The sequence below is a fragment of the Camelus dromedarius genome, chromosome 24, assembly GCF_036321535.1.
Source record: "Camelus dromedarius isolate mCamDro1 chromosome 24, mCamDro1.pat, whole genome shotgun sequence".
Taxonomy (NCBI): domain Eukaryota; kingdom Metazoa; phylum Chordata; class Mammalia; order Artiodactyla; family Camelidae; genus Camelus; species Camelus dromedarius.
The window spans coordinates 7,788,079-7,849,026 of NC_087459.1; the positions used below are offsets into that span (position 1 = coordinate 7,788,079).

Sequence of the window (60,948 nt, forward strand, 5' to 3'; positions counted from 1 at the left end):
CTCCTGTGCCACCTGCTGAGCCCTGCTGCAGCCAGCTCAGCCTGCGTGGTATCGGGGCCCTGGGGCTGTGGTTCTGCCTCAGCTGTGTCCTCAGTGCATGGGACACAGCCCGTGCCCCCTGTTCAGTGGTTCGGGTTGTTCTTCCAAAGAATGAGCTGGGCTCCCTCCCCCATGAATAAACATGCACTTTTCTCCTCCAGCAAATTGGAGGAGCAAGGTTGAGTGCTCCTGGAGATGAAGCCTGGGGATGAGGCAGCGTGGGCGTGCAGGCTGGAGGTGCACAGGCTGCTCCAACCCCCACCCCCAGCACAGAGCAGCGGGGAAGGGGCAACCCCTGGGCAGGGAGGGATTTTCCCACTCGCCCCCCCACCCCCACCCCGGGAGAGGGGAGGGCCAGGGTCTCAGCAGCCCTTAGGCTGTGTGTCTGGGGGCAAGTTCAGCACAGTGCGTGTGTAGCCCCTGGACCAAACCAGCATCCCCTCTTCAAGCTCATACTCACTCCTTCCTGCCTGTCGGGGTGGCTCGTCCACACCACACAAGAGGGCCTGATGCTGCGTGTCAAGTTGGGGTTGGAGACCCAGCCATCCCCGGCTCCGTACCCCTGCAAGGCAGCCCCTAAGGGCCTCCCGTGGGGGTCCAGCTTATCCCTGCCTGTCTACAAGGGATTGAAATCACTTAGGGCTACCTCTTTTGTCTGTGTGTTTCAGGCTAGGAGGCCCTGGCAGTGGGGAGGAGGACAGGGTTTGGAGGTCTGCTGTGGGTACAGAACAGACAGCAGGGAGATGGAGGAGGCTGCTGTGGTGGTCCCAGCGCAGGGACGCTACGCCTTGTTTCGGATTCGGCCTAAGGGAGCGAAGCTGGCTGAGCAGATTGCGCTGGGCCGTCAGTGGTAGCAAGGGCTGAGGGGGACCGACCAGCTGGGGCCCTCTCATCCTCCTGAGAGCTTTGCGTATCTGTTCCTGAGATCTCCTGAAGGCCGCTTGGGGAGCACTGCCTGTGGGATCAGGGGTTTATCCCCACACAGCCCTGCACAGGGCCACTGCGACCACAGGGTCCTGATTGCAGCCACACCTGGGGACCTCTCCCTGCAGCCCTTGAGCCACTGTGTTCTCTGTTGTTTTTTGGCTCTGGAACTGGGAGCCGTGTCTCATGGTGAGGGAAGCCCAGCTCCGTGTCTGTCCCCTGGTGAAAGCATCTCTCCCATCCTGACCTTGTCCCACAGATTCCCCCCAGTATCCCCAGCATCCTCAGCGTGGAGACAACATGACATCCCCTCCCTCCGTGTGTCAGGGCCAGTGGGTGAGATGATATTTGTCAGGATGAGGGGCGAGATGGGGGATTTGGAGCCTGCTGGACACTTTATGGAAGGGAGTCTGGTTGAATTTCAGCACCTTAAAAGTGGCTGTTGTCACCTCCCTCGTACTGGCAGAGAAACAGGCTCAGAAAGGGTGAGGGGTGGATGGCAGTAGAACTGGGGGTCAAGTTCTCGTCTTTTGACTCATGGGATGAGAGATGGCTCATCTGTGGGCCCCAGGGCCTCTGAGCCAGCAGATTGGGGCAGGGTGCAGGCAGCTGTGTGATAATGAGGATTTAGTTCCCAAGTACCTCCACCCCGTTCTAGGACCCTAGAAGCCACTGTCTTTGGTGAGAGGCTGTACCCACCGGACAAGGGGCCTCCCTGTGCCTATGCCCAGGGACAGCGTGTTCTCAGGCCAGCATCATCTTCCGAGCAGCCCTTGGCATGCTTTTCTTAACCAGCTGAGAGTCTGGGAATGAGGAAGGATGTGGGATGAGAAACCCTGGAATGATTTCCAACAAAGCCTAGGTCCTGGGTGAGTAGGACCCCCAGGCTGCCCAGTGAGTGCCCCTCCCCAGCCCTGAGCACACCAGGATGGGGCTGTTTCAGCACCACGGACAGCGATCGCATCCCGTGGCCTCTGGCCCTCAGGGCCTGGCATTGGGCTTTTTTGGGGTGCGTTGGAGTCTTGGTCTGAGAGGCTGTGGAGCCAGCACCAAGAGCTTTCATGACAGGACTGGTCTCTGGTCTGTACAGGCTGGGGGAGGGAAGGTGGTCCAGCACCTGCAGAGCCCCCTGTGGAGGCTGGCATCTGGCCAGGTCGACTGAATGCTGGGAGGGCTTTGAGTTGGAATGTAGGACCCACAGAGGAATATGCCACTTGAGGGGACCTCTACCCCTACTGCTGATGGGGATCTCCAGCTCTGGGACCCTCTCCAAGCTTTTCTAGGGCCCCATTTCTCATTACAAGCCCCTGGCCTGGGTGTGAGACAGGCCACCCTGTGGAGAATCACTCCAGGCCCCACTCTGCCCAGGCTGGACACCAGGGGCCTGTTAGGCTGGGGGAGGTCCCTGGGGCCTGATGGGTCAAGGCCCAGAGTGGTCAAGGAATGTGGATCAGGGGGCTCTCTGCCCTTCTTTCAGCCTCCAGATCTGGGCAGAGCCTTCCTGGCTACAGGGTCCCATGGGAGAGACCATCTCAGGGAGCTGTGGACCCAGGCCCTCTGCCCCTCTGTGGCTAGGCCTCGGGCAGCACTGCGGCACCCCACCACATCAGTGTGGCTGCCTCTTCCTGGCCACACGGCAGCCTTGCTTCCTTAGATCCACGGTGGAAATTGACTCTAATTTGTAGACTTTGGTTCAAAACCTAAAGGATTTTTAATTAAAACCGAGAAAATCCATCTGTGTAATTAAGCCTCCGGAAGTCACTGGGCTCTGTGATGAAAGTCCGGCTGGCACCACCTGTCCTCACATGCCTACCAAGACATGACCAGGGGATGGCTGTGACATGTGGGGATGATGGAGCCCTTTCCCTCCTTGCAGGTCCTCTCTCGGGGCAGGGCCAGTGGGCACCCATGCGTTGGCAGCCTCTCCCCAGGGCAGGTTGGCTCCGAGTGCTTTTCTTGTGTGTGCACCTTTGCACAGTTGAGGCGTGCTGGACTTCAGGACCTGGTCCCTCCTAGGGTGTTTGGGGTGGTGGAGGGAGGGGGCAGGGTGTGTCATGAGGGTAATAACCCAAAAGGGAGGACACTCAAGAGGATGGGTGGAGAACTTTCTGGGCTGTGCTAACTGGGTTGGTCACCCCAGCTGCATGGGCAGTGTCCCCACCTCTTGGGTGAGCCTGTGCTCCCACCCCATAGGATGTGGCTGTGGCCGGTTGTCCTGAACCCCTAGGGTGTGCCTCGAGGTCAGGGGAGGCAGGTAGAGCCATGGAACTGGTGGGGTCAGGAGGAAGCTGAGGTTGGTGGCTGGTCTTTGCTAATCAGTGGTTTGGGAAGATGTCCTACCCCAGCCCAGGACCTCAAGCTGAGCTGTCTTTGCAAGTTGGGGACCTGGTCTGTGGCTCTTGCTGGGGAGTTTGCCTCCCTAGCCCCTTATCAAGTAGCCTCTCACGGGTCCTGACCCAGACCTGCCCAGGGCTCGGGACATGCCCACTGCATGGTTGAAAGCCAGGGTCCTTAGCTCTGCCCCACACCAGCTCCAGGGTCTGGGGTAATCTCAGAGTGAACATGGGTACAGACCTGGGAGAAATCCGTCAACAGGCTGGGGATGTCAGTCCCAGATGGGGGGGCATGATGCTGGTGGAGGATGGGAAGGGCTGGGGCGGGGTAGGGGGGTGGAAACCCTGCTACTGTGGGAGCAGCGTGTTTGCCATGTAGGAGGTAGGGGCTGGCCTGGTGGAAGCACTTGGGGTCAGGAAGAGCTCAGAGAAGTGGGACAAGGAAGGAGGGTCCCAGGACTCTGGTAGACAGTTCCCACACTCCCATTGCCTGGGTGGGCAAACCAAGGGCCCAGGCTGCTTTGTCCTGCGTCCCTGCAGGGGTCAGGGGCCGTACATCTGCAAGACTCAGGGTCCAGCCAGATCTGGGGAGCATCTGACCATCACCTTCCAAGGCCCAGAGCTGCCTGCTCCCTGCTTGTGGTGACACCCTTGCCAGCGGGACTGGGGGTACTTGTTAGCTTCAGGCAGGTCATCCACAGCCTTTGTGTTGAAAACCCATCCTTGGGAGACACACAGTGATGCCCACGCAGCCCCTCCTCTGGGGGTGCTGTTTACAGCAGTGGAGACAAAGGGACTGTGGGCAGTTCCCAGGGGCTGCAGCCGGCCATCAGGAGGCCAGGAGAGCTTCGATGCCTGAGGACTGGCTTCTGGCCTCTGTGTGTGGCCTCAGCATCCTGTGACACAGCCCGGGACCCCTGATCCCCTCAGTCGAGTTACCCGAGCCCCGAGTCTGTGCAGAGGGGCCTGGACTGCACCTGTCTCACAGGCCGGCACACAGTAGGTGCACTGTGGGTGTTTGGTGCATCTTTCAGCTGCAGCTTTTTCCTTCCCAAACCCCACCCATGGGGACCCTTTAGTGCACCCAAGAGGCCCTGACTCTGTGCTGAGTCACCCCACCAGCTCCTGGGGAGCACGTGTGCCTGGCCCACCCATCTCAGGCCCAAGGGAGTCAGGCCCTCCTGGCTATCTTAGCAGGTCGCTGATTTCTGTTTTTTGCTGCCAAATCATAGCAAAGACACTTGTTACTGCTGAACCCATTAAGTGTAATTATGGCGCTCTCGGCGGGAACGTGTAATTACATCGGTGGCCCAGTGCCACACTGCATGGCATGCTGTGGGCCAGGGGCTGCAGGGCGGCAACTGTTGGCCCTGCCCCTACAGGGGGGAAGAGGGAGGGGGTCTGGGCGGGGCGGGCTGCCAGGGCCCCGTGAAGGAGGGATACACACAGCATGGCCTTCCTCCTGCCCTCTTCTCTGAGCCCATCAACCTGTATAAACATGGAGGCCCCAAACCTCCCCCAGCCTTGTCCCTCCCTGACCCTGGTTTTGGCACAGCCTCTGCTGTGTCAGGTGCCCGTGGGATCAAAGCCCTTTGCAGGTGGGGCTGCATGGACCCCCCAGCCCAGTGCCCACATGCGGCTGAGCACAGACCTGGCACTCAGGGTCCTGGGGACCGATCTCCACTGTATGGGGCACAGCCTTATGCCAGTTGGGGCCCTGCTGCTTTTGTCATCTCATAAATCCATGAAACACCTCCTCCCCAGCAGGGTGCAGGGAAGAGGGCACTGGGGCACCAAGGCCCCAGGTCACAAAGCCAGGACGTGCTGCAGCTGAAATTCCCACCAGGAGTCTGTGAGGGTGAACACCCCATCCCTGTCACTCTGCCTCAGCCCCCTCGGTGCCAGGCTGGGTAGGGGTTGCGGGGTTGCAGCACCAGATTTCCCACCGCTATCTGTGACGGAAGGTGTTTCCTGAGTGCTGAGTTCTCTCACTTTAAGAAAGTTCCCCTGCCCACCCCACATCGCCTCGAACGTGGACTTGGGGCACGACTCTGGGGGCCTCCTGCCCTCCCACCCTTGCTGTCTCCAGCCGAGCCCAGCGTAGCCCAGCCCAGCCCAGGGCAGGCAGGCAGCCTGCAGAAAATCTGCCTCAGGGATTGATGTGGGTCCTGATGAGGGAGGTTCTTGATGTGGGGTACAAGAAATGCCCCTCAGGCTTGAGGGGTACCTGCCTCTACCCATGGGTTTGGGTGAAGCCCCAGCCTTCCAAACAGGGAACCCCCACACACAACCTAGCCCCCATTTGGGCAGCTCTGGGCCCCCTGCCTGGTCTGGATTCTGGGCCCCTTCTTTATACCTAACATGGCCGGGACACCATAGGGGACCCCAATTTCTTGATGAGCCACTGAGGGCAGGCGCAGGGGTGCACCCCTTCATGGAGACAGCCACAGGGGGCAAAAGCTGCGGCCGCACCGTGGCCTCTGTGGAACCATGGTGCCACCTGGTGGCCACTCCCAGAATGACTGGGCGTGCTCACTGAGGTGATGGGTGGCCTTTCACCCCGAGGGCCAGTGACATCCGAGTGTGGCTGGGACACCCATGCTGGGTTCACACAGCATTCGCTGCTGGCCCAGTGCCTTGAGGTTCTGGCTGGACCTCTGGTCCTCCTACTAACAGGAAGTCTCTTGGACAGGGCTCTTCACGGGCAAGTGGCTTCCACTCCCAGGACTGACTTGGGTTGGGGCGGTGATGGGGGGTGGTCCTCACTCACCAGTCCTCTGTCCGTGTCCCGTCCCCCTTCATCCAGGCCCAGAGTAGGGCTGCTGGTCCTCCAGGCCCAGACACTGAGTTGAGCTAAAGTTCACATTATTGCCTGTCACCACGGTCAGAGGTCACAGGAGGGTTCATGCAGGGCTGCAGGGAGGGGGCTCTGGGGCCACCCTTATGATGTCTTCACAGTTGGTGGACATCTGTGGTAATTGGGGTCCAGGTTGGGCAGCATCCCTGAGGCTGCTCATTCAAGAGTCTGACTAGTTTGGTACACTGGAGTTGGGGGGCAGTGGCCGCCTCCATCCAGGGTCCTGCTGTACACGAGAGGTTGGCAGTGGAGTCCAGAGACTGGTGTCAGGGGTCTGTCCCTCACTGCCCAGCTGATGGGGCAGGCATGGGGATGTCAAGGGCCTGGCCCTGGGGCAGCTTTGCCAGGTGCTGGGGGCAGGTCCCAGGGCTCCTCTGCCTGCGTGTGGACCCTTAACTCTGGCCCCACGTGGTTTGAGCACGTCAGCATGCTGGTCATCATGCTCAACTGCGTGACCCTCGGCATGTTCCGGCCCTGTGAGGATGTTGAGTGCCGCTCGGAGCGCTGCAGCATCCTGGAGGTGGGTGTCCAGCGGGGCTGGCAGGGCAGGGCTGATCATGGGTGATGAGGGCTGGGGAGTGGAGGGGTGCAGACCTGCCTCTCAGGCCCGCCTCCTGCAGGCCTTTGACGACTTCATCTTCGCGTTCTTCGCGGTGGAGATGGTCATCAAGATGATCGCCCTGGGGCTATTCGGACAGAAGTGCTACCTGGGTGACACATGGAACAGGCTGGACTTCTTCATTGTCATGGCGGGGTATGGCCTGCCCTGCTGTGGACAAGCCCTAGACCTGGGAGTGACCCCTTGGTGCCCCAGGAAGAGGGCTGGGGAGGTGCCTTCAGGCAGAGCTGGATCTGAGAGATGGCTAGGGGTGGGGTGCTAGGGGCGGACACTTGTCCCAGGGCTCCCTGTGCCAGCACCAGGGGCGGCGGGACAGACTCTGAGTGCATGGGGTGGCCTATGAGTGGTGAGGAGCCCCCAGTGATGTCCCAAGATTGTGTTCCCTCTGCCTCAGGGCCCAGCATGGCTGAGTACACGGTATGGGGGTCAGGCCTCTGGCATGTGCTCATCTGCCCCGGGCCTCCTGGCCTCAGCTGGCAGAGTGTTTTGGAGAGAACCATGTGCCTGCTGACCTGGCTCTGACCTCAGAGCACATGCCCATAGCCTGAGCCTCCCTTTCCTCTGCTCCTACCCCAGCATGATGGAGTACTCTCTGGACGGACACAACGTGAGCCTCTCAGCCATCCGGACAGTGCGCGTGCTGCGGCCCCTCCGCGCCATCAACCGTGTGCCCAGTAAGTAATCCCTCACCCTGGGCACAGGACCTGGAGGCCACACTGCCTGTATGGCATCATACGGTGTTGGGGCAGGAGAGGCTGGCCTCCTGCCACTTGCCACGGGCACCTGAGGATTTGCTGCTGCTTTTGGGGGGAGGATGGAGCAACCCTGGACAACGTTAGGGTATGATGGAAAGTCAGGCTGTGTGGGGTCCTGGCTCCCCATGGGGCTGCTGAGTGACAGGGGCCACTCTGAACCTTAGTCTTCTCATCTGCACAGCATTTGGAGTCATTCCTGGGAGCTGTGCAGACTCTCGTGGCTTTCTTGTCTGGCCCATCACAGTGATTCTCAAGTCCAAGCGCAGCCAAAGTGTATATCTAGTACTACAGGGAAGCATGGAGAAGCTTCCAGGAAGTCATGTGGCTGCTTGTTGGAAAGTAGCCCATCCTGACCCTGGTCATCTGTCCACACAGAGGGTGTTTGGGATTTCCTGTGTCTTCATGGTGTTCAATGCTATGATTGAATTCAGCTGTTAATTTTCCTGGAGGGGTGGGGGTGGGGGAAGTGCCCACACAACTGTGAGGCATGTATATATACACACCTGTGTGCGGGTCTGCACGTACAGTGTAGGTGTGCACTGCCTTTCTGATGGCCTGGCCTGGGTCCTAGTGGCCCCCGAAGCCAGACCCAGGTGGTCAGAGTTGGTCCTGCAGCCCTCCTGAAAAGTTACATACTCCTGGGGTGGGGCACTCCCTCCTTCTGGGGCTGCCTTGGGACCCCTTGGCCTTCCTTCCACCCACTACCTGGCTCTATCCTCAGGGTTCAGATGTGTGACCCTGGGCAAGTTACTGTACCTCTCTGAGCCTCAGCTTCCCCAACTGTGACAGCAGGACACTAGTGGTACCCCTTAAGGATGGCTGTGAGGTGAGGTGTCACACGTGGTTCTCAGCTCTGTGCCTGGCACCACCGTGCACTCAGTCTGCTCACCTGGGCCCCCTTTCAGAGCATCATGTGACAGTACCACCTCTGTCACAGCACAGATCTTCCTTTTCAGGCCAAATGCCTCCAGTGGCCAGAATTGCTGCCCACAGTCTCCTCTGGGGACATGCCCCTGTCCCGTACAGGGTACGTCCCCCAGATAGGACCACATGTACCTCATGATGAGCCTCAAATGGTCATATTCATGGCTGTATCTCACTCTGACTGCCTGGGGTCCACTCTGAACCTTGGGCCATCTGTGGCTTCTAAGCCTGTTGCTGTCTGGCCAGGGCAGTGCTCACTGACTTTTGTCCCTGATCAATCTTCCTCCTGGTATTTCTGAAACTTCAGTGCCCCTCCCAGCTGTGATTCTCCTCTGAGACCCCAGGGGCCCATTTTGCCATCCGCCAGCCCCAGGTGGTCTCCATGAAGCCTTGGCACCTGCCCTGCAGTTTAGGGCTCTGTCTGCACCCTTAGCCTGGCCCTTGCTTGTTTCCAGAAATGAGTCTTATCCTTGCCGAGGTCTGGGAGGGGGCAGGCCCATGACCAAGCAAGGGGGAAGTGAGGCTCAGCTGGTCCACTCGGATTAATTTGCATCCACACAGCCCACTGCACCCAAGAATGAGAGCTTCAAAAGTGTCTCCTGCCCTAGGGGTGCACACCTCCCTCCAGTGCAGGGCTCTGCTCCACATGATTCTCACAGAGAATAGAATGAAATGCAGGTCCCTGAACCCTGTACCTGTTGCGGGACCCCCGGGCTCCTGAGTGTGGGAGGCAGCTGGAGCCTTAGCTGCTGGTGGTCCCTGAGGCTGCTGCTCCCATGATGGAGCCTGGGGCCCCGGAGCGTCTGGGCCAGTCACCCTAGGGGCCTGCCTGGATGCAGTATGGTCCTGGCCAGCATCTGCGAGGAGCAGGGACTGCCCTCCCTGACATCCTCCAGGCTGAGGCTTTGCTCCCCTCTGTGGGGTCTGACCCACAGGTGTCTGTTCCTTGGGGCCTGTTGGACATGGAGGGGCCAGGTGCAGATCTCCTGCAGAGGCACCGATACCCCTCTGTGAACGGCAGGGGGTGGGGAGGGGTGTGGCTTAGGGTTCCCAGGGGGAACTGGGAGTTTCAGGGATTCCCCAGGAGTGTTCTGCCATGCTGACCAGCTGCTCTGCCACCTGCAGGCATGCGGATCCTGGTCACGCTGCTGCTGGACACACTCCCCATGCTCGGGAACGTTCTCCTGCTCTGCTTCTTTGTCTTCTTCATCTTCGGCATCGTGGGAGTCCAGCTTTGGGCTGGCCTGCTGCGCAACCGCTGCTTTCTGGACAGCACCTTTGCCAGGTGCACAGGCCCCGCCCACCCAGCAGGCCACTCCCCTAACACATTCTCCCTGGCCTCCTGCCCCCAGCAATCTCATCCCCTCCAGCCCCACCCCAACAGGCTCCTCCTCTCCAGGCTCCTCCAGGCTGGGCTCCAGGGGCATGCTCTTCCTGGAGCTCCGCTAGCACTACTGAGCTTGGATCTTTTTTACCTTTTGTTTTTACGTCTGTTTCTGTGTTTGCTTTTCTGTGTTTTTCTATTTGTCTCTATATCTCCGTTTCCATCTCTATGTGTCTCTCTGTCTCTCCATCTTGGTGCCCCCAGGAACAGTAATCTCAGCTTCCTGCGGCCATACTACCAGCCGGAGGAGGGCGAGGAGAACCCTTTCATCTGCTCCTCCCGCCGGGACAACGGCATGCAGAAGTGCTCACACATCCCCAGCCGCCGTGAGCTGCGCGTGGAGTGCACGCTGGGCTGGGAGGCCTATGGGCAGCTGCAGGCCGAGGGCACAGGTGGCGCCGGCCATCACACCTGCATCAATTGGAACCAGTACTACAACGTGTGCCGCTCTGGTGACTCCAACCCACACAATGGGGCCATCAGCTTTGACAACATCGGCTACGCCTGGATTGCCATCTTCCAGGTGGGCTCCGGGTCCCCCCCAACGCCGGGCGCCCAGCCTGCGGGGCCTGGGGGCTGGTGCCAGGCAGGGCTTTCTTGCCCCGCTGCCCTCCCAGGGCCGTCCGTGTGTCCAGCCGCCTGCCCCCCCAGGTGATCACGCTGGAGGGCTGGGTGGACATCATGTACTACGTCATGGATGCCCACTCCTTTTACAACTTCATCTACTTCATCCTGCTCATCATCGTAAGTGCGGGCAGCTGGGTGGGATGTGCTCGGTGAAGGGTGTGAGCGGGTGGAGGCGCCCCACCTTGTGACAGGCTGTCTCAGATCCCCAAGCTCCTGTTAGTGGATGTCCTCCTGCCCCTGGGGTCCAATGTGATCTGCTCGTGCCCCCGGTGCTGCTCCGTCCTGGTCTCTGTTGGCCCTCCTGGGTTCCTGCGCCTGGCTGAGGTATAGGGCTGGGCAGGGGCAGCAGAGGCCCAGGGTTGTCTTGTCCAGGGCAAGTGGGATGGGGGCCCTTGGTGGAGCACAGAGCTTCTGTCCAGCCCCAAAGGGAGGAAATGGGCAGGCCTGGGAGGACAGAAGCCTGTTGAGGGGGAGGGGAGAGAGGCCTCACATGGCCCCTTGGCCTCTGCTATGGCCAGGTCCTATCAGGAGGCTGCAGGAGAGTCAGGACCACCTCTTGGTGTCCTACCCCTCCAGTGTACACGGGTGCCCAGGTACATTCCTCTGCAGTGTAAGTGTTTCTCTCAGGCACAGACATCCACAGTGCATGTGGCCTCCAGGTGTGGCCCTCACTTGGTTCTCTCAGTGGCCCTGCAGTGTATGGGGCTGGGTCTACAAGGACCAGCAGTGAATTGAACCAGGCAGCCGCCCCTCCTTATCTCAGACCATAAGCACAAGCAGAGGAGAGTGTCACTGAGGACAGTGAAGCCATTGGGATTGGAGAAGGCTTGACCTGGGTGGGAAGGTCTGGCTGGTGACAGATCTGAAGAAGGGGACAAACCACCCAGATTTTGCAAGGAGGGTCTCCCCTTGTGTCCTGCAGTTGTCTACAAATAGGCAAGAGACACCACCTCACACCACCCATCCCCAGTGTTGGGGCCCAGCCTCAAATCAGCAGGGACGCCCCCCATCACAGGGTGCCCCCACCAGCCACACTTGGCTGTGTCCCTGGCCCCGAGAATGAGCAGTGCACGGTAGGTCTCAGTATGTCCCCCATCAGGGACTTCAGCTCTGTTGTGTGGAAATCATAGCTGCTGGCCTGGCCTCCTGCCCCGCCCAATACTGATACCCAAGGCGGTGGGTCTCCGTGTCCCCCTTCTTCAGCTCTTTGGGGCACACGCCGGGTGAGTGAGCTGTGGGCGGGTTGCCTGGAGGCTCACTGCCACCCGCCTGCCGCAGGTGGGTTCCTTCTTCATGATCAACCTGTGCCTGGTGGTGATCGCCACACAATTCTCAGAGACGAAGCAACGAGAGAACCAGCTGATGCGGGAGCAGCGGGCCCGCTACCTGTCCAATGACAGCACACTCGCCAGCTTCTCAGAGCCGGGCAGCTGCTACGAGGAGCTTCTCCGGTACGTGGGCCACATCTACCGCAAGGTGAAGCGCCGAGGCCTGCGCCTCTACGCCCGCTGGCAGAGTCGCTGGTGCAAGAAGGTCGACCCCAGCAGTGCGCTGCATGGCCAGGGTCCCGGGCGCCGGGCGCGGCGGGCGGGTGGGCGCACCACCTCCATCCACCACCTGGTCTACCATCACCACCACCACCACCACCACCACTACCACTTCAGCCATGGCAGCCCGCGCCGGCCGGGCCCCGAGGAGGGCGCCGGGGACACCAGGCTGGTGCGGGCTGGAGTGCCGCCCTCACCTGGGCGTGGGCCCCCTGACGCTGAGTCAGTGCACAGCGTGTACCATGCAGACTGTCATGTGGAAGGGCCACAGGAGAGGGCCAGGGTGGCACATGCCGCAGCCACCACTACTGCCGGCCTCAAGCTGGCCACTGGGCTGGGCGCCATGAACTACCCCACCATCCTACCTTCAGCTGCAGGCGGCAGCAAGGGGAAGCGGTCCAGCGGGCCGCTGGGAGCTGGGGGGCACAGCCCCCTGAGCCTGAGCAGCCCTGATCCCTGCGAGAAGCTCCAGCACCTGGTTGGGGAGCATGGTAAGGACCCCGCCCTGTGGAGAGCAATGGGAGTGGGGGCGGGGCTCCGGGGACATCCTCGCTTGTGTGGGTACCATCCTGAGCCCAGCTTTCCCCTCTCGAGCCCTGGATGAAGGGAAGAAGAGAGTGGGGAGGGTCTGGGTACTTCTGAAGGCAACTGTTTCTGTCCAGCCCATAGCCCTTAAGAGCTGACAGCTCGGTGGGGCAGGAGCATTTGCCACATAGAAATAGGAATTCCGAGGCTGGCAAAGGAAAGCCACCCAACCCCCCAGGACTGTGTCCCAGTGCCCCTGCCGAGAGGGGCCCTCTGCCCATGTCCACAGCCTGGTTGCTTCTCTGGGGGAGTGGCTGGCCCCCTTTATAGGTGGCGAGACAGGCTGGGGTGGTAGGGAGGAGAAGCCAAGGTCACAGAGCCCCCAAGGGTCGAGGAGAGTGTTGCTGGGGTGCCCCCCAGTACACTTGGTCCTCCCAGCTGGGTCAGGCAGGACAGCACAACCCCCAGGTGTCTGGGCCCCGCAAAGACCGAGGCCCTCCCAGGTGATGTGTGCAGGTGTATAGGGGTATGTGTGCCTGGACCGCTGTGTACATCCTACGTGCTGTGCCTGAGGTGTGCAAGCAAGTGTGTCACAGTGTGTGTGTGCTGAGGCAGCTTGGCCTCACAGGGCCCCTGACTGTGGCAAGTCCAAGCCGCCACTGTGCAGAGTCACCCAGGCCCCAGAGACTTGGCACTGGGAGGTAGTAACTGAGTGATGATGGCTCAAGTGCATCCTGTGCTGGAATGTTCACGTTCCCTTCACCTGTTTAACATGGCTGCTAGAAAGTGGCTTGTGTTACTCTTCTGTGAATGGCGTGGCCCCCGGTGGATAAGCTTCTCTGCCTATTTGTGTGCCTGCCCCGGAGTGTGAACAGAGAGCCCCCGTGCAGGTTGTGCGTGTGCCCAGGTGTGCATGTGGACACCCCACGTCAGTCTCCACATGTGTGTGGACCCCAGGCGCCTGGTGTAACAGCTGAGCAGCCTGAGCCTGCCCTTGTCCTTCTCCCCACAGGACTGGGCCAGGCCCCCAGCCGCCTGTCGGGCCTGAGCGTGCCCTGTCCCCTGCCCAGCCCCCAGGCGGGCACACTGACCTGTGAGCTGAGCAACTGCCCATACTGCACCAGCGCCCTGGAGGACCCGGAGCTGGAATTCAGTGACTCAGACAGCGGAGACTCAGACAGCAACGGGGTCTACGAGTTCACACAGGATGTGCGGCATGGGGACCGCCGCGACCCCATGCAGCCATCCCCAGCGGTGGATGCGCCAGGCCCAGGTGGGGCACGGCGGCGGGCGCAGCGGTGGGCAGCAGCGGGTGAGCCGGGTGGGTTGGGCCGTGTCTGGACCTCCTTCAGTGGCAAGCTGCGCAGGATCGTGGACAGCAAGTACTTCAACCGTGGCATCATGGTGGCCATCCTCACCAATACGCTGAGCATGGGCGTCGAGTACCACGAGCAGGTGGGTGGGCTGCATGGATGGCCCTTGGAGTGACCCCCCAGGAGCACATATCTCGTGTCTTGGGAATGCAGCTTCTTACAGGGCCCCACAGAGGGGTTTGTGGGGATAGGGGAACAGGGATGGCCTGGGAGTTGGATGTTGGCTGTTGTGGGAATTTTTATTGGTCACTCAGCAAACACTAACACTTATCCTTGGCCCAGTCTCTGATGAGTGGTGACCAGAGAAACCATGGCTCCCAGCCGGGGGTCCTCCCATCTTGGGTAGATGGTTGAGATCACAGACCCAGGGGCAGCAGGGGGCCTAAGTGCTCATTGGGCCATTCAGTGCTCTTCTCAGGATGGGATCTCCACAGCCCAGCTCTTGCAGGGAGAGGTCCCCCCCTTACATGAGCCAGACCTACCGGCTGTACCCCCTGGGGTGCCCCCAGGTGGCTACAAGAGGCCACTGGTGTAGAGCGGTCTTCAGAGGAGGAATTGTGGGGTTGATGCCTGGCCCCCCAGTTGCCTGATGCCTAGACCCTACCCTGCACACTGGTCCACTCCAGCTTCAGCCCAGCACTGGGGCCTTGGCAGAGATGAGCAGCAGCCGGGTCAGGCAGGGAGAGGGAGCCCTCTCTGGGGAGAGAGGCCAGTTCACTTTTATCGCCTAAATTGACTTCCTCATCTTCCGCCCTCTGGGCTTTTCAAGTCACTTCAGCTGTGTTCTTTCATCCTGGAGCAATTTAGGGACAAACCCAAGCAGTGTTAGCCACCAGCAGGCCCCGGCAGAGAGCTTCTCTTTGTGAGGGTGAGATCCAAGGCAGAGACAGCAACAGGCCACGAAGGACTCCTTGGCAAGGAAAAGCCTCTGCGCATGTATGCGTGCGCGCGCACACACACGTACACACCCTTGAACGTGCACACATATACCTGATTGCATACATGTGCATACAGGAGCACAAACACAGGTGCACACATGTATGCACACAAAGCTTATCTGTGCAGATGTGGATTCATGTGCACATGCATACATAGGTGGCTGTGCATACACACAGCACATACAGCTGCATGCACTGGTGCAGGCGGAAACTCACATGTGCACCCAAGCAGGCCACAGACTGGCACATAGGTGCACATACATGCAAGCATTTATGCTGGTGCTGGTGTGCACATGTATACACATGTGCAGGTGCACGCACACACAGGCCAGCACATCCCCAGTAAGAGGTCTCTAGGCCTTCTGCCAACAAGGAGGGGTGTGCAAGGCCACTAGGGGTCAGGGCAGCTGTTCAGAGGCAGCAGCCATGTTGTCCACACCCTGTGCACCCCCACACCCACCCTGGATCCTTGGCGCAGATGCTCCAGGCCCTGTTCCTGTGCCCTGCGCTTGGGAAGTCTGGGAAGTCTCCAGAACCCTGGTTCTCAGACATGGTGGGGAGGTCGGGCAGGGCTGGGGGGAGTCAGGGACAGTCAGGAGATAGAGGCAGGCCTGGGTCCAGCTGGAGGGAGTACCCTGCGGTCCTGCTTTCCTCCTCCAGATGGCAGCCAAGTGGGCTCCTTCTGAGATGCTGCCACTGCCCCTTGGCCCCTCCATGTAGCCTTCCCTGCTCCTAGACCACGCGGGCAGTATCCCTCCGCTCTCAGGGAGTAGTGGGAACCATGGGCAGGCACTGACAGCCCCTCTGCCGCCCCCAGCCTGACGAGCTGACCAACGCCTTGGAGATCAGCAACATTGTGTTCACAAGCATGTTTGCCCTGGAGATGCTGCTAAAGCTGCTGGCCTGCGGCCCAGTGGGCTACATCCGGAACCCCTACAACATCTTCGATGGCATTATTGTCGTTATCAGGTGGGTCCCCACCTCCTGCTCAGCCCACAGGGGCCTGAGAGGCTCCAGCCTCAGGCAACAGCCTCAGCCAGTGGATGAGGCCCTGCCAGGAGCATTTCATGACAAGCAAAAGGGGAATGTCTTGAGCAGGGCCCCCTGCCCCTCCCCACGGGCACTGTCGGGTACACACAGGTAGGTCAGCGCATCTCAGATGGATGTTTCTAGGATCTGGTGGAGCTGTTCCCTGCAGGAACAGAGTGGGCGCTCGGCAGGCTTTCATCTGGAGTCTGGACTCCACTGAGGGCTCAGCCCCTGCGAGGAAGGCCAGCTTGCCCCCAGGGCATCTGCTGGAGCAAAATCAACACAGAAAGAACAGGATAATCTTGGGGAATCCCTCCTCCAGGAAGAAGCAGGGCCCTTAGGAGTCAAGGGATTCCCCCACCCTAATAAGAACAGACAAGCCAGGCATAGCTTAAAAGACACAGGATTGGGAAAGGCCCTTAATTGAGAAGCTACTGACTAGGCCAGCACCAAGGTTCTGGCAGCTGCTGGGGGTCGGGCAACCACCAGGGATGGCAGCTGATTGGGGGCTTCAGAGATGTTGCCTCCATCCCTCAGCCCAACCTGCTTCCCGCATGGAGTTGAGCAAAGGCCACAGTGGCTACTGGGCTCTGTTCCCGTTGCTGGGAAGAGGGCATCCCAGGGTCAGGGTGCGCACAGGGACACGTGGCCAGAGAAAGGCCCATCTGATCGTTGGCTCACCTGCAGCGTCTGGGAGATCATCGGGCAAGCGGATGGTGGGCTGTCGGTGCTGCGGACCTTCCGGCTGCTGCGGGTGCTGAAGCTGGTACGCTTCATGCCCGCGCTGCGGCGCCAGCTGGTGGTGCTCATGAAGACCATGGACAACGTGGCCACCTTCTGCATGCTGCTCATGCTCTTTATCTTCATCTTCAGGTGGGTGCCCGCTGAGGGGTCATCCCACCCCGAGCCTGGCTGTGAGGGCAAGGCCTGGGGCTCAGCACACGTGCCTGCCCCAGAGAGAAGGCCTCTCCCACCACACCAGCCCTGTGCTTCTGGCATCAGACCCGGGAGCCTCCAAGTGGCAGCAGAAACTCAGTTGCTAGTTCCTTCTAACAGCACTGATGCTGGGCTCTGCTCTCGTGGGCTCACAGCTGGGGTGGGGGGGGAATGGGTCAGGCTCCTAGCTGGATGGATTGGGGACTTCGCCTAAAGAAAAGGCAAGAATGATGGGATGCAGAGGAATGGCAGGGCAGCTGGGCTGGAGTTCCTTGATTTTAATTGATGTTTCCTGAGCCCCTGCCGCGGGCCATCCTGGACTGGGGCTCAGGCCTCGGGGAAGTGGCTGGGGCAGAGACAGTCCCGGTCCTGGCCACTGCCAGAAGCCAGAGTGGCCTCTGGTTGTTTCTCCTGCCCCTAGCCTTGGTCTTCCCACCCGTACAATGGAAATAGCTAGGCCGCGGGCACTGGGAGGGCCCCGTGAACCAGAAAGCTAGGGGCCTGGTGGGGGAGGTGTAGAGGAGCAGCTGCTGGGTGTGGAGGTGACCAGGCAGAGCACTCTCCATCCCACCTCCTGCACCCCACCCCCACCGCCACTGCATCCCTGCCTCCCGTCCTCAGCATCCTCGGTATGCACCTATTTGGCTGCAAATTCAGCCTGAAGACGGACACCGGAGACACGGTCCCTGACAGGAAGAACTTTGATTCCTTGCTGTGGGCCATCGTCACCGTGTTCCAGGTAAAACCTGGTAGGACCATCCCCTGATGTAAACGGTTCCTGGAGGGCCACAGCCCTGCTCAGGGCAACCCCAGAGCTGGCCGAGGCCCCTTTGAGGCCAGCACAGGTGAAGAGCTGGGAATGGTGGCAGGGATACTGACTGGGCCCCAGGGAGGTGGACTTGGTCTCGCTTGTCCAGCGCTCTCTCTGGTCCTGAGGGCCTGTCAGCATTTCCACAGCCATGCCCACCGTCCTGGTGCCCCATTGGCCCCCATGTTGGGCCTGAGCTGCTTGGCTGCCCCTCCTCCCCCAGATCCTCACCCAGGAGGACTGGAACGTGGTTCTCTACAACGGCATGGCCTCCACCTCCTCCTGGGCCGCCCTCTACTTCGTGGCTCTCATGACCTTTGGCAACTACGTGCTCTTCAACCTGCTGGTGGCCATCCTGGTGGAGGGTTTCCAGGCCGAGGTGAGGGACATGAGGTGAGGGAGGCTTCCAGGGGGAGGCAGTGGGAGCCAGGCATGTTGTGCAGGAGTCCTGCCCAGACCGACGTGAAGAGGCCTCGGTCCTCTACCTGTTGGGCCCTTCCATCCGCACCCGCCCCCAGCCTCCAAGGGAAGCCTCACATGTACCATCTGCTCCATGGGCACAGGGTGACGCCAACAGGTCTGACACAGATGAAGACAAGACATCTACCCACGTGGAGGAGGATCTGGACAAGTTCAGAGGCCTCAGGGCCACAGGTGTGCCTGCGGCTGAGGGCGGGGCAGGGCTGGAGGGGATGCTGCCCACCTGGTGCAGGTGCAGCTGGAGTCCTGCGGGTGAGTCCTGGGTGGGCAAACTCTCCTTCCTGGGAGCTCTGCAGCCTTGAGTGACCTCCTCCCCTCCAGAGATGAAGATGTACTCACTGGCGGTGACCCCCAACGGGCACCTGGAGGGCCGGGGCAGCCTGCCCCCTCCTGTCATCATGCGCACAGCAGCCACACCCATGCCCACCCCTAAGAGCTCCCCACACCTGGATGCAGCCCACAGCCTCCTGGACTCTCGGCGTGGCAGCAGCAGTTCCGTGGACCCCCAGCTAGGGGACCAGAAGTCTCTGGTAGGGATCCTCCCCTCCTCGGCCTCTGGGCACTTTCAGGCTCCACCTGCTTAGTTCCCCAGGGCCTTCCCCAGAGATGATTGAGGGTCCCACATGCCCCACAGTCATACCCTATGAATCTCTGGCCCCGAGTGCCTTGTTTTCTGTAAATGGAGCCAGAAGCTGCTGTTCTAAGGAGTAAGAACGGGCAAGTAGAACGTCGGGCTGGAAGTTTATCTTCCAAATTGTAATCAAAGATAAAAGCTGTCAGGGTACAGAGCGTACATAAGAAGGAAAAATAGAGAACGGATGGCAAAAAGGTATAAAAACTGAATATACACAACAGTTTTTGGAAGCTGGGTGGAGGGTTCCATGCGTCACGATCCACAGCGCCCTGTGGAGCTGGAGCCCCTGAAGTCTTTCCAGATAAACCCGGGAAACACCGCCCCCAGCAGACACAGCCGAAACCAGCTTCTCTGAAGAGCCCCAGAGGGGTGGGCTGAGCAGGATGAGCTAATGAGGGGGGAGAGGATATGAGCCCGGAGGAAGTCTGGGCAGACTATCAAGACCGATTGATCGTGTGTATCAGTAAGGGAAAAGCTTCACGGCTGAGCCTTGGATGGGCAGAGTGATTTAGCGACAAGATGCATCACAGCCAAGCTGCTAGGAGCCCAAGGGCAGTGGATGGGCTGTGGAGTGGGGATTCCAGCTCAGCTCCTGCTAGACCCAGGAGGTAAAAATGACGGAGGGCAGTGGGGATGGGTGCAGCACGGGTGAAATCCCTGCGTCACAGTCCAGTTTACTTCTTGAGGTCATGGGCCAGCTTCTCTTTGCAAGTCTAGAGTCTGCCAATGAGAAGCTGATTTTGGGCCCCACTTGAGAGATCATGGTCAGCATCTCAGTGGCATCTGAGGATGCCTGGTCCGTAGCTGGTCCCGGACCCTTTGATGACCCTTGCCCACCCTCTGGTCCGCGAGCAGCCCCGTGGGGCCCGCTTAGTGTTCTGACACTGGCTGGCTTTGTCTCTAGTTCATTGTCGACCCCACTGTGTGCTGCAGGAGTCTCACTGAAGATGCAGTGCTGCCAGCATCTCCTGAGCAGGGCTGTCTGCTCCTGAAAGATGATCTATGTACAGATGTCACCTACAGGTGTTAATGGTGGCACCACTGGATAGGAAAGGCCCCTTTGCTGGGTACCCCTGAGGCTGGATGTTTGGGGTACTTGGGGGACCTGGCCTGCTCACTCTTGCTCCCTCCCCATAGTCCAGCCTGCGCAGCTCGCCCTGCACCCACTGGGGCCCCAACAGCGCCTGGAGCAGCCGGCGCTCGAGCTGGAACAGCCTGGGCCGTGCGCCCAGCCTCAAGCGCCGGAGCCAGCGTGGGGAGCGTGAGTCTCTGCTATCCGGAGAGGGCAAGGGCAGCGGCAGCACAGACGAGGAGGCTGAGGACGGCAGGCCTGGGGCAGGGGCCTCACCAGGCATATGTGCCACGCCACTGCGGCATGCCGAGTCCCTGGACCACCGCAGCACACTGGACCTACAGCCCCCACGGCCGGCCACCCTGCTGCCCACTAAGTTTCATGACTGCAATGGGCAGGTGCTAGCCCTGCCCAGCGAGTTCTTCCTGCGCATCGACAGCCACAAGGAGGACCTGGCTGAGTTTGATGATGACGTGGAGGATGTGAGTTGGGGGGTACTGCGTCACAGTCCAGTTGTGGGGAGTTGGTTTGGCTTCCCTCTGGCCATGGGCTGGTTCCCCAAGGTGTGACTTGGGGTGTGGTGCTCACGGGGGGCCTTCAGGAGGGAGAGGGAAGCAGAACAAACTGGACAGGACCTGATCCAGCTGATGGAGCCTCAGCTGATCCCCCAGGAGCTCTGGAGTGGGATTTATCCCTGTGTCAGCCCCAACTCCAGCTGAGGGCTCGATCTGAGAGGGGCACTCACCTAGCCTCCACGGACTCCCAGCATAGGTCCCTCACCCAGTTCCTGGGTGGGTGGACAGGGCTGGGCCTGAGGGCAGGAGAGGCTGGGGGCTGACCAGGCTGGGAGGGGCCCTGAGGACCCAACCCCTGCCTCCCCAGAGCTGCTGCTCCCGGCTGCAGAAAGTGCTGGAGCCCTACAAGCCCAAGTGCTGTCGGAGCCGAGAGCCCTGGGCCCTGTACCTCTTCTCCCCCCAGAACAGGTGAGGGGTGTGCCTGACAGGGGGCCCCTGTGTCCCCACCACGCGGTGAGCGCCTAGCATGCCTCCTCTGGAGTCACAGGGACTGGGAAGCCAGGGCTTGGCCAGGGCTTTCCTAACCCCCTACCCTTGGCCCCCAGGTTCCGCATCTCATGCCAGAAGATCATCGCTCACAAGATGTTTGATCATGTTGTCCTCGTCTTCATCTTCCTTAACTGCATCACGATCGCCCTGGAAAGGCCAGACATCGACCCTGGCAGCACCGTGAGGCGCCCTTCTTGTCCGGGAGGGGTGGGGTCTCGCAGCCATGGCAGGCCCCTCCCACAGTCCTGTCTCCTGCAGGAGCGCGTCTTCCTCAGCGTCTCCAACTACATTTTCACAGCAATCTTCGTGGCTGAGATGATGGTGAAGGTACAGCATGTCCAGGGGGGCCGGGAGTCTGTCCTTCTGGCCTTAAGGCCCAGCCCCAGGCCTCTGTTCAGCTCACCTGCCCACCTTCCACTGGGCCTGTCCTCTGCACCTGTCAGGTAGTGGCCCTGGGCCTGGTCTCTGGCGAGCACGCCTATCTGCAGAGCAGCTGGAACGTGCTGGATGGGCTGCTGGTCCTGGTGTCCCTGGTCGACATCGTCGTGGCCATGGCCTCGGCCGGTGGCGCCAAGATCCTGGGCATCCTGCGTGTGCTGCGCCTGCTGCGGACACTTCGGCCCCTGAGGTGGGTGGGGCTGGTGGTACGGAGCCAAGGCAGGGTGGGGTAGGGCTAGATGGGCATGGTGGGGCAGGATGGGGTGGGGCCAGGGAAGGGACATGGGGTGGGGTGGATCCAGATGGTGGGGTGGGGCTGGGTTGGGGGTGGGGGGTCCAGGGCAGGATGGGGTGGATCCAGGTGGTGGGGCAGGTGGAGTCCAGGGGAGATTGGGACTGGGGCCAGCTTGGGGTGGGGTCTTTGCAGCACTAGGCCCTGTCCTGGTGGCTGCTCCCTTGGGTGGGCCACACAGCTTATTCCCTCTGCCCCTCGCACAGGGTCATCAGCCGCGCTCCGGGCCTCAAGCTGGTGGTTGAGACTCTGATATCATCGCTCAGGCCCATTGGAAACATTGTCCTCATCTGCTGTGCCTTCTTCATCATCTTTGGCATCCTGGGGGTGCAGGTTCGTGGCCCTGCTTACCTGGGTGTCCCTCCACAGGATGGTGGTTGGTGGTCAGCAACAGCATAGCAGTCCCGGGAGGGCCAAGGCCCCAGCCGACAGGGAGAGAAACCCTAATCTCTGCCTGGCTGCTCCAGGTGCCCCAGGTGGGCGGATCTGGAAGGTGGGGTTGCAGTGCATGACCCTCGAGTGCCCAACCCTCGAGTGCCCTCCTTGCCTTGCTCAGCTCTTCAAAGGGAAGTTTTACTACTGCGATGGTGCCGACACCAGGAACATCTCCACTAAGGCAGAGTGCCGGGCAGCTCACTACCGCTGGGTGCGGCGCAAGTATAACTTTGACAACCTGGGCCAGGTACGTGGGGCTGGGGGCTGGGGAGGGGTCAGGGTGGGGGCAGGCTTGGTGGGAGTGGTCTCAGCTAGCTTCGCCCTCGTCTGAAAGGCAGGAGTGGCAGGACCTTGGTGTGTTGTGAGTGAGGCTGTGGTCGGGGGTGTGGTCCTTTGGGGGAGCCTGTGCCCACACGCCCAGCAGTCACCACCTTGCTCTGGCCTGGCAGGCGCTCATGTCCCTGTTCGTGCTCTCATCCAAGGATGGCTGGGTGAACATCATGTACGACGGGCTGGACGCCGTGGGCATAGACCAGCAGGTGCGGTGGGCAGTGGGTAGCCCTGGGCCTCCTAGTGGACTGTTCTTCCTGTATTCTCTGGTCATCTTAGGGAACTTCTGCCAAGAGGCCGCCTTTGGCCTCTGAGGACTTCCAGAGTTCCTCATCGTGGGCCAGAGCTCCCCTGCAGGCAAGGCTGTGCCTGGGAGGGGCGCCCCGGCCGGTTGGCACCCACGTACCACTCCTATGCTGCAGCCGGTGCCCAACCACAACCCTTGGATGCTGCTCTACTTCATCTCCTTCCTGCTCATCGTCAGCTTCTTTGTGCTCAACATGTTTGTGGGTGTCGTGGTGGAGAACTTCCACAAGTGCCGGCAGCACCAGGAGGCCGAGGAGGCGCGGCGGCGGGAAGAGAAGCGGCAGCGGCGCCTGGAGAGGAAACGCAGGAGTAAGGCACTCCCAGTTGCGGTGGTGGTGGCTGGTTGGTACCTGTGTGCCACCCCAGTCCTTTCCACCTGCCCCAGCTCCCTGTGCGCCTGTCCCTGAGGTCCCTGAGGGTGGCAGGGGACCAGAGGACCAACCTGCGGCAGCTCCGAGACCCAGCCGCTACTGGCCCGGGCCTCCCCGGCACTTGAGCCGTGCTATGCAGCCAGCACCCAGGCAGCAGCTCAGTGGCTGCACCCCGGGGCCCACCGTGTGGCCACACTCCCTTTGGCCCCCCAGCCCCAGCCTCACTGAATAGTTCTGCCTGCTTGCTCTTCTTGCCCTCAGAGGAAGGGCCCAGGCGGGGAGGGCAGCTGCAGCAAGAGGCAGAGGTCCCTTCCCAGGAGACACAGGTGATGAATGAGACCCCAGTTCTGAGTTCGATCACTGTAGGGCAGGCTCACCCCCATGAGTTCTCATGCCAAGGGGGGAGCAAGCAAAGCCATCCAAGACAGAGAGAAGGTCTTAGGAAAACTCCACCCAGCGTGGGAGCAAAGAGGGCTTTCTGCAGGAGGGGCTGCTAAGCATCCCCCGCCCCGCCCGCCCCTTGTGGAGTCTCCTGGCCCTGCCCACTGTGGCCAGCTCAGATCGTCTCCTTGTCTTTCCAGGCACTTTCCCCAACCCAGGTACCTGCCCCCGCCCTGCATGCCTTAGCCTCCCTGCTTCTGCCGGCCACTGCACGGGGCTGTGGACTGGCCTGACCTCCGTCCCTCTGCCACTGCCACAGGAAAAGGTGGACACCGCAGGCGGTGCCAAGCCCGCTGGGGTCCACCACAGGGTGGGCATGGGAAGCTAGGGTGGGCACCAGGTGCCAGCGGGAGGGAGGAAGAGTTGCCAGCCAGCCTGTCTGGTGTCCATGCTGCTGCCTCCTGGCTCATGTGTGTTCCCCTGCCCGGCTTGCATGCTTGACTGCTTCTCTGCCACACCTGGGACGCCTGCTGGCTCCTGGCTGCTCCATGTCCTCAGTGCTGGCCTGGCCCAACTGGCCACTGGCCTCTTTGGCTGCAAGAGCTGAGCCGAGCTCTCTAGTGACCGCATGCCAGACCGAGGAGCATGCAGACCGCAGGGAGGGATCAGTTCCCGTCGGGCCCTGGTCCTCGCCCATGGGGTTCTATGGCCGAGGTGGGTTCCCTGTGTAGTGGTGGCAGCTATTCCCTCATCCAGTGGGAGCTCAGCAGGCACCAATCTGCCCTAAAGGGTTATTGCACGTGGAGCATTTAGTGCAGACAGGCTTGCTGGGGGATGCATGACCCCCACTCCCAGGTCACAGCCATCAATCTCAGATGCATCATAGATTGGGCAGACCCCAGACAGCGGGCATTTGGCCTCTGGCCCCCGCAGAGGACAGGGAGTGGAAGGAACCTGGGCCTGGCAGCCAGAAGGCAGCGCGTGCCCAGCCTGGGAGAAGGGGTATGTGGTGGGCTGTGCTACCCAAGAAAACTCTCGTCTGCCCACCCTTCATCACTGAGGTGTCTCTGAACCCTGATGCCAGCCCAGGAGAGTGGACCACATGGGCCCCGGCTTGGGAGCTCCAATCAGGGCAAGGTCCGGGCAGGACCCAGGTGGGGTCTCGCTTCCAGGCCCACTCCTGGGGTCTGCCTTGGGGCTGGGACCCCTGCAGTGGAGGAGTTTGGTGGGTGACCTGCCCCTGAGGCCCATGTCTGAGCCCCGGCCCTCCCCCAGCACCCCCACACTCCAGCCTGCAGGAGGCAGCCCCCCCAAACCCCGCCCAGCCCTGCCCACCCCACTCATCTGCACCATCTCTCTGCAGAGGCCCAGCGCCGGCCCTACTATGCAGACTACTCACCCACACGCCGCTCCATCCACTCCCTGTGCACCAGCCACTACCTGGATCTCTTTATCACCTTCATCATCGGTGTCAACGTCATCACCATGTCCATGGAGCACTACAACCAGCCCAAGGTGGGGCTCGCTGCCTGCAGGCCAGTAGCCAGGGGATAACCCCCTGCAGGGCCACTGCCTGGAGAACCGGGGACCCCAGGTCTACAGCCATGCCTCAGCCATCTCCAGGGTTTATGGGGTCCACCGAGGTGTGGCTTGAACAAAGCGTCCTCATTCCTTTAAAATGGGTGGAAATTCCCAGAGCCACCTGCTCCAAGGGCCTCCCCAACACCAAGAGAAGTTGGATCCAAAATGTGGGCAGTGGGACTGTGCCCAAGTCCAGCTTCCCAGGCTGTGAATTCCACAGTCCAGGATAAGCTAGACTGAGAGAGGGGACTGGGCAGGAGACGTCCTCTGGTAGCATCTCCACCATTCCGTTAAAGACCCCATCCTCCCCAGGAGCAGAGAGCCTCTGACTCTTTATGTGAAGCTGACTCATGTGCTGGGCCGGCCCCTGCTCTGGCTGTGGGTGGGGCTGGTCTAGGCAGGGCCAGGAGTCTGTGCTCTGTGGGACAGGTTCTCCCCACCTGAGGGTTATCCTCAAAATGCTGCGAGGGTAAATGCAGGTGATCCTCCCTGTCCTGGCAAGACCTACATCCAGTAATGACTGGGTCTCAGAGAGACCTGTCTCGTGCAAGGGGAGGTTTCCAAGTCAGCAGAGAAGAGAGATGGGGCAGGGTGGTCAGGGCCCAGGTGCGGGGTGGGTGGGGCACCCAGTGCGATTGTTGGGGGAGAGGCAGGGTGGGGGTGGGGAGCAGGGAGGGGAGAGGCACCCCGAGCAGGGCGCCTCCAAAGCCTGACGCTCCGCCCGCAGTCTCTGGATGAGGCCCTCAAGTACTGTAATTACGTCTTCACCATCGTCTTCGTCTTCGAGGCTGTGCTGAAGCTGGTGGCCTTTGGGTTCCGGAGGTTCTTCAAGGACAGGTGTGTGGGGCAGGGGCGGGTGAGAGCCTCAGCCTGAGGCCCGAAGAGGTAATGGTGCCTTGTAGAGGTGCAGGCCACCCTGTGGTGACACCAGAACAATCCCAGGGGACAGGGAGGAGAATCCTCTTGCTCTGAAAGGCTGGGGGTGCCAAGGAGGAGGTGGTGGCTGACACTGAGCCTCGCCTGTCTCCCCGGCCCAGATGGAACCAGCTGGACCTGGCCATCGTCTTGCTGTCCATCATGGGTATCACCCTGGAGGAGATCGAGATGAACGCAGCACTGCCCATCAACCCCACAATCATCCGCATCATGCGTGTGCTTCGAATCGCCCGAGGTATGCTGCCCGCCCATCCTGCCGAGGTCCCCCTGGGCTGTCAAGAGGGCCCTGCTGATGGCCAGTTTGGCATGGGACCTTCAGCAGGGCTCTGCTGTCCACCCACCCACTGCGTCCTTCCTTGCCACACACCAATGGACCAGGTGCTGGTGATGGGGAGTGGTCTGGGTCTGGCCAGCCGTGGAAGGGTCAGACTGGCCTGGGACCCCACTGCTCCCCACTAATGCTTGGCTCCCGGCCCTAGTGCTGAAGCTGCTCAAGATGGCCACTGGCATGCGGGCCCTGCTGGACACGGTGGTTCAGGCGCTGCCCCAGGTAGGTCAGCAGCTCCAGGGCCTGACCCAGGTCTGGCTTCCCTGCTCTCAGGGTGAGCATCGCAGGTGCCCCCGAGAGGATGAGGCTGCAGGGAGGGCCTCACTTGCTGTCAATCCCATATAACTCATGCATGTGGTCCGCCAGTCTTGCGGTAACTGCCTCCTGCAGGGAGTAACTCAGCTGTGCTGTGAGAGGGGTGGGCCAACTGCCTTCTGGGCCTCAGTCCAGTTTCTCTGGGGAAGACTGATAACCAGTGCCCACCTCCCCGAGTGCAATTCAGGATGCAGTGGGATTCAGGCCAAGGGAGGAGCCTGTGGCTTAGGTGGGCTTGCCTGAGTTTGGAGGACCACAGCCAGGGCTCAAGTATTGGCCAAAGGTCTCTTTTCTCTAGAGCCAGTAGAGGCCCTGCATCTTATGCCCACAGCCACCACCCTGATCCTTTGTGGCCTCTTGACTTGAAAGAATCAGTCTTATCTCTGCAGTACCCAATCCTTCCCATCCACCTTACCAGCCATCCATCCATGTATCCATTATTCATGGATCTCTATCGACCAACCATCCATCCACCCAACCGCCCATGTGTTCATCCATCCAGACAGCTGTCTGTCCACTCATCCACCCATGCGTCCACCGCCCATCATCCAGCCATGCTAGCCAGCTCTCTGTCCACTAGTCCAGCTGTTCCTACCCAGCCAGCTGCCTCCCAGCCACCTACTCACCCCGACAGCTGCCTGTCCACCCAGCACCCCATCCACCAACCATCTACTCATCCATGTACCCAGCTGCTCCCCATGTCCTTTGCCTGCAGCCAATCCTCACTCATCCCCTCAGCAGCATTCCTCAGCCCTCAGTGCTTCTCTGTGACTGCCTGGTGTCTGTCAGATGGGAGGGGATCAAGGCGGGAAGCCTGGGCCTGGCCACACCCCAGTGTACTACCTCGGAAGGCTGGAGCAGATGCTGGAGAAAAGGGGGAGCAGTCACATCAGGGTCATGGGAGGTGTGTGAGGATGGGGCTCCCTGCCTGGAGTGCAACCTGAGCACTTGCAGGGATGGTGGGCGGTGAGTCCACAGGAGGGCCTGGGGCAGGGGTCAGGTGAGGCCTCGCTCAGTTTGCAGAGCTGCAGCCCTCCTCTCGCCATGGGGACCCCGCAGCTGGCGGCAGGCCCTGCACAGAGTCCACCAGAGTCCCAGGGAGGCCTTCCAGACCCTGAGGGGTGGAGGAGCTGGAGGCAGGGTGGTCCTGGGTGCAGGGTGAGCGGAGGAGCCAAGGAGGGGCAGAGGCCAGCAGAGGGGGCTTGGGCGCCAGGCAGGACAGGGAGCCCTGGGGGCCACAGGAGCTTCGGGGCCAAGGAGGAGGAGTTAAGAGCAGGCGTCAAGGCAGTCCCTGGGAACGTGACTCCCCGGCCAGCCGTACATGGTGAGAGGGGTGGGGAGGGGCCGAGGCCACCCTGACCTCGTTCTACTTCTCTCCTCGTGTAGGTAGGGAACCTCGGCCTGCTTTTCATGCTCCTGTTTTTTATCTATGCTGCCCTGGGAGTGGAGCTGTTCGGGAGGCTTGGTGAGTGCGCCTGCGCAGTGCCCGCCCCTGGCCCCACCCGCCCAATACGGGATTCGGAAGGTAGAGCTTCACGCATGTGCACACAGCCCACTCACAGCTCAGGGTGCTGCGGGAGGTGGACATGTAAGCAGCTCCTGCAGAAGCGTGGTGCCACACCCCTGACTCGCACACAGACACGCACACATGTTCCGACTGTGGCCAGGAGGACTGAGCCACGTGTCAGTGCACATGCACACACACGGGGTCCACCTGAACCCCACCTTGTTGACAGGGGACATGCTGCAGCAAGTCCTTCTTAATTATCACAAGGAGTTTCCTTAGACCCCCAGGCCTGAGGCTCTGGCCAGACTGGGTGGGACCCATGGGGACCTTTGGTGGCAGCTCACGCCTTGGGGGGCCCCCATTCTTTCCTGTCCTGGTGCCACTGAAGAGGCACAGTGACTTCCAAGAGCCATTAGTGGCCCTGTCTGTGAGGTGGTTGAGGTGGTCTGGCAGCTGGTTGTCCAGACCCTGTGACTGAGCACTCTTGGCCCCTGGCCCAGAATCTGGGGCACCTCATGCCCCAGGGTGGCCCCATCACTGTGCAGAGCCCGAGGGCATGCCAACCCAGAGGTGGACCTAGGGAGCTGGCAGTGCTGTCCTCTGGGGCTGAGCAGAGCCAGGCTCACACCAAGGGCTTGGCCAATGCACCCAGACACAGCATGCATTCCCCAAGGCAGACTCCAGGTCTAGGAGGAGCCACCTTACTTTGAAGGGCCGTGCCCCCTGGTCCTTACCTCCTGTAAATGCCTGCCTGCCAGGGCCCAAGAGCTAGGCCCCTGCCGCGTCCCAGAGGAGCATAACTTCTCCCTGGGGGAGGGGCAAGGGACCATGCATGCACCACACCAATGCGCGGGCTACCCGGGTCCCTCCCGGCAGAGTGCAGTGAGGACAACCCCTGCGAGGGCCTGAGCAGACACGCCACCTTCTCCAACTTCGGTATGGCCTTCCTCACGCTGTTCCGAGTGTCCACGGGGGACAACTGGAATGGGATCATGAAGGTAGCAGCCTGGACAGTGGGCCGGGAGGTTGGAGACGGCGGGGTGGCCCTGGCAGCGGAGAGGGGAGCCTGCCCGCCACCCTCCGTCCACAGGACACACTTAGGGAGTGCGCACGCGAGGACAAGCACTGCCTCAGCTATCTGCCAGCCATCTCACCCATCTACTTCGTCACCTTCGTGCTGGTTGCCCAGTTCGTGCTGGTCAACGTGGTGGTGGCTGTGCTCATGAAACACCTGGAGGAGAGCAACAAGGAGGCCCGTGAGGATGCCGAGCTGGACGCTGAGCTTGAGCTGGAGATGGCTCAGGGGCCCCCCGCCCGCCCCAGGCCTGGGGCTCCGCAGAGCCCGGGCACCGGGCCAGACGCTCCCAGTCTGCTGGTTGTGCGCAAAGTATCCGTGTCTCGGATGCTCTCGCTGCCCAACGACAGCTACATGTTCCGGCCTGTGGCGCCCGCCGCTGCCGCTCACCCCCAGCCACTGCAGGAGGTGGAGATGGAGACCTACCCAGGCACCTTGGGTACGGCCCCTCGCAGAGGCAGCCTGGTGGTGGGTGGGTAGGCGAGCAGGCAGGCAGGTCGGGGTCTTGGGCCTGTTGACAGCTTCGCATTACAGGCCCTCCCCCACCCCAGGTCCAGTCACCTCCACCAACTCGCCACCTGTGGAGTCCTGTGCCTCTCTCCAGGTCCCATCAGCCACAGCTTCCCCAGCCAGGGCCAGCAACACTCTCCGTGCTCTGCCCCCTCGGGGTGCAGCTTGCTCCCCCAGCCTCAGCCGGCTGCTCTGCAGACAGGTAGGAGGAGCCCCTGATCCTTAGCCGAGACCTGAGGGTCTGTGGGGATTCCTTCCCCATTTGAGGAATGAGTGATGGGGACACTAGAGAAGTGGATGCCATGTCCCTGGAGCCTGTGATGATGATACCTGGCCATGGGGACCTGCGTTCCCTCCTCAGGCAGCACCTTGGACCCCAGGAGCCACCAGCAGTGATTTCTCAGACCCCACCTGTACCCACAGACCACTGCCCTGTGGCTTCAGCCTCTTTCCTTTCCTCCCTCCTTGGGGTGCCAGGCTGGGCTCTTGGTGCACAGGGTGGGGTGGTCGCTGGGGCCCCAGGGGCCTATAGAAGGTTATGTCCATAGGAGCTCAGGCCCGAGCCCTCTGCTCTTCACAGCCCCTCCCCAGTTTGACCAGCATGGTGGCTGGATACTGCATGCAATCTGGGGGACAGTGTACCCACACCGGCAGCTCCCAGCCCCTAGTCTTGCGGGTCACAAGCCCACCCTGACCCAGAGGTGGGGAGGTATCTCTGTGCCCCAGCTGCTGCCTGTGCTCTGCCTGGTCTCACCCGACTTCGTATCCTTGCAGGAGGCCGTGCACACCGAGTCCCCGGAAGGGCAGGTTGACGCCCCCGGGGACAGCAGCCCTGGTTGGGGAGAGCCTGGCGGGAAGACTCCTGTGAGGCAGGCGTCGCTGGGGGCCTCCTTGCGGTCCCCGTCCCGTTCCCCAAGGCCCGCCAACGTCCGCACCCGCAAGCACACTTTTGGACAGCGTTGCATCTCCAGCCGGCAGCTGGCCCCAGGCGGGCAGGAGGGCGAGGCCCCAGACGCGGCCGACGAGGAGGTCAGCCACATCACCAGCTCTGCCCGCAGCCCCTCAGCCTCGCCTGCTGCCCGTGGGGTGGTGGGCGGTGAGCCAGCCCTGCACGGGCTCTACAGTGTTGGCACCCAGGGCTTCCTGGACCAGCCGGGCCGAGCCGACGAACAGAGGCGGCCCTCAGTGGAGCAAGGCTGCGTAGACGGCCGCCCAGAGACCGGTGAGGTGACGGCCCGGGCCCAGGAGGCTGAATTGGCTCTGGGGTCACGCAGGAAGAAGAAGATGAGCCCCCCCTGCATCTCCATAGACCCCCCCGCGGAGGATGAGGGCACGGCCCGGCCCCCTGCGGCAGAGGGCAGCAGCACCACCCTGCGGCGGAGAACCCCGTCCTGCGAGGCCGCACCCCACAGGGACCCCCTGGAGCCCATGGACAATGCAGGGGTGGACGCTGCTCCCAAAGGGGAGCGGTGGGGCCAGGCCCCCTGCCGTACAGAACACCTGACCATCCCAAACTTTTCCTTTGAGCCGCTGGACATGGGGGGCCCTAGCGGGGACCTGTTCTTCAACGGCGGCCATGGTGTTGCCGCAGAACCCCGAGTTTCATCCTCAGGTGCTACGGCACCTCCGGAACCTCAGCAGACCGAGCCACCCACTCCACCTGGTGACCCCCCAGGGGAGGGACAAGGGCTTCACCTCACAGTCCCCCAGAGTCCCCTGAAGAAAGGGTCCCCCCCAGCCACCAGCACCCTGGGTGACAGTGTAGATGAGCCCGTGTAGCTCGAGGTGCAGTACGCACTGGCCTTGGCGCTGGGGTTGGGGTGCACCCAGCAGGGTGGTGGCGCCAGGCTGGGCCATCCATGGACCCCAGGTCAGACCCCACCATGGGTAGAGGAGCCGGGTGAGTGTCAGCCCAGTGTGCGGGGAGGCAGACGCTGTTCCGGGTGTTGCGGAGCCTGGGGAGCCCGCGGACTGAAGCCTCCCTCCTGTCCATTCAGGTTTGGGATTTCCGAGTTTGGCGCCCTGCTCTGAGGCCAGGTTGCAGCCTGGTCATCAGTCCTGTAACGAGAGCTTTGTCCAAGGGACAAGGACCAGAAAATGACCAAAGGGGGAAAGGCAGAGGCCGCCCAGCAGAGCCCGATCCTCACATCCACTAATTTTTATAGGGAACACGCTCGGGGCCACTTGTGCCGTCTGGGTGGCGGCTCCGTCCCCGAGGCCACGTGGCCACGCTTCACGTCACTCACAGTCTGAGTTCTCATCTGTTTGTCTCCACCCCTCATCGCTCCCCTTTGTGCTCACTCCCCACTTCTGTCCCCCTCGGCATTTGGAGAATACCCCTGACTGGACTCTCGGAAACGGCCAGTCACCAGGGCTTTGGGGACTTTCCAGTGAGACCCCTGCTGCCCGTGGCGAGTTTCAGCTGACACCCCTTGTTTCATTTCATTTCTTTTATAAATTCAGGTTAAACGTTGCAATAATATGAAGCAGAATACTCCACTTCTCAAGTCAAGGGGACTTGGGATTGGGGGCAAAGCAAAGCAGAATAAATATTAACTTATTTAAGAAAAGCATTGGATTTCCACAGTCAGAATCCATTCCCTGCGTGGGAGGGTGGTGAGCCCATGGCCTGGGCAAGGGTAGAGTTGGGTGATGCCACCACCTACAGGGCTACGCGGTTCCACAGAATTCTCCTGTCTCCAGCAGTTCCCCTACTTGGGCAGATCTCAGATACAAAGGCCTCCTTCCGAGGGGAAAGTCGAGCTCACCTTGGCAGCTGGAACCACATAACCGCATGGTGTCATTCACACACTGGAGAAATGAAGTGTGCTGCAGTGTAGGCAGAAGTTTCTCCCAGCAGAGATGGTGCTGGGTGGGCAGAGGGGGGCCCCCACTTGGGGGGCCACCGGGGCTGGGGGGCCACCCTGCTCTCCACTGTCTCCCTGCCCTGACGCTAGACCCACCCTACGTCCTGCTGGCCTCTTGGCCCAGGGCTCTCATCTGCAGCCCCTCTGGTTAGATCCCCCACCCCTTACCCGGGAGAGCAGGAGAAGGGGGCCAGGTCAGGATAGCACTTGTGATCCTTTGAGCTGAACGGTGGCTGTGACCACGGTGGGGGACTGTGCCCACACAGAGCTGGTCCAAGATGGGGCCTTCCCTCCACGCAGCACAGCAGGAGCCCGCCGCAGCCGGAAGTCCTCCTGACCCACCTCGGCCGCCTCCGAGCTAGTCTAGGTGGTGGGAGGTGCCTTCAGGGGCCCTACCTGGCTGAGGCCAGGGCCTATTTGCTCTGACCCAGCTGAGCAGTGAATCCCAGCATAGGGCCCCAGGGCTGCCCAGCAGGTGTGGGGGTGGGGTGCTGGGGCTCCCTCTGGTGGACACATGGGGACCTGCAGGAGCTCGAGGTGTAGGCTGTCCCTGCAGGGTGGGCTTGGGGAACATGGCTGGACCTGGAGCTCTAGGGTTTTCAGACCCTCCTGCATGTGACCTTGGCCTCAGTTCCTACGGGGAAAAGACACTGAGCTTGGCCAGACCCAGGGCTGCTGTCCTGTTCTTTCCCCAGGGCCAACATGTGGCCTACCCACTCCGTCACCTTATCAGGGAGGGGTCATGGGTCAAGGGTCAGAGGACAGGAAGGCGGAAGAGCCAACTAGGCTCTGTGTAGAAGCAGCGATGTGGGCCAGTCACAGCGGCCACAGCCCTCACCCACCTGACCAAGACGCCTGCAACCAGGTACTGTTCCCTGGTCAACTAAAGGTCCTCTGTGTCAGGCTGTGTGCAGAGTAAGGTGAGACCAGGATGCCAGGGAGTCAAGGAGTCCCCTTCCTCCACCTTTCCCACCTGGACTCACCTAGCAGGCACCCGAGGGCCCCCAACACACAGCATGTCCCGCCAATGGGGGCCGCCCCCGGGGCCAAGTAGTCATGGCTACAGGTCTCTGGGAGGGTGGGGCAGGGGGACTGGGGGGGCATGTAGAGATTCTGGGGAAGGGGACAGGCTGCAGAGAAACAGAGCGACCTGGGAGCAATGCTTTGAATCTTGACCCCGTTTCTGGGACCTGTTGCCCCTAGAATCACCTAAATGGCCTGTGTCGCTTTCTGTGTTACAAACCCTGATGCCACTCACCAAAGAGACATAAGCCAGTGTGCTGAGAAGTGAGCCCTGGGGACAACGGACAGAGGCTGGGGCCATGCCCACAGCAAGGCCCGGGGCTCAGGGGCCGTGCCCTGACCCCTTCCCTCTCCCTCAGTGACACCTGTAGCCAGAAACACAGCGAACACCATGTCTGCTCACGATGCACTTTAATGAGGATTAGTAATCCCTGCCTGCACCCTGGGCCAGGCAGGGAGGGGCTCAGGGCAGGTGGGTCAGCACAGGGGGCAAGGGCAGGTGTGGGTATGGCACCACCCCAGCAGGAAGTAGTGGTGTGGGGACAGCAGGGGCCTGACTTCTCCGCCAACCCCGGTGACGGCCCCCAGGACCGGGCTCAGGGCTTCTTGGGGACGTACTGGTAGATCCAGTCCAAGTAGGAGGTGACACGGGTGTAGACGCCTGGCCTTTCAGTCTGAGCACAGCCTTCACCCCAGCTGACCACGCCTGCCTGCAGCCAGGTGCCCTTCGTCTTGCAGACCAGGGGCCCTCCAGAGTCACCCTGCGAGGGGAGGGAGTGGTCAGACTTGGCTTCGTGGCCCCCGAGGCTGTGGGCTGCAGGGGAGAGGCGGCCCACCTGGCAGGAGTCGTGTCCTTTTCTCCCGGCACAGAGCATGTCGTCGAGGATAATTGGGAAGTCGTCTGCGGTGGAGAGGCCAGCGTGGTACTGCTCGTCACAGACGCTGTTTTCCACGATGGGCACCTGCACTTGCTTCAGGGGAAACGGCGGTGGCAGGGGCTCTGGGGTGAGAAGAGAGGGAGGATGAGGAAGCCTGGGGGTGGGGCCGACTCAGCCAAGCCTGTCACTGACACCGAGGGGCGGGGGGGGCGGGGGTCCAGGCAGGACTGAGGAGCCTGGCTGAGGCCTCTTCTGTTCCAGGGCCTGGTGTCTCCCAGGACACCCAGGGATGAGCCCTTTCCCTTTCATGGCTGGACCTGATCCTTGGCCTCATTTAAGGCCCATTCAGGGAAGGGAAAGGCGCAGGGGTCCTGGGGTTGGCAGCACCGCAGCCCAATCTCCCCTCGGCTCCGCAGCCTCCAGTGTGAGTGGGGGCCGGGATCTTGGGTTCCCCCCAGGCCTGCCTCCTGGCCAGCCTCTGGCCCCAGACTCAGTTTCCCACTTTGTGTAGGGGCATTGGGGCACAATGCTGCATCGTCAGCGGACCTCGAGCAGTGACCTGTTTGGGTTACTTTTGCAGGACCCTGAGGACACATTTCAGGGCTACTGTTCATGCTAAATGTCCCCAAGGCTTGGCCCTGAATTGTGAATAAAGGGGCACAAGACTGTTCGAGAGAAGTGGAGGCGGTGCTGGAGGGGTGAGACCAAGCTGCACCCAACCCCACCCTCACACCTCTGTCTCCTTGTCCACGGGCACAGGGACAAGATGCACGCCGCCGCGTTTAGCGGTTAGTGGTAATAGTAAGACACTTTCTGTGTGTGGTTTTTCTCTTTCCTCACATCATATCCATGAAATACCAACTGTGACTGTGCCCATTTCATGCAAGGAGAAACTGAGGCACAGAGGTGCTGACTGACTTCCCCAGGCATCTAGAGCGGGGACCGGATCTGGTGGGCTCTTCGCACACACTGCCTCCCACCACCTCTCCTTCATCCCAGAGTCTTCCAACCCCACCTTATGAGTCAGCCCATCTTGACCCTGTTTCCCAGAGGAAACCCGAGAGGGTGAACTGCTATGTGACCAGCTCTATTAAAAGTTGTCCCTGGTGCTCACGTCCACTGGCCACATTGCCCCAGCCTGTCACCCAGCACTGTGACCCTGGACGGAAGGTCTCTGAGGCAGGGGGCAGGGGGACCGGATGGACGTGGCTGGAGATGTTCACAGGGTCCTCGAGCTCCAGCAGGGCGATGTCCGCCCCGTTCTCAACTATGTAGTAGTTGGGGTGGGGGATGATCTGGCTGACGGGCAGCAGCCTGTCCTGGTAGTAGAGGTGCTGCTCCCGCAGCTGCACCCTGAACCTTGCATGGGGTACTTTCATCCTGGGGAAAAAGGCACGTACTTAGGGGCTGAGCAGCCGCTGGGACACCCAGGACCGTGGCTGGAGCCCCAGGCCCACCCCTACATGTCAGACCCTGGGGAGACTCACCGTCCGATGCAGTGTGCCGCGGTCAGCACCCACTGGGGGTGGATCAGGGAGCCCCCGCAGATGTGTTGCCAGTACTGATGCTTGACTCTCAGGCTCACCTGCCAGGGCCACATGTTCCAAGGGGCCTCATGACCCCCAATGATGCCCGCTCTCTCCAAAGCCTGGCCTGGGACTGGGGAAGGAAGCACCTTCAGGACAGGACCCAGCCTGGCCACTGGGCTCAGGTCTCCCCTGTGCCAGCACAACCCTGGGCTTCTCTGAACCCACCAACCCAAGGCCGGGCCTGTGCGGGGTTGGGGTGAGGGGACCGAGATGAATGAGCCCGGGATCAGGACTCACCAGGGGCCGAGTGGACCAGGCTCACCAGGAGGGGCAGTGCCAGCACCAGTAGACTGGGCATCTGGAAGGAGCAAGGAGGGGCAGCAGGAGCGTGGCTGAGGGTCTCCAGGGTGGAGGGTGCAGCTAGAGGCGGGGTCACCCGGGGATCAGGGGGTCAGACCAGGCTAGGGGTCTGGGTTCTCAGTGCTCCAGATCTGAGGTGCGGACACCCTGCTCCACAGTGTCACCCAGATGTCGGGGTCCTGGTGGGGCTCCTCACCTTGGCCTGTCCCTGCTGCTGTTTCCCCAGCCGGGCTTCCCCCACCCATTTATCCTTACAGAGCAAGACAGGGTCGGAGGAGGGGTGCTGGCCCTCCAATCCAGAGTGGAGGAAGTGGATGACTCAGACCCAGGGCCCAAGTCCCCCTGCCTGGAAGGAGCCCTGCTGCCTTGGCCCCGGACGGTAGCCCCACGTCCTCCCTGAGGTCCGACAACGTCCATCTCCGGGTGTTATCTGAACAGTTAACGCTGCAATCGGCGGAACCTTGTTATCTGGGGATCTGAGCACCATCAGCAGAGGGACAGGCAAATGGAAGTGATGGGGAGATAGCAGGAGAGCCCAGTGCCCCCTTCCCTTTGACATTCCCCTACCAGTCCCTGCCACCACTGTCCCCCGCCATGCATGGCCAGGGTGACCCTTGTTCCTCCCTGTCCACCCAATTCACCTCCTCACTGCTCTCTGGGCCTGCTGGCCATCTGGGATCTTCAGCCCACGTCCCCACCTTGCAGCTTCCTGGACCCCTGCTTCCCCCAACACTGCCATCTGGGTGGACTCTCCTGTACCCAGGGACACCTCGCCCTGCCTGGGCACTAGCCTTGCTCTGGGACCTGCCTCTCCCTGGACGGTTTCAGCACGAGCTGTCCCAGGTGACCAAGCGCTCAGCCCTGCCCCTCTCCAGATTTCGGGTTAGTTGTTTGCCCCGTAACCTCAAATCTCTAAAGGAATCAAGGAAATGTACTCATTTGCAGCTCATCTGGGGTATGAGCAACGCCCTTTCTGGCTGCAATCATCTCTGAGTCGACCCAGCGTTCATGTCTGATGTGAGGTCAGGCCCAGGCTGATTTCTCCATAGAGGAATCTAGTTGGCTCAGCGTATTTTTGAAAAACCATCTTTTACCCACTGAATCACATGTTATCTTTCTCAAAAATCACCTGGATTTGTGTAAGTCTATTTCAGTTCCATGGATTTTTAACGAGAGCACATTGTCTTGATTAGTTTACTGAGAATCTCAGTTCATCACAAATGGCTGTTGAATGTTTTAGAATTCTTTCTTTGCATCTAAGAAAATGATCACAATTTTACTGTTTTAGTTTGTTAATTAGACTGAGTTATCTTGATTGATTTTCACCTATTAAACCAACCATATATTCTTGGAATGAATTGTACTTGGCCGTGATGTGTCATTCTTTTTGTTTATTTTGGGGGTGGAAATTAGTTATATAGTTCCCTTTTTTCTAATTTTTTAACACCTTTAGTGTGATATGATTCCTGTATAGTAAACAACACGTCTTTCAGATGTACAGTTTGATGAATTCTGATTGATAGACACACCAATGAAACCACCAGCACAATCACGATAGCCAACATGTCTGTCACTTCACAAGAGGTGCAAATTTTTCAATTTCCCAATTTATCCCTTCCCACCTCCTTTACTCCCTGGTAACCATAAATTTCATCTCTATGTCTGTGAGTCTGTTTCTTTTTTGTAGAGAAGTTCATTTGTGTCCTTTTGTTTTGGATTCCACATATAAGCGGTATCATATGGTATTTTTCTTTCTCTTTCTGACTTAGTTCACTTAGAATGACAATCTCCAGGTCCATCCATGCGGCTGCAAATGGCATTAATTTATTCTTTTTTATGACTGAATAGAATTCCACTGCATATATACTACATCTTTATCTGTTGATGGACACTTGGGATGTTTCTACATCTTGGCTACTGTAAATAGTGCTGCTGTGAGCATTGGAGTGCATGTGTCTTTTTAAATTATATTTTCCTCCAGATATATGCCCAGGAGTGGGAGTGCTGGATCATATGTTAAGTTTATCTTTAGTTTTTGGAGGAACATCCATAATGTCCTCCATAGTGGCTGCACCAATTTACATTCCCACCAACAGTGTAGGAGGGTTCCCTTTTCTCCACACCCTCTCCAGCATTTATCGTTTGTGGACTTTTTAATGATGGCCATTCTGACTGCTGTGAGATGATATCTCATTGTTTTTATTTGCATTTCTGTAACAATTAGTGCTGTTCAGCATCTTTTCAGGTACTTCTTGGCCATCCGGATGTCTTCTTTGGAGAAATGCCTATTCAGGTCTTCTGTCCATTTTTTTTAATCATTTTTTTATTGAGTTATACTCATTTTACAATGTTGTGTCAAATTCCAGTGTAGAGCACAATTTTTCAGTTCTGCATGAACATACATATATTCATTGTCACATTTTTTTTCGCTGTGAGCTACCACAAGATCTTGTATATATATCCCTGTCTTATACAGTATAATCTTGTCTATCTATTCTGCATATGCCTGTCAGTATCTACAAATTTTGAAATCCCAGTCTGTCCCTTCCCACCCCGTGTCCCCTTGGCAACCACAAGTTTGTATTTTAAGTCTATGAGTCTGTTTCTGTTTTGTATTTATGTTCATTTTTTTTTTTTTTTAGATTCCACATATAAGCTAGCTCATGTGGTATTTTTCTTTCTCTTTCTGGCTTACTTCACTTAGAATAACATTCTCCATGGACATCCATGTTGCTGCAAATGGCATTATGTTGTCATTTTTATGGCTGAACAGTATTCCATTGTATAAATATACCACCTCTTCTTCGTTATCCAGTCATCTGTTGATGGACATTTAGTCTATTTCAATGTCTTGGCTATTGTAAATAGTGCTGCTATGAACATTGAGGTGCAGGTGTCTTTTTGAAGTGGGGTTCATTCTGGATATATGCCCAGGAGCGGGATTACTGGGTCATATGGTAAGTCTATTCTTATTCTTTTGAGGAATCTCCATACTGTTTTCCACAGTGGCTGCACCAAACTACTTTCCCACCAGCAGTGTAGGAGGCTTCCCTTTTCTCCACAGCCTCTCCAGCATTTGTCATTTGTGGACTTTTGAATGATGGCCATTCTGACTGGTGTGAGGTGATACGTCATTGTAGTTTCGATTTGCATTTCTCTGACAATTAGTGATGTTGAGCATCATTTCAGGTGCTCGTCGGCAATCCGGATGTCTTCTTTGGAGAAATGCCTCTTCAGGTCTTCTGGCCATTTTTTGATTGGATTCCCTTTTTTTTTTTTTTTTTTTTTTTTGATATTAAGCTGTATGAGCTGTTTCTATATTTTGGAAATTAGTCCTTTGTCAGCTGCATCATTTGCAAATATTTTCTCCCATTCTATAAGTTGTCTTTTCATTTTGTTGATGGTATCCTTAGCTGTGCAAGAGCTTTTAAGTTTAATTAGATCCCATTTGTTTATTTTTGCATTTAATTCCATTATTCTAGGAGTTGGTTTGAAAAAAATACTGCTGTGATTTATGTCGGTGAGTGTTCTGCCTGGGTTTTCCTCTAGGAGTTTTATAGTGTCTGGTCTTGCATTTAGGCCTTTAATCCATTTTGAGTTTATTTTTGTATATGGTGCTAGAAAGTGTTCTAATTTCAGGCCTTTACAGGCAGCTGTCCAGTTTTTCCAGCACGATGTGTTGAAGAGACTGTTTTTGTCTCTATGGTATATTCTTGCCTCCTTTGTCATAGATTAATTGATCATAAGTGTGTGGGTTTATTTCTGGACTTTCTGTCTTTTTCCGTTGCTCTGTGTGTCTGTTTTTTGTGCCAGCGCCATACTGGTTTGATTATTGTAGCTTTGTAGTATAGTCTGAAGTCAGGGAGTGTCATTCTCCCAACTCCATTCTCCTTTTCAAAGGCTGCTTTGGCTTTTCAGGGTCTTTTGTGTTTCCATACAAATTTTAACATGTTTTGTTTCAGCTCTATGAGAAATGTCATTGGTAATTTGACAGGGATTGCATTGAATCTGTATATTGCCTTGGGTAGGATGGCCATTTTAACAGTATTGATTCTTCCAATCCAAGAACACAGTATATCTTTCCATCTGTTTATGTTGTGTTCAATTTCTTTCCTCAGGGTCATCGTTTTTGGGGTACAGGTCTTTTGCCTCCTTGGCTAAGTTTATCCCAGCTATTTGATTCTTTCTGGTGTGATGGTAAATGGGATTGTTTCCTTAATTTCTTTTTCTGCTATTTTGTTGTTAGTGTATAGAAATGCAAGTGATTTCTGCATATTAATTTTGTATCCTTCAACTTTACCAAATTCATTGATGAGCTCGAGCACTTTTCTGGCTGCTTCCTTAGGATTTTCTACATATAATATCATATCATCCATGAGCAGTTACGGTTTCCCTTCTTCTTTTCTGGTTAGGATTCCTTTCATTTCTTTTTCTTCTCTGATTGCTATGGCTACGACTTCCAAAATTATGTTGAAGAAATGTGGCAAGAGCAGGCATCCTTGTTTTGTTCCTGATCTTAGAGGGAATGCTTTCAGCTCTTCACCATTAAGTATGATGTTAGCTGTGGGTTTGTCATAGATGGCCTTTATTATGTTGAGATATGGTCCCTCTATGCCCACTTTTGGGAGAATTTGTATGATAAATGGATGTTGAATTTTATCAAAAGCTTTATCTGCATCTATTCAGATGATCATATGGTTTTTATTCTTCAATTTGTTAATGTGCTGTATCACATTGATTTGCGGATATTGAAAAATCTTTGCATCTCTGGGACAAATCCCACTTGATCATGCTGTGTGATCTCTTTAACGCATTGTTGGATTCGATTTGCTAATATTTTGTTGAGGATTTTGGCATCTGTATTCATAACTGATATGGGCCTCTAATTTTCTTTTTTGTGTTATCTTTGCCTGGTTTTGGTGTCAGGGTGATGGCGGCCTCATAGAATGAGTTCAGAAGTGTTCCTTCCTCTGAAATTTTTGGAATACTTTCAGAAAGATAGGATAGGTGTTGACTCTTCTCTAAATGTTTGGTAGAATATGCCTGTGAAGCCATCTGGTCCTGGACTTTTGTTGTTGTTGGGAGTTTAAAACTTACTGACTCAAATTTAGTCCTGCTAATTGTCTATTCATATTTTCTACTTCTTCTTGTTTCACTCTTAACAAATTGGAGCTTTCTATGAACTTATCCATTTCTTCTAGGTTGTTCTTTTGTCGGTGTGTGGTTGCTCATAGTGGCCTCTTATGATGCCTTGTATTTCTGTGGTGTCAGTTGTGACTTCTCCTTTTTCATTTCTGATTTTGTTTATTTGGGTCCTCTCCTTTTTTTCTTGATGAGTCTGACTTAAATTTTATCAATTTTGTTTAGCTTTTCAAAGAACCAGCTTTTAATTTTATACAGCTTTCCTATCTTTTTAGTCTCTATGTCATTTATTTCTGCTCTGATCTTTATTATATCTTTTCTTCTTGTAACTTTGGGTTTTGTTTGTTCTGCTTTCTCTAGCTGCTGCAGGTGTAAGGTTAGGTTGCTTATTTCAGAGTTTTCTTGTTTCCTGCAGTAGGCTTGTATCACTATAAACTTCCCTCTTAGAACTGCTTTTGTTGTGTCCCAGAGGTTTTGGATCATTGTGTTCTTGTTTTCATCTGTCTCAAAGCATTTTTTTAATTTCCTCTTTGATTTCTTCAGTGATCCATTGGTTGTTTGGTAGCATATTGTTTAGCCTCCACATGTTTGCAGTTTTCGCAGTTTTTCCCTTGTAGTTGATGTCTAACTTCACAGCACTGTGGTCAGAAGAGGTGCCTGGTATGATTTCAATTTTCTTAAACGTACTGAGGCTTGATTTGTGGGCCAGCATGTGATCAATTCTGGAGAAAGTTCTGTGTGCAAAGAGAAGAATGTGTATTCTGTTGCTTTCAAATGGAATGTTCTATAGATGTCAATTAAGTCCATCTGGTCTAATGTGTCATTTAGGGCCTGTATTTCCTTATTGACTTTCTGTCTGGATGATCTGTCCATTGATGTAAGTGGGACGTCAAGGTCCCCCACTATTATTGTGTTATTGTCTATTTCTCCTTTTATGTCTGTTAACAATTGCTTTATATATTGAGGTGCTCCTATGTTGGGTGCATATATATTTATAATTGTTATATCTTCTTTCTTGATTGATCCCTTGACCATCATGTAGTGTCCTTGTCTCTTGTAACAGTCTTCATTTTAAGATCTCCTTTGTCTTATATAAGTATTACTACTCCAGCTTTCTTTTGGTTTCCATTTGTGTGGAATATTTTTTCCATCCCTTCGCTTTCAGCCTCATGTGTCTGTAGCTCTGAAGTGGGTCTCTTGTAGACAGCGTGTATATGGATCTTGTTTTTCAATCCATTCAGCCAGTCTATGTCTTTTGGTTGGAGCATTTAATCCATTTACATTTAAGGCAGTTATCAATATGTATGCTCTTGTTGCCATTTTGTTAATTCTTTGGGGTTTGTTTTGTAGATTTTGTGTGTGTGTGTTTTGTGGGGGGGTTTTCTTTTTCTTTTTCTTTTTTTTTTCTTTTTTCTTTTTGTTCTCCTTTCTTGTGGCACTAAAATCAAGTATTGGGAAGGTCTGTTCCTCCTGGAAGTTCAAGGGGAGAATCTCTTTCCTAACTTTCCCAGCTGCTAGAGGCACTGTCTCCCTGGGCTCCTGGCCCCTCCTCCAACTGCAAAGCCATGCGTGCATCTCTCTGACCCTGCTTCTGTCTTCACGGCTCCTTCTGACCTCAGCTGGGAAAGAGTCTGTGACTTTTAAGAACTTGGGACGTTGTTGGGCCTATCAACTAATCCAGAATAACCTCCCATCTCCAGGCCGGGACCTTAGCGCATCTGCAAAGCCCTGTCAGTGGGTGCCATCTCAGTTTTGGGGGTTAGGATGAGGACATTGTGGAGGGGCCATCCTTCTGTCCCTACATGTGTAATGGGGTGCAGGTGGGTAAAAGGGTCCCCGGTGTTGGAGGTGAATCAAGCCAAGACAGGTGGCTGGGCTGTGACCCAGACTGTCCCTCCAGGCCTGGTTGACCACGGCAGGTCCCCTCTTTGGAGGCCACCTTCCCAGGTGTGCAGCCTTCACAGGGTCACTGCAGACCCCACACACAGAGGTGGTGACCTGTCATTCTTATTTGTCATCAGATCAAATGTGGAACACACATTTTTGAGCCTCAGCTCCAGGCCAGGTGCTGGCTGGAAGGAGACAAATCTGGGCCCCACCCAGAAGCCACGTCCTAGTAGGGTTCCGGGCACTCCCACCCCCACCACTGTGCCTCAGTCTCCCCCAGCCAAAGAGGGGAGCACTGACCGAACGGGTCTCTGAGGGGACCCCCCAAGCGTGGGCGTAGGAGTTGGGCAGGGAGCTGGGGTGGGAAACAGGGGCAGGAAAGTCCCAGCCCCTCCCAGGGACCCTAATCAGCTGAGTCATCAGGCCCTGACAGGACAGAGGACAGTTAGGAACGGGCGGCCCCAGGCTGAGCAGCTGGTGCTGTGCCCATCTGATCTGTGGTGGAGACCATGGGACCCAGGAGCAGGTGGGGGGACAGGGACCTTGGAGAGAGGGTTTGGCAGAGAGACTCCAGTCATGGGGACCTGTATTATCTCCACTGGGCTCAGTCTGGGCCTCAAACTGTATTTCTTTTTTTTTTAATATCAATTTTAAAAATAGTTTTAAGTTTATAGAGAAATTGCAAAGGCAGTATAGACATACCCATATACTCCACACCCAAGCTCCTCTCTTACTTAAACAGTTTACATCGGTCGGGGTCAGTCAATTAATTATGAATGGCTATGATGCATTATATTAACTACACTACACAGTTTACTCACACTTCCTTACTTTCCCCCTAGTGTCCTCTTTCTGCCCCAGGCTCCCGTCCAGGTCCCTCGTGGCATTTAACTGCCTTGTCTCCCTGGGCTCCTCTGGGCTGGGACAGAGTCTCGGACTCCAGGGTCATCAATGTGTGTTTCCTGCCTCAGTCCCAGAATCAGTCCCACAATCATTTCTCCAAGGAGACTGGGTCCTTTTACTGGAGAAGGACTTAGAGGCCCCAATCCAGGCACGGGGTGTGCTCGCTGCTCTTGCGTTGTCATCGACCCGAGGTACCCTCGGCTGACAGCGCGAGGATGTGTTGTGTGTCCTAACTGCTGTGTATACGCGTATCCATGATATCTTTAAGTGCATCCATCTGTGTCTACATGAGGCTAAACAGGACCTCAGACTCCGGTCTCCACCATCAGCACAGGGGTCCCTCCATGCTCCGCCTCTGCTGACCTGAAACCTCCCGCCCAAAAGCGAGAAGCCCGGCTCCCACGGCAGTCACTGGACGGCAATGTGGGAACCACTCCCTGCGCCATGTAGGGACTGACTTCATCAACAGAGTGTGTGCTGTGTACAGAGACTCAGGCATCACCGTGTCCCCAGGGAGGTGATGTCCCACGTATATGACTCTGTGGGTTGTCCTGCCACCATTGCCCTCGGGTCTGGTTGCAGGGCTGCACCTTAGGAGGTTGATCCCTCACCGGATGATGGACTTCTGGCTGTATCCTATTGGGGGCCATATCAACAAAGCTGCCATGAACTATGCCGTTTAAGTCTTTAGGTGGACGGCTCAGCTTGCTTTGACTATTTCCCCACACAAGAGGATTCCCTGCTCCAGTCACATCCATCCCATCCCCTCTCAGGGCCTGGGGATACTCAGAAACCACGACCCGGTGATGGGTGATGCTGAGACTCTGGGGGTTTTTCTGGGACAGAGCTGGAGAATGCGTGTACACACACACGCACGCACACATGGGCTCACACGCACACACGTGTGCACAATCACACGTGCGCTCACACACGAGCACACATGTATAGCCACAGTCGCATGCACACGCGTGCACACCCAAAAGCACACACGTGCACACACGTGAGCACACACGGGCTCACACAGCCCACATCTATAGTTCTCTCCCTGCACTGAAACCACCATCTCGGCTCAGAGGTGGGAGAGGAGAGGACGGTGTGACCACAGCAAGACCATCCAGTGTTTCACGGTGGGTGTGGCAGTGTCTCCCTTTAATCTGCACCTTCCTCATGAGTGAGCAGGTGCCTCTTCTCACATGCTTCTTGGTGGCTGTTCACCAGGTGGAGGGTCTGCACCAGCTGCTGCCCTTTTTAATCACCTTGGCTGTCGTCCCAGGCAGTTGTAGGGGTTCCTTCCTCCCTCTCTCCCTCCTTCTACATGTGGGCACAAGTCCTTTAGCAGATATAGGTATTGTGTATATTCCTCTCCGCTTGATGGATAAAGTTTCATTTCCTTAAAAGTGTCGCTCGAAGGGCAGCTTGTAAATTTTGGCCAAGTCCCAGTTACCACCTTTCTCCTGTGTCCATTAGTGCTTTTTGAGTCCCCTCTGCCTTTCGCCAGGCTGGCAAGAGGTTCTGCTATGGTTTCTCCTAGGTGTCTTACAGGGTTAATGTCTGCATTTAAGTCTAGGATCCACTCTGAACTGATTTTTATATGTCATGGGGTAAGCACTGAGGCTTGTGTCTTTTCCCGTACAGATTACACAGCTGTTCCAGAAACGAGTGTTAAGGCCATCCTTTCCCTGTCTGGAAAGCAACTGATCATGTATGTGTGGGTCTCTTACTGGGCTGTGATTTTATTCATCTGCACATTACCCTACACTAATACGGCACACTCTCTGGTTACTGTAGCATTATATTAAATCATCAAGGGCTCGTGTGCAGTTCACACTGTGCGTCGATGCCTGGGGTCCCACATGTGGCTTCGTGTCTGGGCGAATCCACAAAGCATACCCGCTTCCCCCATGCCTCTACATCTTGTCCCCTCCCCAGAGCCCCTGCCCCACCCCCTAGAGTGGACGGAGACTTGTTCCAGGACCAGCTGACCCAGAGTGTGGTCCCCATCGGCCCAACATCCTCCATGCCTGGGGCTCTGGGGATGCCTGCCAGGTGAGCCTAGGTGGGTGAATTGGAGGATGGGGACTCCTCAACTCTGCGGCATCCTGGTCCTCACCCAACACTTCCCCAAAGACGAGCAGGAGGGCTTCTGCTTGGCCAGGGAGAGTACCTGGCAACAGGCAGCGTGGTGAGCTGGGTGAGGGCTGTGCAAGCCCCTCTGACTCCCCTGTCCTGGTCTCTGCAGGGCCTGGGTTGGCTCTCCAGCCCTCCTGGCCCTCCCACCCTCCAACTCTTGACCCATGACCCCTCCCTAGCACGGGCACGGAGGGCGTGAGCCACACGCTGGGCCTGGAAGGAGGACAGCTGCAGCAGCCCTGGGTCCAGCCCAGCTCAGTGTCTTCTCCCCGTGGGAACTGAGGCCGAGGTCACACGCAGGAGGGTCTGCAGACCCCAGAGCTCCAGATCTAGCTGGGCACCCCACGCTCACCCTGCATGGCTGCTGGCTCCTCTCAGGCTATTACCTAGACCCGGTAAGCAGGTAAGGGGTGGGAGGAAGCCAGCCCCTCCCCCTGCACCTGCCCAGCCCCATCTGGCAGGTGCTAAGGGGCCTCTGCTTTGCACAGCCAGGCGCTTCCCCTAGTGGACACACAGGGGACGGGGGGACTCCGGAGGGAGCTGGGCTCAGGACAGAAATAAACCTGCTTTATTCCTGGGTGACATGATCGCATACATAGAAGAGTCGGAGTCTTCTACAAACCCCGGAATAAGCGAATCTGGTGAGGCTGTGAGACACAAAATCAATATGCGGAAAACACTGTGTTCCTAAATATCACCCACCCATGAAAATTATACTACTACTTGCCATAGAATTAAAAACAAACCAACAAAATCTAGTTATTCATTTAAAGAAAGGTGTGCGAAGTCTCTACACCAGAAAGTACGAGGCATCGCTGAGAAAAAGCTTTAAAGCCCTAAAGAGATAGGGATATGTCATGTTTCTGGACTAACAGATCAGTTCGACCCATTTTGACTTAGAGTGTCAGGAAATCCAAGTCAACATCCCATCAGCCTTCCTTCTTGCAGACATTGACAGTCTGATTCTAAAATTAATATGAAAATGTGAAGAACCTGGAAGAGCCAAGACAATTTTGAGGAAAAAGGCAATGATGCCCCACCCATGCTCTCCAACTTCAAAACAGTCTAGAGTTATCGTAACTAAGGCGGTGCGTTGGGGAAGGACGCACGCACAGATAAAAGGAACAGAACAGAGCAGATAGAGATCCAAAAATGACAGGGCCACCTGATTAACGAGAACAATGTCACCGATACTGAATGGGTAACGGGTGGCCTCTTCAATAAATGGTGCTGGGCTGATAAGATAAGCATGTGGGGAGAAGTGAGACTTGGGCTCCCCTTCACATCAGACACAAAGATTAATCCGAGATGGTTTATGTGAAGTGTGGGTGTTGATACTATGAAGCTTGCAAAGCAAAGCAGGACAGTATCTGCATTACTGTGGAATTGTTCCCACCATGAAGGGCAGTGGGCTACCAGCGCACCCACCGCCCCGGGAGAACCTCAGCACTGATCCGCTGAGCACACGAGGCAATTCGGCACGGACGGCGGTCCGTGCTCAGTGCTAGGACCAGCAAAACTGCCTATGGTGGCAAAATGATGACAGCGGCTGCCTCCGGGGGTGGAGGAGGGTCTTGACTAGGAGACGTGAGCAAACATTCCGGGTGATGACAATGTTGGATATCTTGTTTTGGGTGGTGATTTCACAGGTGCTACAGTCGTCGAACCGCATTGAATTCGGTTGTATGTCAGCATATCTCAGTCTACAAATCCATATGTGTGTGTATATAGACTTCGGGTTTCTGCTCGGACAGGTAGACAGCTTGGAAGTTGCTGCTTCTGTCCTAACAACGAGAAAATGCAGAACACACTGAAAGGCAAGGGAAGCCCCATTGGAGGTCACAGGGCAAACCACTGTCCCCAAACGGGAGAGATGGATGATCAGAGAGAAGCTTGCACGGTGAGCAGAAGCTGTGCAGCCTGAGAACAGGCACAGAGCGGTTGCTGGACACTCAGCCTGGGCGGGGGAGCGTCCCAGTCTCCTGGGGTGCCAGTCTTGGGGATGCTTGCACTTTGATGGGTTTTCCCTCCAGGAGCTCCACCAGGCTGTCAGGGAGAAGATCTGAGAAACAACCCTTCAGGCTTCAGGCAGAAGGAGGAGAAATAACCCATGAGAAATGCACCCAGAGCTTTCTGTTCTCTGTCACAGAAGCCTGCCTTCAAGGAAAACCACGTTACCAGACCCAGGGCAGGACCGGTAGACCACTCAGCCGCCTCCAGCCTTCCTCTCAGCCCAGGGACCAAAGCCCACCAAAACACGGAGATTTGCTCATGGGATATGAGAGCCCTTCCCCAGCCTCATCCACAGGGTTCGGGCATATTAACACTGGATCACAGCTGGGAGGACTCTGCACGTGGATTCTATTTGAGGAAAATCTTCCAGGGAAACCAAAGGCAACAGGAGAGGCACAACCAGGACACCAGAGAAGTATGAAGCCTCACAAACAGTGGACACAGCCCAAGGCCAGCCAGGTAAACATAAATCCTCACACGAAACACCTATTTACCTCCTGTTAGCTGGTACATCGTGTCCACTTTCCTCCAAAATATCACAAAGCACGCTAAAAGGCAATAAAGGCAGTCGGAAGTGACAAAGCAAGCAATAAAGCCAGACCCCGACATGGCAGAGACTGGGAACTGTCAGACTGAGACCTTAAAATAGCTATGATCACATGCTCAGGCCGCTAATGGAAAAAGTGAACGCCATGCAGGAACAGATGGGTAATGTAATTTCTTTTCATGCTTGGTAACTTTTTAACTTATTGCACATTGTGGCAAAATACACGTAACATGAACTTTACCATTTTAGCCATTTTCTGTGTCCAGTTCAGCAGTGTAAAATGCATTCACCTTGCTGTAAGCCTCTCTCCAGAACTGCTTTCCTCTTACAAAACTGAAGCTCTGTCCGGATTAAACAACCCCTCCCCCAGCCCGTGGCACCCAACTTTCTACTTTCTGTCTCTATGAATTTGACACCTCTAGGGACCTCATGCGAGCAGAATCATATAGAATTTGTCCTCTTGTGTCTATGCCTGGTGGCTTTAAATTGGATGCCAGACCTGGTGTCCACTGTGTGCTTGGTGGCTGCATTTTGCTATGTGAGCTGAAAGACTGTGAGGCTGTATTCCGGCATTCCGTTAAGTAATCTGGAATCCCTCAGATCCTTCTGAGGCTTGCTTACAAACTTTCTTAGGGTGGGTCCAGAGAAGCCGTTACTCTACGGCTAATTCCACTCCAATGCGAAGATGACAGGACTTTGCCAGTGCAGGGTCTTAGGAGGTTTCTCCGATCGACCGGCAGAACATGACATATTCCCAGCCTTGTGTGAGCTCCAGGAATCCATCTGCCTGCTCCCCTCAGATGGATCTCATCCCTGACCTCCTTCCTGACGTTGATGCTTTCCTCCCAGGCATTCGGAGGACGCCACTGGACCCCTCTGTGGGTTTCTGCAACCCGCTGTGCACAAGGACCTCCTCCCTGGAGTTCTGGCTGCCTTTGCCTTCCCACCCTGCGCTGGGGCCTGGAAGCTGCCTCCAGGGGAGGCTGTGGTCATTGTACATCTCCCCTCATCCTTATCCTTCTCTCAGGGACAGCCCCGTGCTGCCTCTCAAGTGTGTCAGAAACCGCTATTTCATGTACTTGCCCCAGTGTCCAGCTGTCTACCCTAGGGGGTCACAGGTAGAAACTATTACCCCATCTTGGCCGGAAGCAGTTGTCTGTGGCTGGGGATCCTTACTGACCACACAGGGCTGGATTCAGAAAGGTAGAGATGGCCTATGGCACACGTTACCCTCAAGCAGAACGACCGCCTCACAGAGCAGAACCTCTTCTTTCTGCTCACGAGAACCACGCTTGGAGTGTACTGAGTGGGAGACCTTGAGGGTCCTGCATTGGCCATGTCCTCTGCCTTTCTGTGCTTATGTCCCTGACCTCACAAGGGCCATTAACTCCAAGTAGTTTGGAAGACGTGAGGCAGCACTCCGGGTACACGAGCTCTCTCTCTCAAGCATGGGTGGCAGGGTGGCTGTGCCTGTCGTGGAAGGTGAGTGCTGTGGGACCAGGCCCCTCAGTGGTGGACAGGTCCTTCCTTCACTCAGCTGTCACCATCGCTGCAGAAGACAGAATTTCCCCACAGACATCACAGACAGACATGGTGTCAACTCTAATCTCCAAGCTCCCTCTGTTATCCCCAGAGCCCATCCATGGGTAGGTCCACCCCAGGTCCCTCCTTCCACCTCAGGGCTGCAGCCTGACCCAACCCCAGTTTCTTCTGACTCCCCCTGTCCGCAGCAGGCTGAGGCGCTCTGGGCATCCCCCAGCTTCCTCTCTCGAGAACTTCCCCCTGACACTTCTCACTTCAGGTCCTACCTCAACACAGTGACTTGCAGTGCCAGGAGAGGCAGGACCCCAAAGACCTCAGCCATGGCCAGAGACTTCCACAGGGGCGACCCCTGGAGCTGGCTGCACCCACCAGCGTTCACTCATTCACTCATCCATTCATTCCACAGTTACGAATCCACAGTAAAGTCAAAGAGGTCATTTGTTTCAGGGCCCTTGATGGACACCAACTGTGGACAGCACCTCTCGCCAATCTCATGGGACACATCCTTGCAACACAGGGTACTATGTCTCAGGACCTTGCAAATTTGAACCTCAAGATGATTGCCCAGTTTAGACTGCATTTTCCTTATAGGTGGCATCATTTTATGTGCCCATGGTCGCTTACATTTCCTCAATAAATTGTTTATTTGGTTATTATTGATTTTATTTTCAACTTTTTGTTATTACTCAGTTGCAGAGTGAGGAGGTGGTCCTTGAGAACTAAGGATACTCACCCTGTGAGGGTCTTCCCGAGGACCCAGGTGTTGCCCCAGAACCCAGAGCTTTGTCCTCAGGTGCTACGGAATCTCCGGAACCCCAGCAGACTGAGCCTCCCACGCCACCTGGTGACCCCCCAGGGGAGGGACAGGGGCTTCACCTCACAGTCCTCCAGGGCCCCTTGAAGAAATGGTCCCCCCCTCACCACCTGCATCCCGGGCGACAGTGTAGTTGAGCCCGTGTTACTCAGGGTGCAGTGCTCACTGACTTGGGTCCTGGGGTTGGGTGCACCCAGCAGGGTGGTGGCCCCAGGTTGTGCCATCCATGGACCCCAGGTTGGGCCCCACTATAGGCAGAGGAACCGGGAGAGCATTAGCCCAGTTCGGGTGATTCTGACACTGTTCCGGTTGCAGCGAAGCCTGGGGAGCCTGCGGCCCGAAGCCTCCCTCCCGTCCATTCAGGTTTGGAACTTCTGAGTTTGCCGCCCTGGTCTGAGGCCAGGTTGCAGCCTGGTCATAAGTCCTGTAATGAGGGCTGTGTCCAAGGGACAAGAGCCAGAAAACGACCACAAGGAGAAAGACAGAGCCCGCCCAGCAGAGCCCTATACTCACATCCACTTAATTTTATAGGGAACACGCTTGGGGCCACTTGTACTTTCTGGATGGCCACTCCGTCCCCAAGGCCACGCGGCCACGCTTCATGTCACTCACATTTGTTTGTCTCCACCCCTCATCGCTCCCCTCTGTGCTCACTCCCCACTTCTGTCCCCCTCAGCATTTGGAGAACACCCCTGACTGGACTCTCGGAAATGGCCAGGCACCAGGGAGTGGGGACAGTGCAGTGAGTCCCCTCTGCCCGTGGGGCCTGGGCCGAGAGTTTCAGATGATGCTGCCCTGTTTCATTTCATTTCTTTGATAAATTCAGGTAATTTGAAGCAGAAAACCCACTTCACAAGTCAAGGGGACTTAGGGTGGAGGGCAAAGCAAAGCAGAATAAATATTAACTTATTTAAGAAAAGCATTGGATTTCCACAGTCAGAATCCATTCCCTGCGTGGGAGGGTGGTGAGCCCATGGCCTGGGCAAGGGTAGAGTTGGGTGATGCCACCACCTACAGGGCTACGCGGTTCCACAGAATTCTCCTGTCTCCAGCAGTTCCCCTACTTGGGCAGATCTCAGATACAAAGGCCTCCTTCCGAGGGGAAAGTCGAGCTCACCTTGGCAGCTGGAACCACGTAACCGCATGGTGTCATTCACACACTGGAGAAATGAAGTGTGCTGCAGTGTAGGCAGAAGTTTCTCCCAGCAGAGATGGTGCTGGGTGGGCAGAGGGGGACCCCCACTGGTGGGGGGCCACCGGGGCTGGGGGGCCACGCTGCTCTCCACTGTCTCCCTGCCCTGACGCTAGACCCACCCTACGTCCTGCTGGCCTCTTGGCCCAGGGCTCTCATCTGCAGCCCCTCTGGTTAGATCCCCCACCCCTTACCCGGGAGAGCAGGAGAAGGGGGCCAGGTCAGGATAGCACTTGTGATCCTTTGAGCTGAACGGTGGCTGTGACCACGGTGGGGGACTGTGCCCACACAGAGCTGGTCCAAGATGGGGCCTTCCCTCCACGCAGCACAGCAGGAGCCCGCCGCAGCCGGAAGTCCTCCTGACCCACCTTGGCCGCCTCCGAGCTAGTCTAGGTGGTGGGAGGTGCCTTCAGGGGCCCTACCTGGCTGAGGCCAGGGCCTATTTGCTCTGACCCAGCTGAGCAGTGAATCCCAGCATAGGGCCCCAGGGCTGCCCAGCAGGTGTGGGGGTGGGGTGCTGGGGCTCCCTCTGGTGGACACATGGGGACCTGCAGGAGCTCGAGGTGTAGGCTGTCCCTGCAGGGTGGGCTTGGGGAACATGGCTGGACCTGGAGCTCTAGGGTTTTCAGACCCTCCTGCATGTGACCTTGGCCTCAGTTCCTACGGGGAAAAGACACTGAGCTTGGCCAGACCCAGGGCTGCTGTCCTGTTCTTTCCCCAGGGCCAACATATGGCCTACCCGCTCCGTCACCTTATCAGGGAGGGGTCATGGGTCAAGGGTCAGAGGACAGGAAGGCGGAAGAGCCAACTAGGCTCTGTGTAGAAGCAGCGATGTGGGCCAGTCACAGCGGCCACAGCCCTCACCCACCTGACCAAGACGCCTGCAACCAGGTACTGTTCCCTGGTCAACTAAAGGTCCTCTGTGTCAGGCTGTGTGCAGAGTAAGGTGAGACCAGGATGCCAGGGAGTCAAGGAGTCCCCTTCCTCCACCTTTCCCACCTGGACTCACCTAGCAGGCACCCGAGGGCCCCCAACACACAGCATGTCCCGCCAATGGGGGCCGCCCCCGGGGCCAAGTAGTCATGGCTACAGGTCTCTGGGAGGGTGAGGCAGGGGGACTGGGGGGCATGTAGAGATTCTGGGGAAGGGGACAGGCTGCAGAGAAACAGAGCGACCTGGGTGTGGGAGCAATGCTTTGAATCTTGACCCCGTTTCTGGGACCTGTTGCCCCTAGAATCACCTAAATGGCCTGTGTCGCTTTCTGTGTTACAAACCCTGATGCCACTCACCAAAGAGACATAAGCCAGTGTGCTGAGAAGTGAGCCCTGGGGACAACGGACAGAGGCTGGGGCCATGCCCACAGCAAGGCCCGGGGCTCAGGGGCCGTGCCCTGACCCCTTCCCTCTCCCTCAGTGACACCTGTAGCCAGAAACACAGCGAACACCATGTCTGCTCACGATGCACTTTAATGAGGATTAGTAATCCCTGCCTGCACCCTGGGCCAGGCAGGGAGGGGCTCAGGGCAGGTGGGTCAGCACAGGGGGCAAGGGCAGGTGTGGGTATGGCACCACCCCAGCAGGAAGTAGTGGTGTGGGGACAGCAGGGGCCTGACTTCTCCGCCAACCCCGGTGACGGCCCCCAGGACCGGGCTCAGGGCTTCTTGGGGACGTACTGGTAGATCCAGTCCAAGTAGGAGGTGACACGGGTGTAGACGCCTGGCCTTTCAGTCTGAGCACAGCCTTCACCCCAGCTGACCACGCCTGCCTGCAGCCAGGTGCCCTTCGTCTTGCAGACCAGGGGCCCTCCAGAGTCACCCTGCGAGGGGAGGGAGTGGTCAGACTTGGCTTCGTGGCCCCCGAGGCTGTGGGCTGCAGGGGAGAGGCGGCCCACCTGGCAGGAGTCGTGTCCTTTTCTCCCGGCACAGAGCATGTCGTCGAGGATAATTGGGAAGTCGTCTGCGGTGGAGAGGCCAGCGTGGTACTGCTCGTCACAGACGCTGTTTTCCACGATGGGCACCTGCACTTGCTTCAGGGGAAACGGCGGTGGCAGGGGCTCTGGGGTGAGAAGAGAGGGAGGATGAGGAAGCCTGGGGGTGGGGCCGACTCAGCCAAGCCTGTCACTGACACCGAGGGGCGGGGGGGCGGGGGTCCAGGCAGGACTGAGGAGCCTGGCTGAGGCCTCTTCTGTTCCAGGGCCTGGTGTCTCCCAGGACACCCAGGGATGAGCCCTTTCCCTTTCATGGCTGGACCTGATCCTTGGCCTCATTTAAGGCCCATTCAGGGAAGGGAAAGGCGCAGGGGTCCTGGGGTTGGCAGCACCGCAGCCCAATCTCCCCTCGGCTCCGCAGCCTCCAGTGTGAGTGGGGGCCGGGATCTTGGGTTCCCCCCAGGCCTGCCTCCTGGCCAGCCTCTGGCCCCAGACTCAGTTTCCCACTTTGTGTAGGGGCATTGGGGCACAATGCTGCATCGTCAGCGGACCTCGAGCAGTGACCTGTTTGGGTTACTTTTGCAGGACCCTGAGGACACATTTCAGGGCTACTGTTCATGCTAAATGTCCCCAAGGCTTGGCCCTGAATTGTGAATAAAGGGGCACAAGACTGTTCGAGAGAAGTGGAGGCGGTGCTGGAGGGGTGAGACCAAGCTGCACCCAACCCCACCCTCACACCTCTGTCTCCTTGTCCACGGGCACAGGGACAAGATGCACGCCGCCGCGTTTAGCGGTTAGTGGTAATAGTAAGACACTTTCTGTGTGTGGTTTTTCTCTTTCCTCACATCATATCCATGAAATACCAACTGTGACTGTGCCCATTTCATGCAAGGAGAAACTGAGGCACAGAGGTGCTGACTGACTTCCCCAGGCATCTAGAGCGGGGACCGGATCTGGTGGGCTCTTCGCACACACTGCCTCCCACCACCTCTCCTTCATCCCAGAGTCTTCCAACCCCACCTTATGAGTCAGCCCATCTTGACCCTGTTTCCCAGAGGAAACCCGAGAGGGTGAACTGCTATGTGACCAGCTCTATTAAAAGTTGTCCCTGGTGCTCACGTCCACTGGCCACATTGCCCCAGCCTGTCACCCAGCACTGTGACCCTGGACGGAAGGTCTCTGAGGCAGGGGGCAGGGGGACCGGATGGACGTGGCTGGAGATGTTCACAGGGTCCTCGAGCTCCAGCAGGGCGATGTCCGCCCCATTGTCAGCTGTGTAGTAGTTGGGGTGGGGGATGATCTGGCTGACGGGCAGCAGCCTGTCCTGGTAGTAGAGGTGCTGCTCCCGCAGCTGCACCCTGAACCTTGCATGGGGTACTTTCATCCTGGGGAAAAAGGCACGTACTTAGGGGCTGAGCAGCCTCTGGGACACCCAGGACCGTGGCTGGAGCCCCAGGCCCACCCCCAGGCCCGCCCCCACATGCCAGGACTCGGGGAGACTCACGGTCCGATGCAGTGTGCTGCGGTCAGCACCCACTTGGGGTGGATCAGGGAGCCCCCGCAGATGTGTTGCCAGGACTTCTTGCCTGATCTGAGGCTCACCTGCCAGGGCCACCTGCTCCAAGGGGCCTCATGCCCCCCTACGATGCCCGCTCGCTCCAAGGCCTGGCCTGGGGCTGGGGCAGGAAGCACCTTCAGGACAGGACCCAGCCTGGCCACTGGGCTCAGGTCTCCCCTGTGCCAGCACAACCCTGGGCTTCTCTGAACCCACCCACCCAAGGCCGGGCCTGTGCGGGGTTGGGGTGAGGGGACCGAGATGAATGAGCCCGGGATCAGGACTCACCAGGGGCCGAGTGGACCAGGCTCACCAGGAGGGGCAGTGCCAGTACCAGTAGACTGGGCATCTGGAAGGAGCAAGGAGGGGCAGCAGGAGCGTGGCTGAGGGTCTCCAGGGTGGAGGGTGCAGCTAGAGGCGGGGTCACCCGGGGATCAGGGGGTCAGACCAGGCTAGGGGTCTGGGTTCTCAGTGCTCCAGATCTGAGGTGCGGACACCCTGCTCCACAGTGTCACCCAGATGTCGGGGTCCTGGTGGGGCTCCTCACCTTGGCCTGTCCCTGCTGCTGTTTCCCCAGCCGGGCTTCCCCCACCCATTTAGCCTTACAGAGCAAGACAGGGTCGGAGGAGGGGTGCTGGCCCTCCAATCCAGAGTGGAGGAAGTGGATGACTCAGACCCAGGGCCCAAATCCCCCTGCCTGGAAGGGGCCCTGCCCCCTCGGCCCCGGACGGTAGCTGCGCGTCCTCCCTGAGGTCCGACAACGTCCATCTCCAGGTGTTATCTGAACAGTTAACGCTGCAATCGGCGGAACCTTGTTATCTGGGGATCTGAGTACCATCAGCAGAGGGACAGGCAGATGGAAGTGATGGGGAGACAGCAGGAGAGGACGGTGCCAGCTTCCCTTGGATACTCCCCCACCAGGCCCTGCCAGCACTATCCCCAGCCCTGCAAGGCCAGGGTGACCATTGTCCCTCCCTGTTTACTCACTTCACCTCCTCACTGTTCTCTGGGCCTTCTGGTCACCTCATGGCCTCCTGGATCCCTTCTTCCCCAACACACCACCACCTGGGTGGCCCCTCATTTACCCCAGGGGAGCTTGCCCTGCTTCTACCCTGACCAGAGACACTAGCCTAGCTCTTGGGCCTCCCTGTCCCTGGGTGTGTCTCTTCACACTCCAGAGGTGTACTCAACTGGATTTCTTAAGGGATCACACCCTTAGAGATTGGCACAGTCTGTCCAGCGGCATCTCAGGCCTCCCTCTAGAAGATTTTATTCCTTACTCATTCTCTTAACAAACTTGCCCCAGGGCATCCAGGTGCTGCATCTGGTCCACCAGATGGACAGAGATGGGATCCCAGAAGCCCACAGTGGGTGGTGTTGGTGATGGTGTAGGGACAACAGGGTGACATCCTGGTGCCCAAGGCTTGCAGGGTACAAGGCTGGGCTTTGGGAGGGCAGAGGGCCCGCACCTCCAAAAAAAGGTCTGAGGTCTGGGAGGAGGACCAATCAGTAGCTGGTGGATGTGAAGGCTCTGATTCGCTAATATTGGACCAATCAGAGAGGCCCTGGATCCTCCCCTTGTGGGGCCATAGCAGGTGGGAGGGAACTAGGTGATTGGAAGGAGTTAACAGACCCCACCTTGGTCCTCGAGAGGAATCTCACAAGGTGAGTATCCTTAGTTCTTAAGGACAACCTCCTCACTCTGCAATTCAGTAGTAACAAAAAGTTGAAGCCCCTCATACATGAAATAGCGGTTTCTGACACACTTGAGAGGCAGCACGGGGCTGTCCCTGAGAGAAGGATAAGGATGAGGGGAGATGTACAATGACCACAGCCTCCCCTGGAGGCAGCTTCCAGGCCCCAGCGCAGGGTGGGAAGGCAAAGGCAGCCAGAACTCCAGGGAGGAGGTCCTTGTGCACAGCGGGTTGCAGAAACCCACAGAGGGGTCCAGTGGCGTCCTCCGAATGCCTGGGAGGAAAGCATCAACGTCAGGAAGGAGGTCAGGGATGAGATCCATCTGAGGGGAGCAGGCAGATGGATTCCTGGAGCTCACACAAGGCTGGGAATATGTCATGTTCTGCCGGTCGATCGGAGAAACCTCCTAAGACCCTGCACTGGCAAAGTCCTGTCATCTTCGCATTGGAGTGGAATTAGCCGTAGAGTAACGGCTTCTCTGGACCCACCCTAAGAAAGTTTGTAAGCAAGCCTCAGAAGGATCTGAGGGATTCCAGATTACTTAACGGAATGCCGGAATACAGCCTCACAGTCTTTCAGCTCACATAGCAAAATGCAGCCACCAAGCACACAGTGGACACCAGGTCTGGCATCCAATTTAAAGCCACCAGGCATAGACACAAGAGGACAAATTCTATATGATTCTGCTCGCATGAGGTCCCTAGAGGTGTCAAATTCATAGAGACAGAAAGTAGAAAGTTGGGTGCCACGGGCTGGGGGAGGGGTTGTTTAATCCGGACAGAGCTTCAGTTTTGTAAGAGGAAAGCAGTTCTGGAGAGAGGCTTACAGCAAGGTGAATGCATTTTACACTGCTGAACTGGACACAGAAAATGGCTAAAATGGTAAAGTTCATGTTACGTGTATTTTGCCACAATGTGCAATAAGTTAAAAAGTTACCAAGCATGAAAAGAAATTACATTACCCATCTGTTCCTGCATGGCGTTCACTTTTTCCATTAGCGGCCTGAGCATGTGATCATAGCTATTTTAAGGTCTCAGTCTGACAGTTCCCAGTCTCTGCCATGTCGGGGTCTGGCTTTATTGCTTGCTTTGTCACTTCCGACTGCCTTTATTGCCTTTTAGCGTGCTTTGTGATATTTTGGAGGAAAGTGGACACGATGTACCAGCTAACAGGAGGTAAATAGGTGTTTCGTGTGAGGATTTATGTTTACCTGGCTGGCCTTGGGCTGTGTCCACTGTTTGTGAGGCTTCATACTTCTCTGGTGTCCTGGTTGTGCCTCTCCTGTTGCCTTTGGTTTCCCTGGAAGATTTTCCTCAAATAGAATCCACGTGCAGAGTCCTCCCAGCTGTGATCCAGTGTTAATATGCCCGAACCCTGTGGATGAGGCTGGGGAAGGGCTCTCATATCCCATGAGCAAATCTCCGTGTTTTGGTGGGCTTTGGTCCCTGGGCTGAGAGGAAGGCTGGAGGCGGCTGAGTGGTCTACCGGTCCTGCCCTGGGTCTGGTAACGTGGTTTTCCTTGAAGGCAGGCTTCTGTGACAGAGAACAGAAAGCTCTGGGTGCATTTCTCATGGGTTATTTCTCCTCCTTCTGCCTGAAGCCTGAAGGGTTGTTTCTCAGATCTTCTCCCTGACAGCCTGGTGGAGCTCCTGGAGGGAAAACCCATCAAAGTGCAAGCATCCCCAAGACTGGCACCCCAGGAGACTGGGACGCTCCCCCGCCCAGGCTGAGTGTCCAGCAACCGCTCTGTGCCTGTTCTCAGGCTGCACAGCTTCTGCTCACCGTGCAAGCTTCTCTCTGATCATCCATCTCTCCCGTTTGGGGACAGTGGTTTGCCCTGTGACCTCCAATGGGGCTTCCCTTGCCTTTCAGTGTGTTCTGCATTTTCTCGTTGTTAGGACAGAAGCAGCAACTTCCAAGCTGTCTACCTGTCCGAGCAGAAACCCGAAGTCTATATACACACACATATGGATTTGTAGACTGAGATATGCTGACATACAACCGAATTCAATGCGGTTCGACGACTGTAGCACCTGTGAAATCACCACCCAAAACAAGATATCCAACATTGTCATCACCCGGAATGTTTGCTCACGTCTCCTAGTCAAGACCCTCCTCCACCCCCGGAGGCAGCCGCTGTCATCATTTTGCCACCATAGGCAGTTTTGCTGGTCCTAGCACTGAGCACGGACCGCCGTCCGTGCCGAATTGCCTCGTGTGCTCAGCGGATCAGTGCTGAGGTTCTCCCGGGGCGGTGGGTGCGCTGGTAGCCCACTGCCCTTCATGGTGGGAACAATTCCACAGTAATGCAGATACTGTCCTGCTTTGCTTTGCAAGCTTCATAGTATCAACACCCACACTTCACATAAACCATCTCGGATTAATCTTTGTGTCTGATGTGAAGGGGAGCCCAAGTCTCACTTCTCCCCACATGCTTATCTTATCAGCCCAGCACCATTTATTGAAGAGGCCACCCGTTACCCATTCAGTATCGGTGACATTGTTCTCGTTAATCAGGTGGCCCTGTCATTTTTGGATCTCTATCTGCTCTGTTCTGTTCCTTTTATCTGTGCGTGCGTCCTTCCCCAACGCACCGCCTTAGTTACGATAACTCTAGACTGTTTTGAAGTTGGAGAGCATGGGTGGGGCATCATTGCCTTTTTCCTCAAAATTGTCTTGGCTCTTCCAGGTTCTTCACATTTTCATATTAATTTTAGAATCAGACTGTCAATGTCTGCAAGAAGGAAGGCTGATGGGATGTTGACTTGGATTTCCTGACACTCTAAGTCAAAATGGGTCGAACTGATCTGTTAGTCCAGAAACATGACATATCCCTATCTCTTTAGGGCTTTAAAGCTTTTTCTCAGCGATGCCTCGTACTTTCTGGTGTAGAGACTTCGCACACCTTTCTTTAAATGAATAACTAGATTTTGTTGGTTTGTTTTTAATTCTATGGCAAGTAGTAGTATAATTTTCATGGGTGGGTGATATTTAGGAACACAGTGTTTTCCGCATATTGATTTTGTGTCTCACAGCCTCACCAGATTCGCTTATTCCGGGGTTTGTAGAAGACTCCGACTCTTCTATGTATGCGATCATGTCACCCAGGAATAAAGCAGGTTTATTTCTGTCCTGAGCCCAGCTCCCTCCGGAGTCCCCCCGTCCCCTGTGTGTCCACTAGGGGAAGCGCCTGGCTGTGCAAAGCAGAGGCCCCTTAGCACCTGCCAGATGGGGCTGGGCAGGTGCAGGGGGAGGGGCTGGCTTCCTCCCAC

At 57.2% G+C, this 60,948-nt stretch overlaps 3 protein-coding genes across 5 annotated transcripts; 1 reads left to right on the forward strand and 2 right to left on the reverse strand.

Moving 5' to 3' along the window:
• Nucleotides 1-6,107: 6,107 nt before the first annotated feature.
• Nucleotides 6,108-32,246, forward strand: CACNA1H (calcium voltage-gated channel subunit alpha1 H). Of its 3 annotated transcripts, XM_064478291.1 has the most exons (34): nucleotides 6,108-6,673; nucleotides 6,774-6,907; nucleotides 7,349-7,446; nucleotides 9,577-9,736; nucleotides 10,040-10,358; nucleotides 10,487-10,579; nucleotides 11,741-12,500; nucleotides 13,547-13,989; nucleotides 15,663-15,814; nucleotides 16,562-16,747; nucleotides 17,432-17,549; nucleotides 17,842-17,997; nucleotides 18,182-18,272; nucleotides 18,420-18,628; nucleotides 19,870-20,286; nucleotides 20,687-20,787; nucleotides 20,925-21,048; nucleotides 21,127-21,195; nucleotides 21,312-21,496; nucleotides 21,805-21,931; nucleotides 22,155-22,280; nucleotides 22,483-22,572; nucleotides 22,786-22,978; nucleotides 23,622-23,639; nucleotides 23,741-23,791; nucleotides 24,785-24,936; nucleotides 25,730-25,839; nucleotides 26,040-26,173; nucleotides 26,418-26,488; nucleotides 27,968-28,046; nucleotides 28,965-29,086; nucleotides 29,179-29,602; nucleotides 29,715-29,875; nucleotides 30,448-32,246. In XM_064478291.1, exons 1-34 carry the CDS (start codon nucleotides 6,449-6,451, stop codon nucleotides 31,450-31,452), a joined length of 6,903 nt encoding a protein of 2,300 aa, XP_064334361.1. In that variant the 5' UTR covers nucleotides 6,108-6,448; the 3' UTR covers nucleotides 31,453-32,246. The 3 variants fall into 3 exon arrangements, with proteins under 3 accessions (XP_064334361.1, XP_064334362.1, XP_064334363.1); XM_064478292.1 differs by lacking the exon at nucleotides 23,741-23,791; XM_064478293.1 differs by lacking the exons at nucleotides 23,622-23,639; nucleotides 23,741-23,791.
• A 1,704-nt stretch (nucleotides 32,247-33,950) lies between these two features.
• LOC105103332 (tryptase-like) lies at nucleotides 33,951-36,759 on the reverse strand. The gene is made up of 6 exons (XM_064478294.1): nucleotides 36,527-36,759; nucleotides 36,268-36,328; nucleotides 35,929-36,100; nucleotides 35,556-35,821; nucleotides 34,400-34,563; nucleotides 33,951-34,324 (listed from the first exon to the last, which is right to left on the reverse strand). Exons 2-6 carry the CDS (start codon nucleotides 36,326-36,328, stop codon nucleotides 34,160-34,162), a joined length of 828 nt encoding a protein of 275 aa, XP_064334364.1. The 5' UTR covers nucleotides 36,527-36,759; the 3' UTR covers nucleotides 33,951-34,159.
• Nucleotides 36,760-53,941: 17,182 nt separating this feature from the next.
• Nucleotides 53,942-56,577, reverse strand: LOC116151940 (tryptase). The gene is made up of 6 exons (XM_064478295.1): nucleotides 56,529-56,577; nucleotides 56,270-56,330; nucleotides 55,931-56,102; nucleotides 55,546-55,811; nucleotides 54,391-54,554; nucleotides 53,942-54,315 (listed from the first exon to the last, which is right to left on the reverse strand). Exons 2-6 carry the CDS (start codon nucleotides 56,328-56,330, stop codon nucleotides 54,151-54,153), a joined length of 828 nt encoding a protein of 275 aa, XP_064334365.1. The 5' UTR covers nucleotides 56,529-56,577; the 3' UTR covers nucleotides 53,942-54,150.
• Nucleotides 56,578-60,948: the final 4,371 nt, after the last annotated feature.

Coding starts and splice junctions, on each gene's coding strand:
- LOC116151940 (XM_064478295.1), bottom strand. CDS start 56,330: ATGCCCAGTCTACTGGTACTGGCACTGCCCCTCCTGGTGAGCCTGGTC. Junction 56,103..56,269: donor CCTGGTCCACTCGGCCCCTG/GTGAGTCCTGAT, acceptor TTCCTGCCCCAG/CCCCAGGCCAGGCCTTGGAG. Junction 54,316..54,390: donor AAGGACACGACTCCTGCCAG/GTGGGCCGCCTC, acceptor CTCCCCTCGCAG/GGTGACTCTGGAGGGCCCCT.
- CACNA1H (XM_064478291.1), top strand. CDS start 6,449: ATGGGGCAGGCATGGGGATGTCAAGGGCCTGGCCCTGGGGCAGCTTTG. Junction 12,501..13,546: donor GCACCTGGTTGGGGAGCATG/GTAAGGACCCCG, acceptor TTCTCCCCACAG/GACTGGGCCAGGCCCCCAGC. Junction 26,174..26,417: donor TGTGCTTCGAATCGCCCGAG/GTATGCTGCCCG, acceptor TCCCGGCCCTAG/TGCTGAAGCTGCTCAAGATG.
- LOC105103332 (XM_064478294.1), bottom strand. CDS start 36,328: ATGCCCAGTCTACTGGTGCTGGCACTGCCCCTCCTGGTGAGCCTGGTC. Junction 35,822..35,928: donor GCGGCACACTGCATCGGACG/GTGAGTCTCCCC, acceptor CTTTTTCCCCAG/GATGAAAGTACCCCATGCAA. Junction 34,564..35,555: donor GGGCAATGTGGCCAGTGGAC/GTGAGCACCAGG, acceptor TTCTCACCCCAG/AGCCCCTGCCACCGCCGTTT.